We start from the raw sequence: 72089 nt of genomic DNA on the forward strand, positions 1-72089 counted from the left end.
TTTATTTGGGGTATAAACCCAGCAGTTATATAGCTGGATCAAAAACTGCCCTCATTTTTGGTATCAACTTGAAGCTTCCAGGTAAATGAATGAAAAAGGCCCAAAGACAAAGGGGCAGCTATTTGAACTTGGAGTCAGGAAGACCTGAGTTCAAATTTGACTTCAGACACTTAATAACTGGGTGACTCAGGGAAAAACACTTAACTCTATCTGCCTCAGTTTCCTCATTTGTAAAATGAGGTAGAAAAGGAAATGACAAACCACTCCAGTATCTTTGCCAAAGAAAACTCCAAATGGGGTCACAAAGAGTTGGACATGACTGAACAGCAACAGGAATACATATTTGGTAGTCCAACATCATTGTGTCGGGACCGGGATCTTGACTTTATTCCCTGATTCATAACTTAAGAAAGAACTATCTTGCTTTTAGGCCTGAGTACCTTTAGTATCAGCAGCCAGATATCCCTGACCCCAAATCCTGTCACCCTGCTTAAACTTACTGTTATTATCTATGTAAGCACCTTTCCTGATTATATTTTGTGTTCTCTCCTGTCTGGTTGCTAAATTAACCTTGTTCTGACACTATGAAGGTCAATGTGATATAATAGAAAGAGGGTTGGAGTTGAATTCAGTCAGTTTATAAACATTTATTCCATACCTACCCTGTCAGATATTGTGTTAAGCATTAGAGGTACAAAGAAAGACAAAAGATAGCCTGTGCTCTTAAGGAGCTCACAATGGGTTAATGGGTGTAAAGAACTATGCACACATGATATGGGAGAGAGAGAGAAGAGGCTAAATCAGAAATGCTCAATAGACATAAGGCAGTAACATTAAAAGGATTAGGGAGTAGCTTCCCGAACAAGGTGGGACTTAAGCTGAGAATTGAAGGAAGGCAGGAGATGAGGATGAGAAGAGAAAGAGTTTCAGTTATGGAGATTAGCCAGTGAAAATGCCCAAAGTCTGGAGCTCAAGTCTTATTTAAGGAACAGTACCATCACCAGTGTCAATGGATCACAGATGATCAGTATCACTGGATTAAAATGAATAAAATGTAAGAAGACTAGAAAGGTAGGTAACAGAGAGGGGAAACAGTGGCATTGAATTAATTCCAGGTAACTATTGTTCAGGTCATAAATGATTTATGAAAAGGGAAACTTGAAAAGGGGAATGATGAATTTAAACAATTGCTAAACAAGATGAATTTTTCAAAGGTGATTCAGATCTCAGAAGAAAAGTTCAAGTCAGGAAGAAAAGCAAAACAGCATGAAGGAAATGAAAATGATCCAAGCCACTAGTGGTTGGGTGAGTGTTTTGATAGAGGAAATGAAGACAATAGACCTAAGAAAAACAATAAAGGAAGATATAGAGTGTCATTAATTGGTAATTCTCTAGATAAGAGTCACAAAATCTACTGTAATCTTAACTGCTTTAGTTCCTCATCTGTTAAATGAGTTGGAGAAGGAAATGGTAACCACTATAGGACCTTTGCCAAGGAAACTCCAAATGTGGTCATGAAGTCAGACGCAACTGAAAAACGACTGAAGAAAATAGAATTCAAAGGCAAGAGGTACCACCTAAAGATACGTGAGGGAAAAATCTTGAATCTATAAAAATCAAACTAATAATATTCTTGCTAAATTTTAATTATAGTTTTTCATTTTAAACACGTCCATTGAGGCAACAATATTTCGTTCTTTTGCAAATTCCTTCTTTAAGTGGTTGCTACTTGGCTCTTAATAATCACTTGCTTTGTGCAGTTTTCTCTTTCTTAGAAGAGAACTCATAACACCATTAATCCTTGCAACTCATGGCAAGAACTAAGACACTACTCTTGCTGTAACATAGAAGTGAGGATAAAATATGTGCTGGGTGGCTGACAAATTTGTGAGTGTTTTCCCTACATACTCATACAGTTTGTCCCCAAATAAATACAGTATGTTCTTTAACAGAAGAGGGATTTACCGTGTTACATCAACATGATACACACATACAAACATACACACACATGAATATTCCCTTCTTTCTTTACCCACTCCTGATGTTACCTAAATGGTTAAATTATCACTCATAAAGAGTAAAAAGTTTCAAGATGGAGAATTTCCAGTGTTTCAATGGCAAAATCCATATGGTAAAAATATTAAAGTATACAAAATATATACTTCTACACCAAAAGGGTTCCAGTCAAAGTAATATAGAATATGTGCATGAAAGTCTGATTCAAACTTACATTGCTCCGTGTGTCTGCGTAGGTAAAGACAAAACAAAATTTAGAATCTCAAAAGTTGGAAGGGACCTTTGAGGTAATCTTGTTTAATGAAAATTTGTTCTTGATGAAGTCATACAGGTTCCTCTTTTCTGGAGAGTCACTAACCATCTCTTTAATAATACTATTCAGTATTTCACCAGGATTTGATATCAAGCTTACTGATCAATAGCTTGCTGTCCATTCTCTTCTCTTATTTTGAAAATTGGGATAATGTTTGCCCCTTTCATATCCCATCATACATTTTCTATATTCTTTCAGATATCACTAGCTGTGACTCCTAATTATACTTACCAGTTCACATACCCCTTTGTCCTCAGGAGTTTCAGATATAGTTAATCTGGTGCATGTTATTTGAAATGTTATTATCCAAAGAAATTCTTACTGTTTAACTACTCTCTTAATCTATATTCATTTTGGATAGCAACTTCCTATTTGTAATTTTTATTTAATCTTTTCCAATCCAAACATCATTCTTCAGGGCAAAAACAAAAACAAAAACAGAAACCACTCTAATCAATTCCCCAAAAGCATTATCAGCCACAGATATACTAGATAGTGGAGTTACAAGAACAAAAGAAAAACAGTTCCTGCCCTCAGATAAGTAACTTGCATGTTGGGGCTTGGAGCAGAACTGTTCTAGCAGATAGGAGTGTGAATAAAATCAATGGTCAGATAATGCTGAGGACCTAGACACCATTTCTCTCCCCATTCCACATCCTAGTCCATTGTTGTATCACTAGACTGCTTGAATTCCCAAAAGAGATCCAGAACAAGACCCACATACCCTTATCTCCTAAATCACAATCAAGTCAGGACTCTAGTTGGAGACTAGTGATTAGTTCCCATTGCTATTGTACTGGATAGGACAATCTATTGTCATAAAATTTAAAAATATTTTCTTTCTGCTCTTCTGATTTAGAATCACAGTTGCTTCCTGATCATTAATTCCTACTCTGTTTCAGACCTGACCCTCCTATAATCCTGTCCCTCTTGACCTTCCTTATCCATAGAGCTCTTTTTAATTTTTTTCCAGATTAAATGTCAGTAAAATTTTGAATAATCATTTTTTGACATTTATGATCCATTTTCTCTACTTCTCTCCCACCTTTCCCCCTCCTCTATAAAGTAATTAACATGATATAGATTGTACATATTGTAAAAATGGGTCCAGTTAGCAATAGTGTCTCAGCAGTATTCAAACCCCGGGCTGCAAACCATTAGCAAGGGGAACGGAGTGAGTGGATGGAATTCTTTCTCTTCCCCCTCCTTAGACAGCTGCAGCTTCTGGTAACTATTATTAACAGAATCCTTTTCTGTCCAGAAATGGAGGCTATCTGTCAGCTATCACAGGGCTAAATTGGCTGGCAAAAAGGGAATAATCTCACAGAAATCGGCAACTTCCACTATTGAAGGGTTATTCCCTAAGCCCAAGATAGGTAAAGTGCTCAGGATGTCTTCAAGCAACTTTCCTGAACACTGGATCACAAGTACTCTCAGGTCTGCCAGGATGGAGATTTGGCTTAGGTAATGTATGAATAAGGCTTATGTAGCCTGAAAATACAACACCTTACACCCACACTCTTAACAAGGGAAGGGATTTATTAATTCAGGTAAACAGAGAAGGTACTAGGTACCTTCTTTAGTTTAGTACTAGAAAGTACTAGGATTGAGGGTGAGGTAAAACCTATCTAATATCTCAAGGTGCTGTCTAGCTATCCCTCCCAGAGGGGAAAGCCTCTGAATGATACTATTTCTCCCTAACTCCTTCACAATCTAAACTTTCTCTTAAAATCTAATATTAACAAGTCCAAGATGGTAAAGATGGTCTTGATTGTAGATCTGTAATTGTAGAGGGATTGGCTGGGACACTGCTTACAAAGTTTTGTCACAGTGCTCACAGCCTTTTGGTAAACAGTCTGGTTAGAGTCAGTAGTGAGTATTCAGCAAAGAATCACTCTGCTCTCTGGATTAGAGATAAGCTAAACTGCTGAGAAGGAAGTAATTTCTACCCCTTTCCAGCCACCCAGTTCCCTCTCTTCTCTAAAGAGTGAGTTTGCCAAGCTGGATGTCCTGCCCTAACTGCCCCCTCTCCTGGAGTTCTGGAGGGTACTGTGGAATTCTGTGAGGCAATTCACCCCACTTAAGATTATGCATGTTACAATGTTATCAAACAACACATATGTTTCATCATGTGAAATGACATAGGGCTCATGCAAGAGAAAAATTCGTGAAGGAAAAAAGTGAAGAATGGTATGCTTCAATTTGCATTTATATTCCCTCAGTTTCTCCAATGACAGTATCTTTTACATCCTGAGTCCCTTGGAGTTGTCTTGGATCCTTGCCTTATTGATAGTAACTGTCATTCACAGTTGACCATTGCTTACTATTATTGTTACTGTGTACAAAGTTCTCCTGGATCTGCTCATGTCACTTCTTATCACTTTATTTCAGTCTTTCCAGGTTTTTTTTTTTTTTTTTTTTTTTTTGGTGATCATCCTGTTCATTATTTCTTTTGGTACAGTAGTATTCCATTACAATCATGTACCACAACTTGTTCAGCCATTCCCCAATTGATGGACACCCTTTCAATCATCACTTCTTTGCTCCCACAAAAAGAGCTACTATGAATATTTTTGTACCAGTAGGTCCTTTCCCCTTATCTTTAAACTCTTTGGGATACAGCTCTTTAGTTGTATTGTTGAGTCAAAAGGCATGCCCAGATTTATGGTCCTTTAGACATGGTTCCAGATTGTTCCACAAATAGGTTGAATCAGTTAACAACTCCACCAACAGTATATTAGAATCCCAATTTTTCCATATCCCCTCCAAAGGTTATCATTTCTTCTTTTTTTTTTGTTATGTTAGCCAGTCTGATAAGTGGGAGGTGGTACCTCAAAGTTGTTTCAATTTGCATTTCTCTAATAGTAAGTTGGAGCATTTTTTCATATGAATAAATATAATAGTAGTTTCTTCATCTTAGAATTGCCCATTCATATCGTTTGACCATTTGTGAATTGGGTAATGCTTTGAATTCTTATAAATGTGATTCTGTTTTCTGTATATTTGATAAATGAGACCTTTGTCAGAGACACTTGCAATATTTTCCCACCATTTGTTGTTTGCCTTTTAATCTTGGTTGCATTAATTTTGTTTGTGCAAATCCTTTTTAATTGAATGTAGTTAACTATTTTACATCTCATAATATTTTCTGTCTTGTTTGGACATAAATCCATAGCTCTGACAAATAAACTATTGTGAGCTCCCCTAATTTGTTTATAGTATCACCTTTTATTTCTAAACTATGTTTCCATATTAACTTTATCTTGGCATATGGCATCAGGTGTTCGTCTATGCCTGGTTTCTACCATACATGCCATGCAAGTTTTCCCAGCAATTTTTATTAAATAATGAGTTCTTCTTCCAAAAGGATGAAACTTTGGGTTTGTTAAATAGTAGGTTACTATGGTCATTTGCCATTGCATATTGAGTGCTTAATTTACTGAATTGGCCTACTCTTCTATTTCTTAGCCAGTAGCACATAACCATACCAATTTATAATATAGTTTGAGATTTTGTATAACTAAGTCACTTTCCTCCATATTTTTTCATTTATTCTCTTTTTATACTTGCCTTTTTGTTCTCCCAGGTGAATTTTGTTATTGGGGGGACTCTGAAATAATTTTTGCTTCCACTGAGCTATCTTATACCCACTTCTATTGCTCCTCTATCACTCCTTCCATGTTCCTGAAATTGTTGAAACCTGTTTACCCTATTGTCAGCAGATAATGTCTCTCTTGACTACCCTCTCTAATACTTGATACAACTTTCCTCATATCTCTTCCTCTCCCTCCCCCCCCCAAAAAAAAGGAAAGAAAGAAAACTACTCACCTTGGCCCAGAAGAGGATAATATATATCCTTTACTCTTGATCAATCACCTCTTCAAGTACCTTCCCCTTCAACATGTAAGAATGGAATCTGTGCAAGGGGGATGGGACAAAAGGAGCCAGAGAAGGAGTTGCTGACAGTTGGTGATAGTTCAGACTAGAGAGAATTCTGTGTATTTCTCCAGAAGAGGAGAGGAGGAGGAGATTTGGGGCAGAGGACTAGGAGGAGAGAAGTCCTGAGGGCTTCTTGAGAATCTTTCTTTCTTTGGAGATTGAAACCCTGATCAAAGCCAATCCATCACATCTCTTCATCAAGACTTCAACCATAGAGTTAGCTAAGTTTTTGGACTCCATTTTGGAAGCGATCTCTTAGTCACCTTCTCCCATTACCCAACCTTGCTGAGAGACCCCCTTTCAGCCAAAAATCACAAATTATTGAAAAGTATAGAAACAGAAAAGGCTAGAAATAGAAACAGAAGGAGAAGGGGTGGGGAAGATGCTTAAGAGTGGGAACACCAAGGGTTCCCACCCTAGTGATGGACCGCATAGCAATAGAGAAGAGGGTGCCCCAAAATCCTTCTGCCCTTCACCCCTTTCCCCAATCCCTGAATTGCAAATAATAAAAGCCATTCATCAGTCAGATAGCATTCCACAGTGCCTAAGAGACAACAAGTGAGAGGGGAACCACAGCTTGGTCTGGCTGCCTCCATCTTGAAGCCAGATCCCCCACTGTGAAATTAACTGATCAGAGGGAGGTTGGTGTGAACCCCATCCTTATTCAGAATCCGTTTGGGGTACCACATGCCTAGTCTTATAGGGAAGTCTCGCCCTCAACTCCCGTGGGACAGCACGACCATCCAGATCACCCAAGAGACTCACCTCATAGACTTTCTCTATCTCCCCTCTATCATAACATTGGTTACTGGCTCTCTTTATTGTTACAAACATCACGTCCTAACCTCTCTTCCTTTGAAGTTCATTCTATTCACTTATAGGTTACAATTTTCTATGGCTTTCAGGTTATTCTTCCATCTTTCTCAAAGAATGCAGTGCAACTTCATTCCAACTGCTTGGGGACTACATTGTATCAGTTGATATCCTTTCAAACCTTCACTTCAGGTGAGTCATATCAGAGAAATCTCATATCCTTGATCTCATTATCTCCCACTCATGATCTCATTATGCCCTCTCTACAATCCATCACTGTAAAATTCTTGAAATAACAGAGGAGAGGAGAAAAAGGCAAGGCTTAAGATGACTCCCTATCTCCTACACATTGGTAGGAGAAAAAGCAGAAATGAAAACTGAGCAAAGAGCACTGAGAAAGAACAATAAGATGACTTAGAAAGAGAATATAGATCAATGTTATAAAAAAGAAGGTAAGGGTTCCTAAAAAAGGAAGTTGGTAACAAAGTCAAATATTACAGAAATAAAGAAGGATGAGGACTGAGAAAAAGTCTTTGAATTTCACTATTAAGAGCTTATTGATCATTTGAAGAGAACAGCTTTGTTTGAATCCTATATAATATAACACCTACAGATACTCAGGAGCAATAGGTGATCCTTTTTTTTAGCTCTGCCAGAAAACTTAATAAACTTTTAAAAGTATTACAGTTTGAAGTTCTGTTCTCTGCCATGATAAGTAATCAACAGTGCACATCAGTGCCTTCTTTTCAATTTAAAATCTTAAAGAGTTATTTGAGGCTCTCTGAGGTCAAATGTCTTGGCCAGGGTCACAGAGGTAGTATTTGTAAGAATTAAGATTTGAATTCTTGTCTTCCTGACTTCAAGATTGGCTTTATATGCCTTGTTACCTCTGTGAAATATAGCTAGCTAGCTACTAACTGTGTGAACATTGTAAATCATTTAAATTTTTCAGTGCACTAGACAACTCTATGTAGACAAAAGATTACAACTATTGTAATGCTTATTTGCATTGAATAACTAAGTAATGAACATATTATTGAAGGAACTGAACCATATTAACCTTGATATTTTTCTTAAAAATAAAACCTAGAATATGGATGTTGTAGCCAAACTGAAAAACGTATTGCCAGTTTTCTTGGAGAGGCAAAGAAAGGAATTGGCAGAGGGGGTGTCATTGCATGCCAGAGGTAGCAAGAAATATTTCATATAATATTTGGACATTATATGTTATAATAATAATGATAAGAATTTGCAACCATAAAAGGACACTATGAAAAAAATTGAAGCTTATGTACCTACATCAGTTTCTGATGATGAAATGATAGCGGAATTTAATAATATCTTAGTAAGATCCACCACATCAAAGCAACACATATCACCCCAATGCTTGATTAATTCATTGCAAAGGAGGGAAAAGGTGAAGATTGGGGAATATATATTAGGATGCATGGTTAAAAAAAGGAATAAAGAAGTCCAAAGTGTAGTAGATTACACAGAGCCCTTACATCCTTATAACATGAACACTTAAAAATTCTTTAATAGTTACTATATATAGTGAACACCAAATACAACAGAATAAAATTAGTTGCATTTTGATAGGAAAAAGTCTTGTTATTTCTGTAGGTTTATCCTTGAGTCAGCTGTCTGTGTACAGTCAGACTATTAACTTTTTGAAGCTAAGAATTAGTTTTTAAACGAAAGAATAATAATGAGAAAAAAATTTAAAGTAAAATTGAAATGACCTGTCCCTCAATTATTTAAGCAAGTGATTGAAAATAAAATACAGGAAATGGATAAATGACATCACTGCCAACTATGATACTTTCATCAAGAAGCTTAACCAATGTAAATGAATTGCCACAATAAGGAAACCATAAGGGCCAGAATGTGCCTTAGCCAGCAAACATCTAACAAACTCAACAAATGGAGAGAGCTGGCTGCCAAAAGCAACATGAGATTAGAATATAAAAAACCCATTTGTAAAATGTTTCAAAGAATTATGGAAAATAAAGACCCACAATTTTAATGCTACAGTTTTTTAAAAACCCTTACCTTCTGTGTACTATGAATCTAAGACAGAAAAGCAGAATGGCTAGGCAATTATAGTAATTATAGGTGAGGAAGAGAAAAGGAGATTATGTCCATTAATGGCATTAAGGCAAAGGAATGACAGGTAGCTAACCAGAATGGTCCACTGGTACTCTTAGTAACAGGAAAACTAGAGAAAAGTCTCTATTTCCTTAGTGAATCCCTTGTGGCAACTTTTTAAATGGATATACAGCCTGGAAACACATAAAATGGCTAGTCAAGGATGGATTTTGATGTTTATTTTAAGAGGGAACTCCTGAAAAATCAATGAGATCACAGATTCATTTGAATACTGAGTTTCTATATACAGTACATAAGCTCTTTTACAAAACAATATTTACCTGAGAAGATATAGTCACTAATATACAAATTTCCTCCCCCTAACATGTGGGAGGCATAAATCCCTTCCCTATTTGCATCAGTCTTCTCTTTGAAGGGTAAGTAGATTAGGTTCATAGTTATCTCACTGCCCAAAGAGTGCAATCCCAGTTCCAATTAAAATCCCTGCTCAGTCTTGAGTCCCAAGCATCCTAGCTTTTCAGGACTTTCATTGGCTGTACTGCCTTTCCTTCCTAATTCCAAGGTCCCCACCTCCTGTCAGATGCCTGAAACTGAGAACAACTGATCAGAAACAAACACTCCCAGGACCAACTCTCAGAGCTAGGGTGAAAAAGACCTAAGTATAGGGAGACAAGTTCCTTCCTTCTTATTTGTTCAGTTCATGGCATCCTTTGTTGGCATAACAGATAGTAAAAGAGTAACCAAAAATATGGCAGAGAAGAGCAAAGACAAAAAGATGGTAGAAAAGAACAAAGGTCTCAGTCATCCCACCACATTTAAATAAGAAGGCAGACAATTAAAGAGCTATCTCTACCCAAGTGTAAAGAGATACAGCAGACTCCTTGACAGATAAATTGAGCATATTCAGAGTCCCTTAATAGAAGCACCATATTAGAACAAGCTATGCCCCAAAGTCTGGGATATATATATCATGGAGCTAAGTCACAGGGATCCTAAGGAAATTCTTCTCATTAGAACTGGAAAACTTTGATCACATTAGTTTTTCACTATTTTCCTCAATATATTTGCCAGAGTTAAAAAGGAAAGGTCTTAGTCTTTCTAAAGAATATTGTCAAGAAAGCCAACAAATTAATCAATAAGTTGCTTACTCTGATAGTTTACAACAGAAAGTATTTATTGTGTACAAGGTGTTGGGCTGTATCAGATATATGACTCAGTTTTGTCCTAGAGAATCTCTAATCCAGATAGACAAGTGATTAATTGCCAGATTAGTGTCACAGTGGAGGTGGATCATACTTACATTTAATTTACACAAATTAAATTCAAGCGTAAGTGTTGGGGAGGAGAAATGATAAAAGAGTATGAAGAGAAACAGAGAGATAGAGACAGAGGTAGAAATAACATTTGAAATAGTGCAGGCAGTAGTTACTTCCATTCCATTCAATAAGCATATATACCAGAGTGAGCTTGAGTTGAGATGTATGAATCTGCCATTTCCTCATTGTGTCTCATTTCTCTGTCTGAATGTTCTCTGTGAGCATTTTTATGTATTGAGAGTGATTCGAGAATAACCTCTTCATCATACACATAGAGAAAATATTCCTTATACTTAGGTTCATGCAGCTAATGAGCAGCATAGTTTTCATGGGCTTTCCTTTAGTCAGTATTCCTAGACTGGTAGAAAATCCCCTTTGACTTTTTCCTGTTCTTCCTTCCTGCAAGGTGAATCAATAGAAGAAAGAGTTCTATGCTGTCATAACAGCATAACCGCCCTCTAATAATATCTTTATATAAGTATCTTATACATAATGTATATCACCTTCTAATATAACATATCACTTATATATGACTGTTTCAAGATTCTTCCCTCCTAATCATTAGGTTTCTTACTGGCTAAATCTTTTTGATTTCTTTGTAAATGGAGGACTGTCCAATGAGGTCCTATTCCTTAGAGCATCTGCAATAATATTCCCTCTGTAGACTCAGTCCATGTAGAAATTTGGCAAGTCATTTTCCAGTCATTAGTGACTGAGAAGACATGAGGAACTATATGGTAATGACCAAAGAGCCTGGAAGGCTAATGACTCTTCTAAAGCTAAGCTGGAACAGAATACAACAGTTTTGATCATGAGCGCCATCTCTTCTTACCTGGTAACTTTGAGTAAAGAGGATATCCAGCTGCTCTGCTTGGTTTTTTTGTTTGTTTTTTTTTTTTTTTTCATTTTCATTTTGGTCATTTTCATTTTGACCCATCAAAGATAAACTCATCACTCATCACCGGAACTCATTCTCATGGAGATTGTTTCCATTTTGCCACTCATCACTGTCCTCAGCTGCTTCTGCCTCTCTGATTGAAGGTCTGGAGAGCAGATAAAAAAATCACCTCTTATAGCCTCCATTTTTACAGAGTATTAAAAATGTCAGTTATTTCTTTCTTTTCTTTTCTTTTCTTTCTTTCTTTTTGCTATCAGCCTTTTTCCTTGGTTTCATTTCCACCATCATCTTCATCATGCCTCTGCACAAGACACACTATGGCACTATGGCCACTTTTTTTTTTGCTCCCTTTTGTGTATTAAGTTCTTCCTTAGATTGCAAACTCCTTGAGGGCAAGGAATGTCTTCTTTCCCTTACTTGTATTCTGTAGCTTAGCACAGTGCCTTGCACACAATACAAACTTAATTGTGTTTATCATATCACATCAGACCGTAAAATGATATATAAATTACTAGATCTTATTTATCATATGCTGCACCTGGAGTCAGGTAGATTCATTTTTATGAGTTCAACTCTGGTCTCAGACACTTAGTAATCATGCGTCCCTGAGCAAGTCACTAAATCCTGTTTGCCCCAGTTTCCTCATCTGTAAAATGAGCTGGAGAAGGAAATGGCAAACCATTCCAATATCTTTATCAAGAAAACTCCAAATGGGGTCATGAAGAGTCAGATATAACCAAACAACAAATTAAATTACATATTATTTCCCTATTGGACTGTAATTTTCAAGGCAAGTACTATATTTTGTTTTGTTTTGGCTTGTGTGAGTGAGTGTGTGTGTGTGTGTGTGTGTGTGTGTGTGCATACATGTGCGTCTCCTTATTAGATCAATTCATATGTGGATTTTTATGATTTCTGTTTTTTTTCCCCAGCCTGGAAAGAATCTGAATTATAATGAGCTTTCGAAACTCCCTATGTACGAATTGTGGGAGCCTAGGACATTTTTGAAAGCATCTCTCGGTACTGAGAAAGGGGAAGGACATAGGTGACTCTAAGAACAAGTAAAGCCCAAGGCCAAAGGTATGAATAACAGGGCCTTTCCTTTTAACTAATCTACTTATGGGAAGAACACTGAACTACCTTGTTTACCTTGAAGTTTATTGAGCATGGTGGTGATTTGGTCAGAGCTGTGTGTTAAGAAAAATACATGGTAGTTGAGTGAAGGGTAGATGAGTAAAGAGAGACTAGAGAAAGAGAGAACAACCAGGGGACTATCATAAAAAGCCAGGAATGAGGTAATAAGGGACTCATCATAGAGAAAAGGAAACATATATGGGAGGTATTATAAAGAGAGAATGGATAAGACTTGACAACAAATTAAACATGTAAAGTGAGTGTGGATGAGGAGTCAGAGTCAAGTATGACATATAAATCAGGAACCAAAGTGACTATAGGTAAGATACTGGTGTCCTTGACAGTAGTAAAAAAAGGTAGAAAGAAGAGAAGGTTTAAGAGGAAAGATAAATAAGTTCTGTTTTGGACATGTAGAATTTAAGATGCTCTTAAGACACTTCTTGATCTCTTTTACAGTATTTGCATTTACTTGTGTTGTCTCCCATTTCTGCCAAGTTCTGAGCTGAGTATGTGCTAATAACACCAGATATAGTGATTTGAAATAGTAGACACTAAATAAATGTTTGTACAATTAAATATTATGTAACACAAAGGAACTAAACTAAATGATCTAACATGCTCCAGTTCTAAAAAGTGTATCATAGGGAGCAGATAGGTGGACCAGTGGATTAAGTACCATACCTAGAGATGAGATGTCCTGGGTTCAGATGTGGCCTCAGATATTTCCTACTTGTGTACCCTGGGCAAAATCATTTAACCACCATTGCCTAGCCCTTAGTATTCTTCTGCCCTGGAACCAATACTTAATATAGATTACAAGATGGATAAGGTTTTTTTTAGATGTATCAGATATTGGAAGCTGATTTTATAAATGTATTCATTTGTTATTATTGAGTTGTTTCAGTTGTTTCCAACTCTTTGTGACCCCATTTAGAGTTTTATTGGTGGTGGTTTGTCATTTCCTTCTCCAGCTCATTTTACAGATGAAGAACTGAGGCCAACAGGGCTGAGGTACTTGTCCAGGACCTCACAGCTAATAAATGTCTGAGGCCAAATAACTCAGAAAGATGAGTCTTGATTCCAAGCACAGTGCTCTAGCCACTGTGCCGCATAGCTGCCCCAAATGTATTCATATCACTACATTAATAGTTTGCAATTAGTATTTACCCCATCAAAGGTGTTTGCCATACCACAATGCAAAGGAACTGTCAAGGGAGGGAGTGTGGAGTCTACTCACATATAATTAAAAAGCATGAGGGGAAAAGATCTAGGTCAACTTATCTATACTTGAATAATTTTATGGAGTTATGATTATGCTCTCCATTGAGAGAGATTGAAACTTATACATCGCTCCTCATCCTATGCAACTTTGCATTTATCCTCATAAATTCTTCAAAGGGTAGGTTAGGAGCATGCTTCTCTTTTCCAATTACAAAATAGCAGAACTTTAAGGCTGAAAAGAACCTCAAAATATACTGTGTTGTTTGGAATTCGGGGGGGTCACATTTAAAAGTATTTTACAAACTTCCTGTGGACATGTGGGGGTCTTTGAAACTACATTTTCCATGATCCAATGGGTTTCTGGTTTCTGAAGTGATATCGTCAAACAATGGGAACCAACATATAGTGCAGCTTAAATTTGGAGGTTGGCCTTGAGAAAGTCTCTTTGGCTACTTAGGGAAGATGGGTGGAGATACAGACGGGCGGCATTTTTTGAAGTAGTCAGGCATGGTTGTATATATTTTTGCAACATGGCTTTAATTAAAATATTATTTTTCCTCATAATATCAGCCTTTATCATTTTTAATCCTTACAGTACCTTAAAAGGAATTGCTACCACAACATGGGACAAATAGTTGATGTAGTAGATGGAATGCTGGGCCTGTAGTCAGGGAGATTTATCTTCTTAAGTTGAAATCTGGTCTCAGATACTTTTTTAACTTTGTGACCCTGGGCAAGTCATTTAAACCCGTTTGCCTCAATTGTCTCATATGTAAAATGGACTGGAGGAGGAAATGGCCAATCACTACAATATATTTGTCAAGAAAACCTCAAATGGGAGTCACAAAACACAGGACAAAATTGAAACAACAGAACAATCCAGTTTTTAATTGAGAATTCCAAAGAGGTGGATCTTTCAAAAGCTGTCCATTCCATGTCCAAATCTACCTTTTTGCCACTTCTACTCATTGTTCCTAATCATGTCCCCTGATGCCAAAAAGAACATTTCTTCCACATGACAGTCCTTCATTACAGTTATCTCATTATCCTCAATATTCTATTCTTCAGTTCTGGTTCCTTCTATTCATTTTTTACATGGAATGAACTCATGGCTATTCAAAATCTCTGGACAATCATGCATTTATTGATGTATTTTCTAAACTGTAGTCCCCAGAACTGAAGAGTAGTCAATCCTCAATTTTCATAGGGATAATATTATTAGAAAATGATTCAAAAGTAAAAAATGCAAATACTAATATTTCAAACCTATGGAAAATGGAAGAGTATGTTCCTGTGACCACCAAAAACTAATATCTTTCACTAGAAATTGATGAAAATTCACTTTTTTGAATAGTTCTTTATAAAAAAAATTAATTCTGATAATATGCACTTTTCCTAACAGTAGCAGTGAGGGAATGCATAAACTGCAGTATGCAATATAAAATTGGCAATATGAAAAATATTTTTCTTGCTAGCAATCCCCCACAACTCTTTTGTGTTAACATCTCAATTTTAAAAATTACTTCAGACAATATTCATTTTTCATAACACATGAAATTTAAAGTACCATAAATGCTGTAGAGTAAATGAAATCCTTAAAACTAAAACATAAAATATGTCAGGTGTGGTGTGAGAGTGTCATACTGTATATTATACTGTTTTAACCATTCTTCTTTGGCCATCCTCTGAAAAACAAAGGGAGATAGGGAGATAGGGAGATATTGCAGGAACTTTAGTCCCAGTTGGTAGAAGACACTGAGACTGATGCGGTCTCAATATCCCCTCCAACACTTTGTCCTTGATGGCTAGTGGATGGCATTGGATATCATGAAGAATGCACTAGCTTGAAATAATCATGTGTTTGAGATCCATAAGGGTCTCGGAGTGTGAAAGCATGACAGAGTTGAGTTGATGTTTAACCTTGAGGCTGTGATTGATGATGAGATCAACAGACTCAATGTCTGGCCAACTGGTTGATTAGGTCTATGGCGGCTAAAGACATTCTGACATGAAGTTTATCTTTATTTTCTCACTATGTCACATCACTGACTTTGCATGCTTGGACTTTGAGCCCAAAAGACTTGCATTTTATGTTATTGTTGCCAACGCAACAGTTAAAACAAGGTTATTAATAAAATTCCCGGAATGAAGTTGTGAAAGCTAAACATACAAATGTTGAGGATTGACTACACTTAAAATATGGTGCACCCAAGGAAGAGTGCAATAAAACTCCTCACCCCTTTTGAGGATGACAGAGATATTAATGAATCCAATCCTTTTAATTTAAGAAGGAATAAAGTGAGACCCAGACACTTGTCTGGCATCTCATGGATTGTAGCAGGTCCCTCAACTCCCAATTCAGTCTCTTTTCTACTTTTAAAAGAGTATATAAATATAAGTTAATCTATGAGAAACCAGTAGGTGTTTTGGGCAACTGACTGCCACTCACAGATTAAACTCACAAAGAAGGATAGGGTATCAGAGCCTGAGTAAATCTGATAACCTTTCACTAAAAGAATGGCAGTTGGGATTACTGGTCTCTATCACAAACCAAGGATTAACTACTCACACACCCTATGGGTTCTTTGAGGTAAGAGGAAGCAAAGGGGAAGGGAAACAAATGGTTTAATGTATAAAAAAGTTAAGGAGAGGTGGAGAGGTATTTCTATAACTAGGATTAGCTAACTGACAAGAAATGGAGTACTAAGAGAGAGTTGCTCTGTCAACCCAACTTCAGTCAGGCTGACAGCCTTGACTAAGGACTAGAAGGAGAGAGCTGGGTTTGGGGATTTCTCACAAATGGTCCAGGTTGCTTCCTTGATGACTTCAGGATAACAGGAACCAATTCCTTGCACAGTCAATAATCCAAGAGATACCAAGAAGGGGAAAATGCCTGCAAACTGTCCACTAGAAAATAGACACAATCCACTACCAAGGATTGTCTTGAGCAGGGGTCGGCAATGTATGGCTCTCGAGCCATATCTGGCTCTTTTGAGGGCCAGATATAGCTCTTCATGCAGGAGCCATAAAGTCAATTTTTTTCAGACACTGTTATAGGAGCATGCACTGTTACAGGAGCACTGTATGGCTCTCACGAAATTACATTTTAAAAAAATGTGGCGTTTATGGCTCTCATGGCCAAAGAGGTTGCTGACTCTTGGTCTTGAGGGTTGTTGTTTTCAAGTTTCTCCAGTCCCAAAGATCCCAAGCTCATGGAGTCACTGCTGGCTGGACTTTTCCTCCAAACCCTTCTCTCACCAGCAATGACAGTTTCACTCCTCCCCCAGTTGCATTCCAAAACAGAATACTCAAAGCTGACAGCCAAACTCCTATAAATTTCTATTCTATTCCCTAAATAACTTCATTACACTACTATGGATTCATGCTGAAGCAAATGTGATATGATTGTAAAGAAAATCACAAGCTCCTTAGGTCCCTTATTTTCCCTAAAAATGTAAGTCATGCTTATCTCCTATAGATTTTATGAAAGTGAGCCATTCCAGCCACTAGTAGAACTAGGATATGAACAAAGCAAGGTGTCAAATCAAACCAACATTTGTTTTTTAATCTGAAATTTCAATAACTCAAAGTATTTTCAAGTCTCACACTAGCTAGTTCTGCCTAAAGCAGGGAATCTTCTGAGCTCCACCCATCAGTATTCACAATGAGACTCAGAAATCTTACATCTGCACATTCTGGGCTGTTTATCCTTTAGGAACTGCTGACTCTAGGACTCCTGCTAGAGAATTCCATTTTGACAGAATCAGTTATGGTTGGCCTATTGTTCAATACCATGCCATGGGCCAGCTGCACATAATGCAATCCATTCCAGGACGCTAACTCTTGCCAGCCTTTGTCATTGCACTGAATGGTTGACTTTGAGTAAGAATCGGCTCAGTGCCATAAAGTGCTATTTGAACTGCTGTCTTCATGAAAGCTGCTGCCCTTGACCCTGTAAAAGAGCAGATTTTGCCAATGTAGCAGAAATCTGAAGAACCATTGCTATACTTCCTTTTTGACTGATAGGACCTGAGTAGTGACACACATCATTGAAATCTTACTGGTCAACAATGCAAAGCCAGTCATGCTTTCTCACAACCTATGTTGGGTATTCACCATTTCTAAAATACAATAATTGCTGTTCTGAACATTTTTATTGTGCTTTCCTTTGATAAACCTCTTATGGAATGTTGGCTTTGCAAGATTCTTCTTTAAATGAAATCCTTGGGAAATCAATGGGACAGTTAAGAGCTGGGGAACTAGCTATATCACGTATTTCCTTATAATTTCTTGATTATTTTTGTTTTAAAGTGTTATAAGATTATAAGTTTACAGATTTAGAAATACAAGACTTTACATAGTGCACACAGTTTATTCCCTTATTTTACAGATGAGAAAAGCAAAACCCAGAAAATGAGTTACCAATGTTTCATGTAAATGTATAAGCACATATGTCTCATATGTATGACACCCAAAAGAATCTTAAGATAATGTAAAATATTTATGTATACAGTGTTGCTTAGCAAGATTCAAATGTGTTCATGTGTATTGATTAAAAACGTGAAGAATTTTCAGTCATTCCCATTGGATGCTAGAGAAGCCTAAAATCCTGGCTTTTGCCTAGATTATGGAACTTCAGAGTGAAATAACAGAAGAAAAATGCCACTTCTTGGATTTTGGTAACTTTCTTTCTGAGGGGCAAAGTCTTCAAAGTAACCTCACATTCAAGATCCTACTGAGATGCCACAGGTTCAGGTTCAACACAAGATTCCTAGATTCATTCTGGGAAGAGTAGACACTCATGGAATTGGCTCATAAGAAGGATCAGGTCCCTATTTTCTACTGTCCTAGTTTATTCCTAATGAATATTCCTACAAAGAGGGCATATTTAGGCCTTGGCTTCCCAGAATTCTATAGCACTCTTCACCAAAGAACTTCTTTCTGAACATAAGTCATCAGTTCTACATTACAAAAATGGAAAAACTAGTCTCCATTGAATCCTTGTTTTTCTTTGAGGACATTTTCTTTGTCAGCTTAACCTATTTAGCTTTTTTGCGTTGCCTTTTATTCAGTTATGAAAGTCTAATTTTATTACCCTTTCCTCATTTCCTATACCATAAAAATTCTGCACACTTCATTCCTCCTACAAATTTCAGCAATGTCCTTCCCACATAGAGACTCAGTTTCAAAAGCAACCTCCTAATTGCCTTCTGGAATGAGGAAATAGTCTCCATTAATGTAGCTTCTTTTCTCCTTCACAAACCATCAAAATCTGCTTAGATTTTTTTAAACACTACCAAAACATTAGCCAGATGGTTGTTAGTGAAGGTGACCATCTTAACTAGACCCTTTAACAATATTGAATGTGAGATAGTCAGGAAGAAATGCCTACGCATAAAATTGCCAAGTTATCTCATAACCTTTTATTTGGGCTTTATTTAAAATTGACACACATCAAATCCATTCTGGTTGAAAAAATTTAAGAGCATCAAAACAATTGGTGGAAATAATGTACTCTGTTATGATTAAAAATGATGAGGGCCGAGATCAAAAGGAAGAATAGTATTTTAATAAAAGCCATGCTGATAGAGATAAACTGACCACGCGCCTGTAAGAAACCTATTCCAACCTCACCTCCATTTACCTTCCTCTCTCCTCGAGCTCAGGTAACTAAAGAGGAAGCTCCAAGTCACTTCCCCCTAATTTCAAACAGTCCCTCACCTTGAATACGTCATCCAAAACCGGAAACCCATTGGGGATCACGGGAAATGTAGTTCCAAGTATCCCAAGTGATTTTAAATGACACATAACCCCCCTGATATCCGTTAAAAAAGACTGGTCTTTTTCAGTGGATCTTAAACCAAAAGAAAAGAGGACAAAACTAGCCGCGTTGACAAAAGCCAATTTTGGGGCACTACCCCACTGGCATAAGAGTGTCCATTCAAAATAAATGCATTCAATTCGTTCAACCCCCATAGTTCAGATCAACTGCGCCCCAAAGTTCAAATTTGGGTCTTCATGATCCAGCGAAGGCTCATCCTACTTTTTACCTACCAGATTGTAAATAAACTCCTCAACCCGATGATGACTTGGGTCTGATTTAATTACGGAATCAACCTGAATTGTTGATTCCTGGTGGCCATACATTCTAATATATATCTATAAATACTTAAATTTTCCTTCTTACAACTCAAAATTTACCAGTTTCCTCAGCAAATTTATATGGCTTGATTCCAAAAAAACAAACAAACAAACAAACAAACAATAACAAAGTTTCACTCTAAACAAACAAACAAACAACAACAAAAAGTGGTCCAGCTTCTGGTTGAAGAATGAATTATCGAGTATATATCAAATTAACGGGAAAGTGACAATACGTGAGGGATACAACAAAGGCTATTGGAAAAGACCACACAAAAGTCATGTAGTTCATATGAAATAAAAGTTATTCACATAACTTTTGCTTATAATCAATTGGCTGTGTATTCTACTACTTATAATCTTTTACTTAATTTTGCCAGAATCCTTTGGCAAAAGGGTCTTTTGCCCCTTTCTTTCATCTGAGCTCACAGCATGTTTTTTATCATGGATAAATATGTCTTTGTTATACAAGCATGCAAAATAGTATCATCTTTAACCTTAGGAAACAGAAATGCAGAGAAACATAGTTCCTACCTGTAAGAGGGAGATTTTAGGTATTTTATAGATATATATTTAAAGTGTGGCCTCCAGGAATCAACAATTCAGGTTGATTCCGTAATTAAATTAGACCCAAGTCAGGACTGGGTATAAGGTAGTTTATTTACAGTTAGGAGGGTAAAAGGTAGGGAAATAGAGAGAGGGAGAGGCTAGTCCAGGCCTGCAGAGGCCTGGATGGAGAGAGAAGGTTAGAAGGCTAAATAAATGAGGCTACAAGTCACAAGGCCTAGCAATCAGATAGGCTAGAGCCTACTTAAAGGTAGAGTTTGGAAAAGCTAGGTCCAAGGAAGTCAGCCTAACTTACCCACGTGACAATTCAGAGTGGAAGCAGCCTGTGGTCTCACCCTACTACCTGCAGCACCAAGTTTAAAGCGGAAACTCCCCTTATAGGAAGTAACCAACATACTTAAAGAGATAGTGTCTTTCGTCACTTCCTGTGGGTCCAACTCTAATTCAAGTGCACAAATGGCAGCCTCTGCACTGATTTGGACTGTTTGGGCAGTCCCTTGTTTTTTGATTTGTTACTTATTGTCACATGTGGCTAACTCATCTCGCCTCCCCACTAAAGGAGGTGGGGATGATATCATCTCTATGCCTAGGGTAAGTAGAGTTTGACTATGAATGGGCTAGAGCTAATTCTTTTACACATACCTGGAATGCAGAATTTCTGACAGATGAAAAGGGTTTAGAACCCTGACTAGTGGCAGTTGATCCTGGAGACTCGAGGAGAGTAGGAGAGTCAACTGAGCTCTATTCTTTGGACTGAAAACCTGGCCTTTAGTCTGCAGCTTTTCTCTTAAGATTTGTTAGCTTAGCTATTTCCTTTGGATTTCTCTGACCTTCCCTATTCCCAATCATTACTTTCCCTTCCTGAATTTCTGTGGGTTTTTGAAAAAGAGGGTGGATCTGAGTGGTAGCTTTCAAACTTTGTAGATTTAGTTTCCTGTAGTCAAGTAGGGCTTCCCTTGATACAAATTATCTCTTGAATCATTGTATCCAACTTTCCTACCCCTTTTAGGCAACAAAACCTCTCCGGGCTGAGTTAGGCAGGTCCTTTCTCAGTCTCACATTCCTGTCTCCCTACCCCACCTGAAGCTTTCCCTAGGCAGCTGTTAGAGTTACCTTGTATCCCTCTGTCATTTACAATAAACCCTGAAACTCAATAAACCCTGTTTGTCACTTAATCAAACCTTTGGCTAATTCATTAGTTGACTGATAAGAGACGGAGAAGGGGAGAAAGTAATAAAATTCTCTGGGTCCTGAGGGAGTTGGAGGTGTCCATTTAAGAGGAAGTGGTAATCCCTATTACTTCCTCTGGACTCTTCCTTTGTGAAAGTCCTCTAGTCAGTTTCAAGCCATTTCTTGGCTGGCCCTAACCTTTGTCTGTAGAAGTGCCCTTCCTACCTGAAGGGCTCAGTCTGTTTCCCTTAGGTATCTCTGTCTCAAACCTGTGTACCCAGTCTGTGTCTCCCAGGCTGCAGCTCCCTGCTTCAAAATACCTCATCCTCTCCCTTTGTTCCACTATTGTACCCTCCTTATCCACTTTACTGCCTTAGGGATCCACAAACCCTATCCACAGTGCCTTATCCCCATTATAAATTTACCTGACTATTCCCTTATTACCGATAGCCTATTCCCCCTTATCTGCCTTAATTCCCTATTATTATCCTACTGCCTCAATTCCCTTATTACAATGATCATGTTGGAACTTTAACAGTATAATTGATTTGTTTCAGCTTTGTGCAGTTTGTCTCATTCTACTCCTTTAATTCCACAAACCCACAAACACAGTTCAAATATTTGTAAAGCAGCTGGAGAGATGAATGAAATAAGAAACACTAGCATTTTGACAGCACAAATTTGTCCCTTGGGTTATAACTTCAGGAAAGGACAATAAAAATATCCTAACATTATTCAAAGGAATACCCACTTAACTAATTTGAAAATGTTTAATGAATGATTCAATGCATTAAAACAGTATCTATTGGGTGTTATATTAAAACTAGAATTTTGTATTTTAACATTAAGCCAATTTAAAAATCACTACCATATGCAAGTGCTGTGTAATGGAAAGAACACTGGATATGGAAACAGGAGCCCTGGGTTTGAATACATTGTCTGTCAGTTACTGGCTTTGTAACTGTCAAACCATTTACTTTATTTCTTTCTCAGATTTGTCATCTCTACAGCAAAGGATGATTACATAAACTCTAAGGTTAACGTCCCAATGCCATTCCTAGCTACAATGGACTTTGTATCTCTAAACTGGTATGAACTAAATAGATTATATATTAAAACACTGCATAATTAAAACATCTTTATGAGAATAAATTCATATGTGGCTATACTGAAAAAACAATTATTTATCTTTTACCAATATTTTATTCATTCATTTTTGCTTATTCATTATTTATTTTTATGGACCAGAAATTGTTTTATTGGTAGAGAGAAGTTCTGAAGAAAATCTACCAATATTAATGTATGGCAGCTCTAAAATTTAAGAGTTTTAAAGAGTTGTCAGGAGCAAGTGGTAAATGATTTCCCCAGAATTATACAGCCTATATATATTAAGGGGAAGACTTAAATTCAGGTATTTCTGAATTAGAGGAGAGCTAGAAGAGAACTTAAAAATCATAACATATAAACCCCTCACTTGACAGATGAATAAATTGAGAATGAAGCACATTCTGTGACATTCAGAGTTGTACAGCGAGTTACTATCTAAAGCAGAATTTGAACTCGGGTCTTCCTAACTTCATGTTCTATCTGCAAGTGCCACTGTGCTGTATCCCTCTTCAGACAACATTAGGTCATTAAAATACATTTGAAGTATTTATTTAAATTTAAATTTTAAATAATCTTTTAAAAATATTCTCTCATTTCTGAATCACTTCTCTTTAAATCACTTCAAATCCTTTATGAAAAATGTTCAAAGTTCTTGATGCTGCATAGTCTTTGGGTTAAGAAGACAAAACACGCAGGAAAAAAAAAAGCCCACCCCTGTCCTAAAAACTTCTTTTGAAGGAGGAGGGAATTTATCATATATTCAAAAAAAATTCCAACTAAGTAATTTCCAAAGGGAGTAAATACCTATTATTAGGAATTTCAAGGAAGTCTTTTTTTAAACATTTATTAATATCCATTTTTAACCTGTTTACATACTTCATACCCCTACTTTTCCCTTCATCCCCCCTCTATCCCCCCACCCATGGCCAACGCACATTTCCACTGGTTGTAACTTGTGTCCTTGTTCAGGGCCTATTTCCATATTGTTGTTAGTTGCATTGGTGGGGTAGTTTCGAGTCTACATCCCCAATCATATCCGCCTCAACCCATGCATTCAAGCAATTGATTATCTTCTATGTTTCCTTTCCTGCAGTCCTTCCTCTGAATGTGGGTAGAGTTCTTGTTTCACTCCTGATCTTATTGGGAAGGCTCCTAATTTATCCCCATTACATATAATGCTTGTTGATGGTTTTAGGTATATACTGTTTATTATTTTTAGGAAGGGTCCTTCTATTCCTATACTTTTCAATGTTTTCAATAGGAATGGATGCTGTATTTTGTCAAAGGCTTTTTCAGCATCTATTGAGATAAACATGTGGTTTTTGTTTGTTAGACTGTTGATATGGTCAATTATGTGGATGGTTTTCCTAATGTGGAATCTTGCATTGCTGGTATAAATCCCACCTGATCATGGTGGATGATCTTCTTAATTACTTGCTGGTGTCTCTTTGCTAATATTCTATTTAAGATTTTTGCATCTATGTTCATTAGGGAGATTGGTCTATAGTTTTCTTTCTCTGTTTTTGGTCTACCTGGTTTTGGGATGAGTACCATATTTGTGTCATAAAAGGAATTTGGTAGGACTCCTTCTTTGCTTATCATATCAAATAATTTGTATAGTATTGGGATTAGTTGCTCTTTGAATGTCTGATAGAATTCACTTGTGAATCCATCAGGTCCTGGTGATTTTTTCTTAGGGAGTTCTTTGATGGCTCATTCAATTTCTATTTCTGATATGGGATTATTTAGGTATTCTATTTCTTCTGCTGTTAATCTAGGCAATTTTGTAATATTCATCAATATCTCCTAAATTGTTATATTTGTTGCCATATAATTGGGCAAAATAGTTCTTAATGATTGCCTTAATTTCCTCTTCATTAGAGGTGAGGTCTCCCTTTTCATCTTTAATACTGTCAATTTGGTTTTCTTCTTTCCTTTTTCTTACTAGATTGACCAGTACTTTGTCTATTTTATCTGTTTTTTCAAAATACCAGCTTCTAATCTTCTTTATTAATTCAATAGTCCTTTTACTTTCGATTTTATTAATTTCTCCCTTAATTTTTAGTATTTCTAACTTAGTTTTCATGTGGGGGTTTTTAATTTGCTCGCTTTCTAATTTTTTGAGTTGCATACCCAATTCATTAATCTCTGCCCTCCTTAATTTGTTCATATATGCATACAAGGATATAAATTTCCCCCTGAGTACTGCCTTGGCTCCATCCCACAGAGTTTGGTAGGATGTCTCATCATTGTCACTCTCTTCAATGAAATTGTTGATTGTTTCTATGATTTCTTCTTTGACAAATTGGTTTTGGAGAATCATATTGTTTAATTTCCAATTAGTTTTTGATTTGCCTGTCCAGGTACCCTTACTAATTATTATTTTTATTGCATTATGATCTGAGAAGGTTACATTTATTATATCTGTTCTTTTGCATTTGTTTGCAATGATTCTATGCCCTATTACATGGTCAATTTTTGTAAATGTACCATGTGCAGCTGAAAAGAAGGTGTATTCCTTTTTGTCCCTATTTATTTTTCTCCACATATCAATTAGATCTAATTTTTCTAGGACTTTATTCACCTCTCTTACCTCTTTCTTATTTATTTTTTGGTTTGATTTATCAAGATCTGAAAGAGGAATATTTAGATCTCCCACTATTATGGTTTTACTCTCTATTTCCTCCTTGAGCTCTGCCAGTTTCTCCTTTATGAATTTGGGTGCTATGCCACTTGGTGCATACATATTGAGCAGTGTTATTTCCTCATTGTTTATACTGCCTTTAATCAAGATGTAATGACCTTCCCTGTCTTTTTTAATCATATCTATTTTTACTTTGGCTTTGTCAGAGATTATAATAGCCACTCCTGCCTTCTTTTTCTCATTTCTCCCCCAAAATATTTTGCTCAAGCCCTTAACCTTAAACTTGTGTGTGTCTACCCGCCTCTTATGTGTTTCTTGTAGACAACATATGGTAGGATTTTGGTTTCTGATCCACTCTGCTATTTGCTTCCGTTTTATGAGTGAGTTCACCCCATTCACATTCAGAGGTACAATTGTTAGTTGTGCATTCACTGACATTTTTGTATCCTCCCCAAACCCACCCCTTCTTCTTACACTATTTTCTTTTAAACCAGTGGTTTGCTTTGAGCTGGTATCCCTTATCCCCTCCCTTGATTGACTTCCCTTTCTGCCCCCTCCCTTGTTATTCCCCTTTTTTTGTTTTTTAAAGACCTAATGAGTTCCCTCCCCCTTCTTCTCCCCTCCCTTTTTTGACCTCCCCACTCCCCTGCTCCCTTTGGTTTATCCATTCTGACTTTCTCAGTAGGGTTAGATAGAGTTTTTTATCCGAATGGATAATAAAGCTTCTTCCCTCTCCTGGTTGATTACACTGAGAGTAAGGTTTGATTATTACCTCTTAATGCTCTCTTCCTCTCCTTCTTATGATAGTATTTATCTCTTCCCCTTCCCATGCCCTCTTTGTTTGTAATAGAATATCCTATTTTTCTTATTTACTCAGATTTTTCTTGATGTCCCCTATTATTCCCCCCCTCTTTCCCACCCCCCATGTCATCTTAGACCATTTAGTATCCTGTCCTCTCCCTATGAATTATTCTTCTTGTTGCTATAATAGTGAATATTATAATAGTGAATAGAGTTCACTACAGAGAATTATACATAGCATTTCTCCACCTAGTAATATATATAAATAGATCTCATTTAAGCCCTTAAAGAGTCAAGTTTAAAGGATTATGAGTTTTCTTTCTTTTCCCTATGTTTCTTATTTACCTTTTCAGGTTTCTCTTGATTTTTGTGGTTGGGTATCAAACTTTCCATTTAGTCCTGATCTCTTTTGTGGAAAAACTTGGAAATCTTCAATTTTGTTGAATGCCCATACTTTCCCCTGGAAGTATATAGTCAGTTTCGATGGGTAATTGATTCGTGTCTGAAGGCCCAGCTCTCTTGCCTTTCTGAATATTGTATTCCAAGCCTTGCAGTCTTTTAGCGTGGAGGCTGCCAAATCCTGTGTGATCCTTATTGGTGCTCCTTGAAATTTGAATTGTCTCTTTCTGGCTTCTCGTAAGATTTTTTTCTTTTACTTGAAAGCTCTTGAATTTTGCTATTATATTCCTTGGTGTTGACTTTTCTGTGTCCATTGAAGAGGGTGATTTATGGATCCTTTCAATGTCTATATTGCCCTCTTGTTGTAGAACTTCAGGGCAATTTTGCTGAATAATTTCTTTAAGTATGGAGTCCAAGTTTCTATTAATTTCTGCCTTTTCTGGAAGACCAATGATTCTCAAATTGTCTCTTCTAGACCAGTTTTCTTGGTCTGTCACTTTCTCATTGAGATATTTCATGTTTCCTTCTATTTTATCAGTCTTTTGACTTTGTTTTATTTGTTCTTGTTGTCGAGAGATCATTGGCTTCTAATTGTTCGATTCTAGCCTTTAAGGACTGGTTTTCAGCTATAATCTTTTGGTTTTCAGCTATAATGTTTTGGTTTTCGGCTATCATCTTTTGATTTTCCTTTTTAATCTGGTCATTTCTGGTCTTCAGTTGACTTGCCTCACTTTCCAATTGCGAAATTCTGCCTTTTAAACTGTTATTTTCTTGCCATATTTCTTCCATCTTCCTCAACATATCATTTTTGAACTCTTCAATAGCTTGTGACCAGCTTTCATTTTTTTGGTAAGGTTTGGATATGATTACTTGTTGGTCCTCCTCTGTTATCTAGATTTTCTCTGTGTAAAAGTTGTCGAGTGTTCCAGTGTTTCTCTTGGTAATCTTTTTCTTCTGGGCTTCCCTATGGCTTGCCATTATTAGCCCCGCCCCTTTTCAGCTTTGTCTTCACACTCAGAGTCTGCCTGTGCTTTCTAAGCTTCTGATGGCTCAGGTCTTCTTGTCCTCTGGGTCAGGCCTCCTGGTTGTCCCCGGGCTGCCCCTCTGCCTGAGGTTCCTTCAGCTGTCTCGGGGGCTGCTTCCACAGCCGTGCTCCAGTCTGCACTGGGTCCTCACTGGATGTCCTAGCCTGAGCTGGAAATCTTTATTCACACCTAGGGCACTGCCTTCACCTGTGCTTAGGTGGGGAAAGTCCCTGCTTTATAGATCTTTATTCGCCCCTGGGGCAAAGCCTTCACCTGCTCAAGACGCTGTGGAAAGTCCCTGTGTTTGATTTCTTTATTCTACCCGGGGCAGAGCCTTCACCCAGTGTGAAGTGACCCCACTTGGGGTCCCACGTCTGGCAGCTCACAGGTTCAAGCCCTGGGGCTGCTAGTGATTTACTTGTTGCCCCAATCCTGTTTTCACTCTTGTGCGTTGGCCTTGGCGCTGTTCGTGGTGTGGGGGTGGTGGGGGAAGGGCTTCTTCCTCTCGAATTTTAGTGAGAGCTGTTTCACCCCTTTATAACATGGAAGTGCCCCAATTCCGCATACCTTCAATGCTGCACCCTGTTGTGGGGTTCCTTCGTTAGTCTGGATTCGTTTTTATGTCCCCTTGAGGAGTCCTGTATGCTTCAGTTAGGAGAGATTGAGCAGCTGCTCCTTACTCTGCCACCATCTTAACCAGAAGTCTCTAGGAAGTCTTATATAATGGATGTGGTTATCTGAAAAGGTTTTTGAGGGAAGCTAAAGATGTGAAGAGATAGATGAAGAAGGAATATGTCCAACACAAGAGAATCAGGATATACAAAGACACAAAGACAGATGATGTTGTGTTGGGAATAGCTAGTAGATCAGTATGAAACTAAGATGACAGGAAATGGAATAATGTGCATCAGTTAATTAATCAATCAACTAACATGTAAAAGCCAGGCACTATAAGGCACTGGGAACACAAAGACAAAAATGAAATAATCACTGCCCTAAAGAAAAGCTATATTCTCTTCTGAGAAAAGGACAACTTAAAAGTGTAAGTAAAAAAAATGAATAAAATACATCGCAAAATTGGGGAATGGGGCTCAAAAAACCTTCATTGAAGCTATAATTTAAGCAGAATTTTGAGGGAAAGATTCAAGAGGTGGAGCTAAGTTAGGAACATGTTCCACGGATGGGAAATTGCTAGCTAGTGCAAAAGTGCATTGAGATTGAGTATCTAAGGGGGTAGCAAGATGGCTGTTGAGAAAAATAAGAATAATATTTTATTTTAAATTTAAAAAAAATGAAAGGAGGTCCATTGGCCTAAACTGAAGACTGTGGTAAGGGAAATAATGTAGTATACATTAAGGGGATAAGAAAGGCAGATGTAGCTGGCTTGTGAGGGGTTCTAATATCTAAACCAAGGGGAAGGGGAAGGGGAAGAAAATAAGCCTCTATATGGTATATACTATGTGCAGCTAGGTTGTCAAGCTGATAGAGTGCCAGGCCTGGAGTCAGGGATACTCATCATCCTGAGTTCAAATTCAACTTCAATTGCTAGCTGTGTTATACTGGACAAATCATTTAACCCTATTTGCCTCCATTTCTTCCTCTATAAAATGAGCTGTAGAAGAAAATGGCAAACCTTTCCAGGAACTCTGCTAAGAAAATTCCAAAATGGGTTCACAAAGAGTTGGAAATTACTGAAACAACTGAATAACAAACATTACATGCTAGATACTAGACTAAACACTTTACACATATTTCCTACATGGGGTAAAATGTTATGAAAGAGAATGTCATGCTCAGGCTCAGACTTCTAGAAGTCTTCTTGATAACTGTGAATGACTGACTAGAAATAGAGGCAGGGAGAGCAGCTAGGGGGTAATTGCAGTAGTCCTATGGGAATCGATCAATTGAGAATCCAGGGAATCTTAGGAGATTTGAACATGTCTATTGAAGTCTCCAAAAATAAGGGCAGCGGTTAGGATAGAATTTACCTCAGTTAAACACAGGGATGGTCCTCTCTATAACATTACTAATAAATGCTCCACCTTTATGATTAAGAAATCTGAAATTCCTCCTATACTTCTATCATCCCCTCTGCCTCATTATTTGTAAACTTCTATTTTGTCCTCACTAGGTACACTATTTAGTCCAACTCTTCCTCCTTTCCCAGTCCATCATGCCTCATTTGGCCTCACTTCCCTAATTTCAGTATCTTGATTCTATAATTAATTAAACACTAGCACAGTGCTGGCACAAAATAAGTGTTTAATAAATGTTAAATGACTGAATATATACCCTTCTCTATTTTTCAGTGCATTTATCCTTATCTTGTCAACACATAACCTGCTAAACTCTTATCTTAGATTTTACCCCACCATTTGTTCTTTTCTGTGTATGATATTGAATACCACTGATGGAAGTTGCACAACCATGTCTGTTGGTATATTAGGGGTTTTAAGTTTGATTTCAACTTGATCCTTGATGCTGCATAACACTTCCTTTAATCAACTAGTATACTCCTGAAAACAACTCATCTCAATCTTTGGTTCTCTCTTCAAGCCTCCTAGACTCCACCTTATCTAATCTCTGTCAACAGAAGACACCAACTCATCCTTTAACAAGAAAATTGAATGCTAAGAAATCTCTAAAATTACTTTACATCAGAAACTAAAGAATAATGTTTCTATCTGACACCATATTAGAGTCACAATCTGTTACTCCTAGAATCAGACACAGATTTAATTTCAGGTTAACAATTTTAGTTCTTGCCAATTTGGTTTCTTTAGGCTCTGAGCAAATCTTAAGAGAAAGAGAAAGAAACTTTAGGATAGGTTCAACAACATCAATAGCAAACAAGAAGACTTTCTATTATTTTTTGTAGGTCAGATTTCAAGTTCAGATTTTTTATATTCAGAAAAAATGAAGTGAGCTGGAAACTAATCAGAGTCAATGAAGACTTCAGTATTTCTTAAATTATCAGTTAATTCTCTAATTGCCTCATGCTAAATCTTGTTTCTAAAATTAGGTTGTAAATTTGGGACCCAGATCAACTCTTATAACTCCCCTTAGCACCTAGCTAAAGAGCAAAGTATATATTCAATAACACAACTTAATTAATTGATTATTAATTGCCTGTCTAGTTACTCAAATCTCATCTAAATTTGGGACATGTGGTTTTTACCTAAGGCTATATATCTAATTGACACACACACACACACACACACACACACACACACACACATATATATATATGAAAGCTGATTCTGAATTTTGTTTTAAAAGTGTCAACATTTTTCTTTGCTTAGCTTTTGATCTATACTTTGTCTCTCAAACATCCAGTTAGACTCTTCTTAATCATTGAATTGAATGAATGCTTAATTTAGTTGAGCAAGTTCAGCATGTCTGAGTGAACAAAGAAGTGGATTTGGAATGACAGACTTAGACCCAAATTTAACTGTCTTTGACACTGAACTACCATCATGGTACCACCATTCCATCTCATTATACTCCAGTTTCCTCATTTACCTACCTCTCAGAGTTGTTCTGAAGCTCAGGAAGAGAAATGCTTTACACATTTTAAATATTATCTAAATGTCAGTTACTTTGACTTATATAGCAAGGCAATTGGCTAAGTAATTCCTGAAGGTAAAAAAATTTTTAATTTCTGTTCAAAAATACTTATAATCCAATAGAAGAAATATATAAGGCTAACTATTATGTAGAACACAATTAAATTCATAGAAGAAATAAAAAAGAACATAACATTAAGAGATTGCATTTACATAGCACTTTATGATTTTCATAGTACTTAACAAATATCATTTCATTTGATCCTCAAAATAACATTGGGAGGTAAGGTCCATTGTTGGCCTCATTTCATAGATGAGGAAAATGAGGCAAAAGTTAATCAATTTGCCTGAGGTCACACAAGTAATAAGTGTATGAGGTCAGATTTGAAGTGATATCTTCAGGAGATTGTTTTTCAACAAGAGGCTTAGGTCAATAGTGGAAATGGAATTCAGAAGTTTTCTGCAATAAGCACTTTTTAACTCTCTTTTGCATACCAGAGACTAGAATAGATGCTGGGAATTTGTAGATTAGAAAAGACCCAACTCTGCCCTTGGAAAGTTTAATAATAATTAGTAATAATATAATAATAAGAAATATGATGAAATAATTATAATGCAAATGCCCCTATTAAATTTTGATCAAAGAATTAATTATTATAGAAGATCCAAATTCCACCTGTGACACTTACTAGCATGGTATTGGTGAGAAGACTCTCTTAATTAGTATAGATCACAACATGCCTCTTCATGCCATTCATTTCTCATCCTTGCCCTTCCATGCATTCTCCAAACTCCAAAGGTGATCCAATATACTAGAGCATTTCTTCAGATTCTGTAAACATTTTGGAGATGCTAATGTGGCAGACACTCAGACTGTCAATCTCTTCTTAACTTTTACTAAATGCCTGCTCTTCTAGTTTTCAAATCATTCATGTCCGCAATGATATCTTGATTGCCAGTTCTCAAATACATCAAAATTAATAACATGCTAAGGAATAATTATATATTGTCCTTTGGATTATTTTTCACTTTTTTCTTCTGACATCTGTATTTGCAGTCTTTGTAATCAGGAAACTTGATATGGCCTTGGGCAATTAAATTAACCTCTTTAAGTTTCATTTTCCTCATATTTAGGTGGTGTGAAACTAAATGATGATCTCTAAGGCCCTCTCTACCTCTAAACCCTGCAGTCCAATAAAAATTCACATAAAAGAAATAAGTTATATGATATATGCCTTATATATTAAATGAGGTCATTGGACTGGATCTATGACATTATTATCTTATTTTAAAACTTAAAACAGGGGACAGCTGTGTGGATCAGTGGATTGAAAGCCAGGCCTAGAGATGAGAGATCCTATGTTCAAATCTAGCCTCAGACACTTCCTTGTTGTGTGACCCTAAGCAAGTCACTTAACCACCATTAACTAGTCATTGCCACTCTTCTGCCTTAGACCCAATACACAGTATTGATTCTAAGGTGGAAGGTAAAGGTTTAAAAAAATAAAAAAAAAAAACTTAAAGCACTGCCTAAATGTAAGGTAGAAACATTACAATCATGAATGACAAGTTTGCAGGCTTGGTTCCAGTGTCAAAAAGCATTCTGAGCTTCTCTATTCTTTGAAGTTAGGGATGAAATGTCAAAAAGTATTATAATGTGCTAGATACTGGGCAGATAAGATAAAAGTGAAGTAGCATCAGCCCTTAACAAACTTATATCCATGTAAATCATCTGGAAAGATGAAACAAAGGTAAAAAAACCAACAGAAATGCCAAAGATTAGAGCTATGCCTAATTCCCCTGATGTGATTTTAAAAAGCTTTAGATGGAGTAATGATTAATATAACCAAAGGGAAACACCAATTAATTCCTTCATCCAGTTTAGGACTAATCAAGAAAGTGGTCAGAAAGAAGCTCATGCATTGGAGAAATCTGAAGTGGAATAAATCCAATGAGATTTCAGTCATGGCTTGTCAGACTTGCAGCAGGGGACAAAGTCAGCTGCTTAAAGGTCAACTTCTAGGCAGGGGAGCAGAGATGATATGCATTTGAGAAGCCTTTCCTTAAGACACACACACACACACACACACACACACACATACACATACACACACATCCCTGATAGAAAGTGAGGGAGTTATTTTTCCACAGGAAATTATAAAAGGTAATTTTCCCCAAACTCTTAGAATCAAAAAGCAAAGAAAAAAATAAAGAAAATTCCTTGGTCATCTCCTAAAATAAACCTTAAACTTAAAACATCTAGAAGTATCAGCAAAAATCTAGAACTTCTATGACAATCAAGAAACTGCAAGCAGTAAAGAATGATTTCAAGTACAGTACCACAGTCAAGGTTATATAATATTGTGCTATGGTTGCCATAAAGAAAAGGAAATCTTGGAAAACAAAATAGCAAAAGATTTACAGCCAATGATAACTTATTCTGTAAAACTGTACAGGGTAAAAAAAATGTAATGTTAACAGAAGACAAAGTATGAAATAATCACTTCTCTACCACCATCCTTCAAAGTATCATGTTAGAAATAGAAGTAGCTTTAAGAATCATCTAGTCCAGTCAGATCTATGGGAAAGGAAAGAATTTAAGAGCAAGCAAGACACAGAGAACATTGCAAAATGTAAAATGAATAATTTGAATACATTAAATTAAAAAGATGTTGGACAAACAAAACCAATGCAATCAAAATTAAAAGTGAAGCAACAAATTGGGGGGGGGGGAATTTTATAACAAAAACCTCTGACAAAAGTCTAATTTTTCAAAATCAAAAGGAGCTTAGTCAATTGTACAAAAATATCAAGCCATTCCCCAATTGATAAATGGGCAAGGGAAATGAATAGACAGTTTTCAGATAAAGAAATCAAAACTATAAATAAGCATATGCAAAAGTGTTCTAAATCTCTCATAATTAGAGAAATGCAAATTAAAACAATGCTGAGGTACCATGTTATACCTAGCAGAATGGCCAATATGACAAGAAAGGAAAATAATAAATGTTGGAGGGGATGCGGCAAAATTGGGACACTAAAACACTGCTGGTGGAGTTGTGAATAGATCTGACCATTCTGGAAGGCAATTTGGAACTATGCCTAAAGGGTTTTAAAAGAATGCATAACCTTTGATCCAGCAATACCACTACTAGGTTTGTACATTAAAAAGATAAAAATGAAAAATGTTTATACAAAAATATTCACAGCTATGGTCTTTATGTTGGCAAAAAAAATGGAAAATGAGGGGGTGCCCCTCAATTGGGGAATGACTGAACAAATTCTGGTATATGATGGTGATGGAATAGTATTGTGTTATGAGGAATGATGAATTGGAGGAATTCCATGTGAACTGGAATGACCTCCAGGAACTGATGCAGAGTGAAATGAGCAGAACCAAGAGAACATTATACAAAGAAAGTGAAACATTATGGAACAATACCATGTAATGGACTTTGCTACTACAAGACAATCCCAAGGGACTTATGAGAAAGAATGCTACACATTGAGAGAAAGAAATGTAAGAAGAGAAACACAGAAGAAAAACAAATGACTTATCATTTGTTTATATGTACATATGATTTGGGGTCTTGGTTTTAAAAGATTGCTCTATTGCAAAAATGAATAACATGGAAATAGGCATAAATGATAACATTTATATAACCCAATGGAAGTCCTTATTGGATCTGGAAGGGGAGAAGGGAGAGGGAACAGAAAGAAAATAAAATATGTAAACATGGAAAAATATTTTTAAAAGACAATTTTAAAAGAAAATAAAAGGAAAGGAAAAATAATAAAAAGAAAAAAATAATAATTTTGTCCAATGCCTTGATTTTACTGAGGATGAAAATCATATACAGAATGTAGATCCTATTAACCTCTATGTATGCCTAAAGAACTTCTGGAAAAACAATCAAGAAGTTCTCCTAGGTTCCTTCCAATCTCTAAACTTCCCAAACTCTGTTAGACTATAGGCCCTAACCTTTGCTCTACAACAAGAGGATTGTGTTTTCTATATAATCCCAGGTTAAATAGTGCCTAGTGCTTTAGACTTCCAAACAGACGTGCATCCAGATTCTAGATGTCAGAATAATTTATTTACTGCGAAGTTTCCTAAACAATTCCATTGTTTTTATTTTGAAAACTATTAATAAAGGCCAATAACAAGAGATAGAGAAATCCCACTTAAAATAGCCATGGACAATATAAAATACCTGGGAATCTACCTGCTAAAACAAACCAATGAACCATATGATCACAACTACAAAACACTTTTCATACAAATAAAGTCAGATGTAAATACATTAGTTGCTCATGGGTAGACTGAGCCAATATAATAAAAGTGACAATTCTTTTTTTTCCTTTTTTATTTAGAATATTTTCCCATGGTTATGTGATTCATGATCCCCCTCCCTGCCCTTTCCTTCCCCCTCCTGAAGCCAACAAGCAGTTCCATTGGGTTATGCATGTATCGTTGTTCAAAATCTATTTCCATGTTATTCATTTTTGCAGTAGAGTGATCTTTTAACATCAAAACCTTAATCATATTCAAAAATGACAATTCCACCTCCTTATTCAGTACCATATCAGTCAAACTATCCAAAAATTATTTCATAGAGCTCAAAAAAATAAGAAGATTCACCTGGAAGAACAAAAGGCCAAGAATAACAAGAGAATCTATGAAAAAATATGAAATAACAACTGTATGATCTCAAACTATAGTATAAAGTAAAAATCATAAGAACAATCTGGTCCTGGCTAAGAAACAGTGGTAGGTCAAGGATAAAGAATACGCACAGAGATAAATAGCAATGGTAACCTAGTGTTTGACAAACCCAAATATCCAAGCTTTTGTGGAAAGATCTCACTATTGGATTAATATTCCTGTAAAATTGGAAAATAATATTATAGAAACTAGGCATATACCAACCCCTCAGGCCATATAACAAGATAAATGTTAAGTGTATATATGATTTAGAAATAAAGTATAATACCAAAGCAAATTCAGGAATCAAAAGTATTGAGATTTTTGGATCCAAAATTTTGTCTTTTTATTTGCTTGATGAGATTTTCCTTCTCTATTATTAAAAGGAAAATGCTATTTATTGTATGATTATTTCAAAAATCTTTAGATCACTGAACTTGTTAGAGTATATTATGTTTTATGGCATAAAGTGTGAGTCCAAATTCATTTTCTTTTGACATAGAATATAGTCCTCCTTAAATGGTATTCTTTTTCATAGTTCTTTATGTTCCTGTCAATTTTTATTTCCATGGGAATTCTCTATGGCTTTAACTCCCTGAAATAACTTAATGGCATTTTGATTGAGGTTTATTAAAAAAAGATATTTGTTTTAGGAGTAGCATGGGTTTTACAACTTATTAGAACTAACCATGAAGAAGACATTTCACTCCATTTGTCCAGATCTTCCTTGTTTTTTGCCACAACCATTTTAGGTTATCTTTGTATAAGTCTCATATTTTTGATAAGTTAATGCCCAAATAACTATTCTATTTTGACATGACTGTAAAGTTTAGTATTTTTTTCCTAACATTTTCTTTATGCCCATCTAGAAAAAATGATTGTTCCATGTTTGCCTTGAATATTGCTATTTCCATAGTCACATATTTCTTTTTTGTCATCTTTATTATTTTTAGGTGGACACCTCTATGTATCTATAGGGCAAATAATGAATCCAATGATATGGTTGTAGTTGAATTTTCAATGCATCTTTTCATTGATCTGGAACCAATTACTATATTTTACATAATTATAACACTGAAGAGTTCTATTTAAAATACTTGACCACTTTTCAGGATTCATGTTTACTACTAATCAGAGCCAAGCTGCATGCACCTAGAAAACCAGAGAAAGGTGACAAAAAAAACAATATGTGACCCTAATCATGTTACTATATGACAATTTCATGGTATTCATTATTTGCACTAATGGAGACCTAGTTGTCAACCAATAAGTATTTATCAAGTGATTACTATTTTCCAGATACTATTCTAAGTAAGAGAATACAAACTAAACAGTAATATTATTCTTGTCCTTAAGGAATTTACATTTCATTGAGGGATAAACCTTGTGTATAAATAAGTATGCATACATACATACATTTTATATATATATATATATATATATATATACACACACACACACACACACACACACACACACACACACACATACATAGACAGCTAGGTGGCTCTGGCTTACTGGAAAGAGGAGCACTGGGCCTGTAGTCAGAAAGACCAGAGTTGAAATCTGGCTTTACTAGACACTTACTGCCTGTGTGACCCTGGAGAAGTTATCTAAATTGGCTTGCCTAATTTTTCACATCTGTAAAATGACCTGGAAAAAAAAATGGCAAACCTACTACAGTATCCTTGTCAAGAAAACTCCAAATGGGGTCACAAAGTCAGGCATACTGAAACAACTGAACAACAAAATCAATTGTGTGTGTGTGTGTGTGTGTGTGTGTGTGTCTGTGTGTGTCTGTGTGTGTCTGTGTGTGTCTGTGTCAAAAGTAAACATAATTTTTGTAGGAAAGTAGTTAGAAGCTGGAGGGCTTCCAGGAAAGGATTCATATAGAAGTTGTGCTTGAACTGAATCTTGAAGGAAAAAAGGAACTCTAAGGAACAGAAATAATGAGGAAGTGTATTCTAGGCAAAGAAGACAGCCAATGCAAAGGTTCAGATAATCATGTTGTCCATGTATGTTTCTTTCATGTATTTTTCATGCCTTATCAGTAAAATTTCTAAAACCAATCACTTAAAAGTTCATTCCTGTTTGACAATGCCATTTTAAAAATATAATCATTATTCCACATGAATATCACAGTTATTGGCAATATGAAAATCATAGGCATTCATAGCAAGTGGCAGGATACTGTCCAGGTTGGTTTGTATTTAAGAACAGACTGAAAAGATATTAAAAAGAACAAGCATAGGAAAAGGAAATGGGACAAGCATGTTGCTATGATGGAGATTCAGTGGCTCATTGGGAGATAGATGCCATTATTATGCCCTTTTCAAAATGAAGAAACAAAACAGATAGGGTTTAAGTGACTTGCCCAACAAGCTAATATGTTTCTAAGGCAAGATTTGAACTTAGGTCTTCCTGATTCTAGGTCCAGTGCTCAATCTCTTCTGCCACCCTGCTGCCTCAAAATGTGGCATATCTTCATAAATTCACCATGTGATCCCACCAGCAGATTCCTTATGTTGCATAGAATGACAGTGTCAGGCACTTTTTTAATACTAGGTTCCTTCCCCGCCCCCCCCCCCCTTGGTTTTCTGTCAGGGAGGTTGGTTTTCTGATTATTTAGACCATGTTGGGTCTAAGAACCACTGGCTGGAACTGCCATTACTTTGGGCACCTCTAGCAGCTCATAAATCACAGAATGGCACAAAGTCTGAATTCTCTCTATGACCATGAAGTGGAAAAGTCATTCATCAAGGAAATCTGTAGGAAATTTGAATGTATTGTGCATTAATAGGATATAGTTTGTATTGTGCTGAAAGGCAAAAGATGTGATATGTAAATCAAAGTCTTCCTCCTTTACAAATGTTTTAACTTAATAATGAATCAACATTATGCAGACATAAAAAAGCTACCCTTGAATAACTAGAAAGGTTAGAGAATGGAGTCAGAGGTAAAAAGAAAGGAGGGTGGAAATCCAGTGGTTTCCAATCTACCTATAATAACTGATGCTTATGCATCATATATAGCTGTCATATGCCTTCCATCAACCTCAAAAAAACTTAATTTCTTACATCTAATATGATTTTGGAAGACTATGCAGATAATAAATTATTATTTATGATATATATTTGGAAGAATAAAAATATATAGAGCAATAAATAACATTTTAATGTTGACTATAATGCATATAATATTAGCAATGATGCAAGTAAAAAAAGGAAATGTGTATTCAATTTTTGTATATTAATTTCCCACCCCCATGGAAAACTGAGCATTATTGTCTGCATTGGTTTTTTTCTCTAATATTTCAGATGTGTTTTCACTCTTCCCTACTTCCTCTTACTCCTTTTAATTCCTGGATGTTATGATCTGGGAATTTTTATTGTGTCTGTCACATGTTTCCATGTTCTCTATGTGTGTGTACATGCTTTGTTGTCAGTCAATAAGTATTTATTAAATAATTACCATAGGCCAGGTACTGTATTCAGTGCTTGAGATACAAGGAAAGACAAAACCAATGTCACAAATTCCGGGGATTCAAGAAACTGCATGCAAAAAAACTGTACATATGTATGTTGCAAATACTTTTTGTGTTTCTTTGGATCCTCAGAGCTTAGTAGAGTATTTGTATACAGTAGATACAATTAATAAATGCATTGGTTGACTTCTCTGAATTATTCACTGTATTTCCTCTCTGGGCTTTCTATTACTACATTGTGATAACTTTGAGAGAAAAATATGATTTCAAGTGTACAGGGAACTTGATTGAAAGTAGCTTTCCATCAATCTGATGGGATTACAGAATTGTGAGATTTTGTTTGGAATTGTGATTTTGATGACCACAAAGTTCCTATGGAACCTTGATAAGAAGAAAAAGTGTAATTACTGTGCAGTGAATAATTGAATTTATGCAAAGATGAATTGGTGAATTTGGAGTTTTCCATTTATTTTTTTTCATTTTTTAAAAACCCTTAACTTCTGTGTATTGGCTCCTATGTGGAAGAGTGGTAAGGGTGCAAATGGGGGTCAAGTGACTTGCCCAGGGTCACACAGCTGGGAAGTGTCTGAGGCCAGATTTGAACCTAGGACCTCCCGTCTCTAGGCTTGACTCTCAATTCACTGAGCTACTCAGCTGCCCCACCATTTATTTTTCTTTTTGGTAGGTTTCAATAACCAGAGCTGGCTCCAAGATGATTTGGTTGACTTTGACTAGTAGGAGGAAAATCTCTAGTCAGAATTTAGAACAAAAGGCAGAGACATTTTCAATATAAATATTGTCCCAAAAAGATTGAATTGAAATGAAAGAATTTAAAAGCAGAAGAAAAAGTACCAGAAGAACAAAAATAATTTCAAGAACACATACTTGATTGCCTATGACAACTTCTAAATGAGAATATTAAAGAACATTCCTATTTAACAGCATCTTAAAGTACCTTCATCAAGATTGATCATATGCTAAAAACTCATAAAAATGTAAAAAAGACAGAAAATAAATGGATCCTTTTTCAACAACAGAACAATGAAAACAGGATTAGATAAAACAAATATAAGCAAAAAGTACAGAACAGAAAGCAAACTAAGTAATGACATCCAAGATAATGAAAGTTGTAAGAAAAATAAAAGTATATCAAAGTATACCAAAACCTATCAAACACAGTTAAACAGGAAAAATATAGATTTCTGAGATCTAATATGACATAACAGAAAAAGATAAGATTAAAGATAAAAATTACATATTACAAAAAAATTAGAGTAAACAAAAAATAAAAAGTATATAGAACTGATCTACGCAACAAAGATCTCTTTTTGTAATGACTAATCTAGGTAGGTTCTGGCACATGCACAGATCCATCAGCTTAGTTTGCTGATGTAGCTTCCACTCATGGAGACATGTGTAAAGCTGTTTCCTGGAGATTCATGATGATGTGTAAGAGAAATGCACAGTCGATTCTGTGAAGCATCCACAGACATTATGTAACTCGTTCCAGTCTGTTGACCAAATGTTGGAAGGAGTCTTTTTTTTTTAATTAACTGTGTTCACCAAACTGGAGGCACCTTCAAAGAGGCCTAAGCCAACTTTAGTAACATTTCTTTGCTTCATTTGATCACTCCACTCATGATATCCAGTGAGAGACCATGCTGTATTGTATATCAAATTTTGAGCCTTCTCATCCCCAAAATTGAGGTAATGTGGAGAGAGAATGCTCCTGAAGTATCAAGGATCTTATTTATTCTTTTGTTCTTGCATCTGAAGTAAATATCATTTTGTAAAAATTGCTTAAGGTTAAATGATCAAATAGAACTTAGATCAAGAGTCACTGGCCTCTATCAATGGAGAGAATGTGGATGGTAAGGGCTTGAATTTATGGCTATAGAGAAGAAATAACTCAATCCCTACAGATAAATCCCCTGGATTTATGATGGACATCCCTGGATAATGAAAGTAATAAGAAAAATAAAGTATAACAAAGTATACCAAAACCTACCAAATACTTGGAACCCTGAGAGGCAAATGTAGCCTACCTACCACTGTGAGAAAGGGTCAGGGCATACTCACTACACTAACAAAATCAATAAACCATTAGCCAACCCAAGAAAAAGGGAGGAGAAAAGAAATCAAACACCCAAGTTAAAAATGATCAACATAAATTCACAATGTAGAGGAAATAAAATGAATTATGATAAACTATTGTAAACAGCTATATGGCAGGAAAACTAAGAATTCAAAGTATGTTAATAGACACTAGCAAAAATAGAGAATATATGAATAAATAAAACAAGAAATAGATATCTTAAGCAACAAGGAATGGAGGGGGAAGGAGGGAAGAAGAAAAGAAGAAACAAAGGAATGTATGAATGAAGGAAGGAACTCATGAACAAATGAAGAAACAAAAGAACAAAGGAAGGAATATGGGGGAGCCATAAATGAACTACTAGAGTGGAAAGAAAACTTGGACCAGAAAGATTTAAAAATAAAGTATATAAAACAATGAAATAACAGTTAGTGACCACACTTCAAAATTGGAGAGAAAAGACAACATTCTAATCCCTTTTATATTATCAATCAGTCAACCAGCATTGATTGATTGGCAACTATGCATCAGGTACTATGCTAACCCTGGTGGTAAAAGAAAAAGCAAAACCAGTCCCCAACTTCAAGGAACTTACATTCTAATAGGGAGGACATATAGATATATTGTTATATGATATACATATATCTACATGTAAATATATGTATGTATACCAAGTAAATACAAGGTAATCTTAGGGGTCTGGGGGAACCAGGAAAGGCTTTCTGCAAAAGCAGTTTAGGGGAAATTCAGGGGATCTAAAAGGTTAAAATGAGGAAGGAGCATACTTCAGGGATAGGGCACAGCCAGGGAGCATCACGTGCAAGGAATGTGAGGATAGAACCATAAAATGCCTAGAGAAAAGCAATACGTAAGAAGATTGGGAAAATAGGAAAGGGCAAATTTGTGAAGATTTGAAAAACCAAAGGAGATTATATCTGTCCCTAGATATAACAAGGAACCACAGGAGTTTATTGATTAGGGGACTGAAATTGTTCAACCTGTACTTTAGGAAAATAAATTTGACAATTGTGTCAATGATAGAGTAGAGAGAGAAGAGGCAGGAAGTTAAAATAGGAGACTATTATAACAGTTCAAACAACAGGTAATGAGGACCTGGATTAAGGTGGTGATTATGTGAGTGGAAAGAAAAGGATAGATTTGATTGAGGAAAATTTTGTCTTGGGTTGAGGAGTCAAATTAGTAGGGTGTTGAAATATTACAGGAAACATAATGAGGTCATGAACTTGTGTGGTAGCTACATGAATAGAAGGAAATAGATTTCTACAATAAATATTATAGAAGTAGAAGTTACAAGATTTGGAAACTGACTGGATATGTGGGACAAAAGTGGGGAATAGGTTGGAAATAGAGTGTTTAGAATATATGTTGTGTCTTTAATAGTAGTAGGGATGTTCAGAGATGGGAAAGGTTTTGAAGGAAAGATGACAAATTCTGTTTTGGACATGGTGAGTTTGAGATGACTATGGGATCTCTTCTTCAAAAATATCCAAAGGATTATGTACATTAAAAGATTGGTTTTTTTAAAAAGAACATTCACATGCAAATATATATATTAATAATAGTTAAAATTAGAAACTAAGATGGTGCCCACATGTCGAGGCATGGCTAAATATATTATGGTCTAGGAATACTTATTGTACTATAAGAAATGGTGAAATAGGTAGATTCAGAGGAAACTGGGAAGACTGCTATGAATAGATACAAAGTAAAATGAATAGATAAGTGAAAGTGGTCCCAAGAAGCTATTCCTAGGCTCCCTTTGAAGGGTCTCCCAGGTTGGTGGGTTTCCTACCCAAATGGGTTAATAAGTCAGTCTTATAGACCATCAGTGGGGAAAAAAGAGATTTTACTACTCTGCAAAAAAAAAAAATCCCTCCCTTGAATATTGCTCAGGGGTTAGAACACTGGGTCTGGAGTCAGTAAAACATGAATTCAAAGCTGATCTCAGACATTTACTAATTGGGCAAGTCCCTTAACTTCTGTTTGCCTTAATCCAATGGAGAAGTAAATGGCAAACCACTCTAGTCTTTGCAAAAAACAAAAACAAACAAACAAACAAAAACCAAGCCATGGACAGAATGGTCCACAGGGTCACACAACAGGTCAGACACAGCTGGACAATAAATAATGAAGTGAGCAAAATTAGAATTTATAAAATGACAGCATTATAGAGAAAAATAGCCTCAAAAATCATTAGAACTCTGATCAATACACTGTTAAATCATGAAAATAGGGAACTGAAGATGAAACATGCCACTCACTTCCTATCAGAGATGTGATGAACATACAATATAGAATGAGGTATACATTTTTCAACATGATCAGTGGGGAAATTAGTTGCTTTAGACTGTGTATATTTGTTATGAGTATTTTATTTTTCATTTTTATTATTCAATTGATGAGACAGTTGAAGAAATAAGTCAACATATTATATAAATGTTGTATATTTGTTTACTTTTACATTTATAACATTTTAATGATAAAGGGGCTACAAATCAAGACAAAGACTAGACACATACATATTGTAGGAATGAAATAAGAAATATATCGATTAAGTATTGATTAAGATATGAAATTTTAAGAAGGTGTCTCTGGTACTGCAGGCAAGACAGAGTTCTGTGCCTGAGATGACAACTTGGAAGGAGGGAAGCAGGCAAAGTTCTGACAGTTGGTCACAGTCTTCTGGGAGTTACTCTCTGGCTTCTGGTGAAGACAGACTCAACTCTGACTTTGCTCTCTGGTGGTGACAGGGAACTCTCTTAAGAGAGTCTTCTATTTTCTTGACTATGAGAATTCTTGAGGAAGAAGCTGTCAGATTTGCTGTGTTGGAGAACTGTTCTTGAGGGAAGAAAGACCAAAGGCCTGTTTGCCTGAACTCTGAGAGCCATCTTGGAGTTACACTCTGGTCAGTTAGCCTCTGCCATATTGGGCTAACTGACTCTATTTACTTGGAGACGCTGCTAACAAAATTAAGTTATTTTAATAAGGATTATAGATTAGGTTTAGTCAGATAGCATGTTTTATGGGTTTTAGATTGTGATAAGAAGTTCAGAGTAGCTTCAAGAAACGGAAGACTTTGCCTTGAGACAAACATAGAAGAGTGGGTGCAGAAATTAGTTCCTTTAGATTTAGGACATCTTATTTACTCATCCTTACCTTATTCATTGTTATAAATAATAATAAATAGATTTTTATATAAATATTTAGTCTCCAAGCAGTTATATACTGGTCTAGTAAAGGGAAGTCACTCCTGGTTTTCCTTCAAAGAGGAGAGCTGAGAGATATTTTGTGATCATCAAGCAAAGTATTCTAACACAGCACCCTCCTCAATAACATCATTCATAATCCTAATACTTCAATACACAAATTGGAGCAATTTTCACAGAGATAATAATTGAATTCATAAAAACAGATGAGATCACAGAGTAAGAGTGTAGAGAGAAAGGAAAAGAGGGCCAGGACAGACTTTGTGGTACATTCATTGAGTAGTCAAGACGTGGATGAAGAATCAGCAAAGGTAAATGAGACAGGAAGAAGGAGAACCAAGAGTGCTTTTATCAAAAAGGAAAGAGTGGTCCTGTCAAAAGATAAGAATTTTTAAAAGACCATTAGATTACTTAACTAAGAGATCACTGTTAATTTTGAAGGGAAGCTGTTTCAAGAGAATGATGAGTTAGGAAGTCAGATTGCAGAGGTTTGAGTAGGACAAAATAGGACAGGAAGACTTTCCCCAGGCATTTCATTGAAAATGGGAGAAGGGATATTGTATAATAGCTAGTGAGGATCATAGGATCTAGTGATTTTTTAAAGAGACTGGTGTTTTTGTCTATAGCAAAGAATGAAGCAGTAGATAGAAAAGATTGAATATTAAAGAGAAGGGATGATAGTGTGGACAATCTGCTGGTGACTAGGAGAGAATAAGAACAAGACTACATGTAGCTGGATTAGCCTTCCTAAGCAGAAGTGTCTTCTTGCTATCAGAGGCTGGTGTGAAGAAAGAGATAGTAGGCGGTTTTGTCAAATAGTTGAGGAAGGTATGAGAGAAGCAGAGAAGAAAGAGTAAACTTGTGGGGAATGAACTTTTGATTCTGTGAAGTATGAGACATGGTCCTCAGTTGACAGGATGAAATAAAAATGGTGTTAGAAGCATTAGTAGAAAAGAGAAAGCTTAGAAATAGCTTTTGTACTTAGTGGACTAGAGTAAATTTATGCAAAATTAAGGGAATTATGGGGCACAATGCCACATTGTTTTCCAGAATAATCAGACCACTTTACAGCTTTAGCAACGGTCTTTTAGGTTAATTTTCCTTCTACAGCCCCTCCAATAACTGTCTTTTTCCAACTTTGCCAGTATTAAGGATAAGTTAAGTGATAACTTCGGAGTTGCTTCAATTTGACTGGCTCTTTTATCAGTGATTTTTAAAAAATAAAATCATTACCTCTGTATTAAATTCAATACTAAATATTGGTCCTAAGGTAAAAGAGTGATTAAAAGCTAGGAATCTGGGGTCAAATGACTTGCCCAGAAACACACAGCTAGGAAGTATATGGGATGAAACTTGAACCCAGGACCTCCCATCTGGAAGTGTGGCTCTCAATTTATTAAGGTACCTACCTGCCCCTGGATTATTATTTTTTTTAAACCCTTGTACTTCGGTATATTGTCTCATAGGTGGAAGATTGGTAAGGGTGGGCAATGGGGGTCAAGTGACTTGCCAAGGGTCACACAGCTGGGAAGTGGCTGAGGCTGGGTTTGAACCTAGGACCTCCTGTCTGTAGGCCTGACTCTCACTCCACTGAGCTACCCAGCTGCCCCCGATTATTTTTTTAATAGTAGTTCTTTGCTAGCATTTCTTTTTTTAAGGATGACCTGTTCATATCCTTTTGGCATTTATCAATGAGAGAATGTCTTTTCTTCTTATATGTGTGTATCAATTCTCTATCTTGCATTTCAGACTTCTATTAGAGAAATTTGCTGTCCACGTTGTCTTTACCCCCCAGTACACATGCCCAAGTAATTATTTCCCTTAAATTCTAACTTTTTCATTGACCTAGTTTGTCTCTTTTAATTTCATGTAAACAAAACACTCAATTTAATTTCTTATGTTTATCCCATGTTTGATCAATGACACTTCCACCATTTATAATTGTGGAAAAGGTTTCTGTTCCTAATTCAATTTGTAAATTTGTAATTTACAATTTGTAAATGAAATAATCTCTTATGTATAGGTTACATATCTCTTTAGAGCTTATACCCTGTGAGATAGTCTACTTCTCACTTTTCCTAGCAATTTTTGTCTGATATTGAGTTTTACTAAAGAATTTGGTGGCTATGGGCTTATTAAACACTGTGCTATTATTTTTCATTGACACTTAGCTTTATGTAACCAATCTATTCTATTAATAAACTTTTCTGTTTTATATCTAGTAATGCTTTTAAAATCATTATTACTTTTTATTGATCTTTGTAGAATACTTTGTGACTCAAAGATGCCTAGAGTCCTTACTTTCCGCATCTTTAAAAATTGTTTCACTTATTATTTTTTCAACTTTTGTTTCTCTAGATAAATATTTTTCTTGTCATATAATATTTGGTAACTGATCAATATGTCAATACATCTGTTAAGTTACTTTTATCATATGGACATGACCAATCATGACAGTTAATTCAAATTAATTCTAAATAATGTGCAATCATTTGTCTTTATTTCTCCCATTTTAATAGCTATTTTATATAATTTTGACTTGTATCTCAGAAGACTAGCTACAAGATATTGTAGATGTTCTTTAGCTATTTGAATAGAATGTCTCTTTTTTCTGTTGCTTTTTTTTGGTAATATATAAAAAAAGTAAAATATTTTTCTTCTCCTTCCCCAAATTTGTTAATTTTTCTATTCTTAGTTGTTAAGCTATTCAATATATATCAAACACTGATATTATTTCTCTTTTATGGAACCTTGAAGACTAAAGCAGTTTTCCTGCATATGTGAGTCCTAAAGTTTTTCTCTTTTAACAATGTCAATTTTTAGTGTTGCTTTTTCGGAAGATCAACCAAATTTTAAAAATAAATAATTTGATTCCCAACTAAATCTTCTTCAACTTCTCCTTTTTTCCTTATAAATACTTATGTTTTGAGCATAATTCTAATATATAACACATTTGAGATTCTGGTTTCTAATCTTTTCTGCAACTCCTCTCCAGTTTGTTGGGGGTTAATGCCATTCACATTTATAATTATGATGGATAATTATTGTTGTTTTTTCACTCCAGAATATTCTCTTATACTTTTCTTCTGGCCTGTTCTGTTGTTTATAATCAAATAGACTGTAAGAGAAAAGTAAGGTGGTCAACATTCGTTATACGAAATTGAAATGTTCCAATTCCACACCGCTGCTTCTCTTTTCTTTACTTAGTCCAGGCTCTATTTTCTCTCCTTATATTTTATCACTTTTTTATCTCCTCTTTAAGATCTACCCTCTGAAGTTTTTCATGATTATTTCTTTTCATACTCTAACCTTCTTAAAATCCACCTCTCTATTAACAGTTTGGAATTTTTTTAAAGAGCTTTTCCTGTGGATTAAGAGAACTTCGGTTCAAATCTTGCTCTTGACTTTTACTATATGTGTGACTTTATTTAACGCCCCTTTCTTTCTCTGAAGGAGTTAGATTAGACTGATTGTGTAGTTCCCTCCAGCTTTATACATAATTGGGAAGCAGCATGGCCCAGTGGAATCAATGCTGGCATTGGAGTTAAAGGACCCAGTTACCAACCTAGTGATTTGACCTCAGTTTCTTCATTACTAAGTAAGAGAGTTGAACTAGATGACATCAGCAGTCTCTTCCAGTGCCAGACTTGAAAGTTCGTTCTTCCTTCTTCAAAATATCTACTTTGCTTCTCTAATGAATTTTTTTAAATTTTAAACATTTATTAATATTCATTTTTAACATGCTTACATGATTCATGCTCCCACTTTCCCCTTACCCCCTCTCCGCATTTCCACCACCCACGGCCGATACACATTTCCACTGGTTTTATCATGTGTCCTTGATCAAGATCTATTTCCAAATATTTGGTAGTTGCATTGGTGTGGTAGTTTCGAGTCCACATCCTCAGTCATGTCCACCTCAGCACCTGCATTCAAGCAATTATTTTTCTTATATGTTTCCTCTCCTTAAGTCCTTCCTCTGGATGTGGGTAGCGTTCTTTACCATAAATCCCTCAGAATTATCCTGGGTCATTGTATTGCTGCTGGAACAGAAGTCAATTACATTCGATTTTACCATAGTATATCAGTCTCTGTGTACAATGTTCTTTTGGCTCTGCTCCTCTCACTCTGCATCAGTTCTTGGAGGTCTTTCCAGTTCACCTGGAACATCTCTAGTTTGTTATTCCTTTTAGCACAATAGTACTCCATCACAAGCATATACCATAACTTGTTCAGCCATTCCCCAATTGAAGGGCATACCCTCCTTTTCCAGTTTTTTGCCACCACAAAAAGCACAGCTATAAATATTTTCATACAAGTCTGTTTATCTATGATCTCTTTGGGGTACAAACCCAACAATGGTATAGCTGGATCAAAGGGCAGGCAGTCTTTTAGAGCCCTTTGAGCATAGTTCGAAATTGCCAGCTAGAATGGTTGGATCATTTCACAACTTCACCAGCAATGCATCAATATCCCAATTTTGCCACATCCCCTCCAACATTCATTACTCTCCCCTTCTTTCATTTTAGCCAATCTGCTAGGTGTTAGGTGATACCTCAGAGTTGTTTTAATTTGCATTTCTCTAATTATTAGAGATTTAGAGCACTTTCTCATGTGCTTATTGATAGCTTTGATTTCTTTACCTGAAAATTGCCTATTCATATCTCTTGCCCATTTACCAAATGGGGAATGGCTTGATTTTTTATACAATTGATTTAACTCCTTGTATATTTGAGTAATTAGACCCCTGTCAGAGTTTTTCATTATAAAGATTTTTCCCAATTTGTTGTTTCCCTTCTGATTTTGAATACATTTTGTTTGTACAAAAGCTTTTTAGTTTAGTATAATCAAAACCATTTAATTTACATTTTGTAATTTTCTCTAACTCTTGCTTGGTTTTAAATTCTTTCCTTTCCCTAAGATCTGATAAGTATACTATTCTGTGTTCACTTAACTTATTTATAGTTTCCCTCTTTATATTCAAGTCATTTACCCATTCTGAATTTATCTTGGTGTAGGGTGTGAGATGTTGATCTAAACCTAATCTCTCCCATATTGTTTTCCAAATTTCCCAGCAATTTTTGTCAAATAGTGGATTCATGTCCCAAAAGTTGGGTTCTTTGGGTTTATCATACACTGTCTTGCTGATGTCATTTACCCCAAGTCTATTCCACTGATCCTCCCCTCTGTCTCTTAGTCAGTACCATATTGTTTTGATGACTGCTGCTTTATAGTATAGTTTAATATCTGGTACTGCTAGGCCCCCTTCCTTCACATTTTTTTTCATTATTTCCCTTGATATTCTTGATCTTTTGTTATTCCAAATGAAATTTGTTATAGCTTTTTCTAATTCAGTAAAGAAGTTTTTTGGTAGTTTGATAAGTATGGAGCTAAATAGGTAAATTAATTTGGGTAGAATGGTCATTTTTATTATGTTAGCTCGTCTTACCCATGAGCAACCAATGGCTTTCCAGTTGTTTAGATCCAGTTTTATCTGTTTGGAAAGTGTTTTGTAGTTGTTTTCGTATAATGGCTGTGTTTGTTTTGGTAGCTAGATTCCCAAGTATTTTATATTGTCTAGGGTGATTTTAAATGGTGTTTCTCTTTCTACCTCTTGCTGCTCTAATGTGTAGGAAATGTATAGAAATGCTGATGATTTATGTGCATTTATTTTGTATCCTGCAACTTTGCTTAAGATGTTGATTATTTCTACAAGCTTCTTAATTGATTCTCTAGGATTTTTTAAGTATACCATCATATCGTCTGCAAAGAGTGATAGCTTAGTCTCCTCATTGCCTATTTTGATACCTTCAATTTATTTTTCTTCTCTAATTGCTACTGCTAGTGTTTCTAGTACTATGTTGAATAATAGAGGTGATAATGGACATCCTTGTTTCACACCTGATCTTATTGGGAAGGCTTCTAATTTATCCCCATTGCATATAATGCTTGTTGATGGTTTTAGGTATATACTGTTTATTATTTTTAGGAAAGGTCCTTCTATTCCTATACTTTTCAATGTTTTCAATAGGAATGGATGTTGTATTTTGTCAAAGGCTTTTTCAGCATCTATTGAGATAATCATGTGATTTTTGTTTGATAGATTACTTTTATGGTCAATTATGTGAATCGTTTTCCTAATGTTGAACCATCCTTGCATTGCTGGCATAAATCCCACCTGATCATGGTGGATGATCTACTTAATTACATGCTGGAGTCTCTTTGCTAGTATTCTATTTAAGATTTTGCATCTATGTTCATTAGGGAGATTGGTCTATAGTTTTCTTTCTCTGTTTTTGATCTCCCTGGCTTTGGAATCAGTACCATATTTGTGTTATAAAAGGAATTTGGTAGGACTCTTTCTTTGCTTATCATATCAAATAATTTGTATAGTATTGGGATTAGTTGCTCTTTGAATGTCTGATAGAATTCACTTATGAATCCATCAGGTCCTGGCGATTTTTTCTTGGGGAGTCCTTTGATGGCTTATTCAATTTCTTTTTCTGATATAGGATTATTTAGGTATTCTATTTCTTCTGCTGTTAATCTAGACAGTTTACATTTTTGTAAATATTCATCCATATCTCCTAAATTGTTATATTTATTGCCATATAATTGGGCAAAATAGTTTTTAATGATTGCCTTAATTTCCCCTTCATTAGAGGTGAGGTCTCCCTTTTCATCTTTGATACTGTCAATTTGGTTTTCTTCTTTCCTTTTTTTATTAGATTGACCAGTACTTTGTCTATTTTATCTGTTTTTTCAAAATACCAGCTTCTAGTCTTATTTATTAATTCAATACTTCTTTTACTTTCGATTTCATTGATTTCTCCCTTGATTTTTAGTATTTCTAATTTAATTTTCATCTGGGGTTTTTTAATTTGCTCGCTTTCTAATTTTTTGAGTTGAATGCCCAATTCATTGATCTCTGCCCTTCTTAATTTGTTAATATATGCACTCAAGGATATAAATTTCCCCCTGAGTACTGCCTTGGCTGCATCCCACAGACTTTGGTAGGATATCTCATCATTGTCATTCTCTTCAATGAAATTGTTGATTGCTTCTATGATTTCTTCTTTGACAAATTGGTTTTGGAGAATCATATTGTTTAATTTCCAATTAGTTTTTGATTTGCCTATCCATGTGCCCTTACTAATTATTATTTTTATTGCATGATGATCTGAGAAGGTTACATTTATTATATCTGTTCTTTTGTATTTGTTTGCAATGATTCTATGCCCTATAACATGGTCAATCTTTGTGAATGTACCATATGCAGCTGAAAAGAAGGTGTATTCCTTTTTGTCCCTATTTATTTTTCTCCACATGTCAATTAAATCCAATTTTTCTAGGACTTCCTTCACCTCTCTTACCTCTTTCTTATTTATTTTTCGGTTTGATTTATCTAGATCTGAAAGAGGAATATTTAGATCTCCCACTAGTATGGTTTATGGTTTTACTATCTATTTCCTTCTTGAGCACTGCCAGTTTCTCCTTTATGAATTTGGATGCTATGCCAGTTGGTGCATACATATTGAGCAGTGTTATCTCCTCATTGTTTATACTGCCTTTAATCAGGATGTAATGACCTTCCCTGTCTTTTTAAATCATATCTATTTATACTTTGGCTTTGTCAGAAATCACAATAGCTACTCCTGCCTTCTTTTTCTCATTCGACGCCCAAAAGATTTTGTTCAAGCCCTGAACCTTAAACTTGTGTATGTCTACCCGCTTCATATGTGTTTCTTGTAGACAACATATGGTGGGATTTTGGTTTCTAATCCACTCTGCTATTTGCTTCCATTTTATGTGAGAGTTCATCCCATTCGCATTCAGAGTTATAATTATCAGCTGTGCTTTTGCTGACATTTTTGTATTCTCCCCTATTCCTACCCCTTCTTCTTACACTATTTTCTTTTAAACCAGTGATTTCCTTTGAGCCAGTATCCCTTATCCCCTCCCTTGATTGACTTCCCTTTCTACTCCCTCCCTTGTTATTCCCCTATTTTTGTTTTGAAGGCCTAATAAATTCCCTCCCCCTTTTTCTCCCCTCCCTTTTTTGACCTCCCCTCTCCCCTGCTCCCCTTGGTTTATCCCTTCTGACTTTCTCAGTAGGGTTAGATAGAGTTTTATATCCCAATGGATAGTATAGCTACTCTTCCCTCTCTGGGTTGATTATGCTGAGAGTAAGGTTTAAAAATTACCTCTTGATACTCTCTTCCTCTCCTTCTTATAATAGTGTTTGTCCCCTCCCCATCCCATGCCCTCTTTTTGTGTCATAGATTATCCTATTTTTCTTATTCTCTCAAGTTTCTCCTGGTGTCCCCCTCCGTTCACCCTCCTCTTTCCCACCCCCATATCATCTTAGACCATTCAGCACTCTACCCTCTCCCCATAAATCATTCTTCTGACCACTATAATAGTGAATACTTAATAGTGAATGGAGTTCACTACAGAGAATTATACATAGCGTTTCTCCACATAGGAATACAGATAAGTAGATCTTTCTGAGGCACTTAAAAAGGCAAATTTAAAAAAAATTATGAGTTTTCTTTCTTTGCCCTCTGTTTCTTATTTACCTTTTCATTTTTCTCTCGATTTTTATGGTTGGATATCAAACTTTCCATTTAGCCCTGGTCTTTTCTGTGCAAATACCTGGAAATCTTCAATTTTGTTGAATGCCCATACTTTCCCCTGGAAGAATATAGTCAATTTTGATGGGTAGTTGATCTGTGGTTGCAGGCCCAGCTCTCTTACCTTTCTGAATATCATATTTCAAGCTTTGCGGTCTTTTAGCATGGAGGCTGCCAGATACTGTGTGATCCTGATTGGTGCTCCTTGATATTTGAATTGTCTCTTTCTGACTTCTTGTAAGATTTTTTCTTTTACTTGAAAGCTCTTGAATTTTACTATTATATTCCTTGGTGTTGACTTTTCTGTGTCCAGTGTAGAGGGTGATCTATGGATCCTTTCAATGTTTATATTACCCTCTTGTAGAACTTCAGGGCAATTTTGCTGAATAATTTCTTTAAGTATGGAGTCCAAGTTTCTATTAATTTCTGCCTTGTCTGGATTCTCAAATTGTCTCTTCTAGACCGGTTTTCTTGGTCTGTCACTTTCTCATTGATATATTTCATGTTTCCTTCTATTTTTTCAGTCTTTTGGCTTTGTTTTATTTGTTCTTGTTGTCTTGAGAGATCATTAGCTTCTAATTGTTCAATTCTAGCTTTTAAGGACTGGTTTTCCTTTTCAATCTGGTCATTTCTGGTCTTCAGTTGACTTTCCTCACTTTCCAATTGCGAAATTCTGCCTTTTAAACTGTTATTTTCTTGCCTGATTTCCTTTTGAGCTACTTCTCATTTCTCTGACCAAATCTTTTCCAACTTTCTCATCATCTCAGTTTTGAACATTTCAAGAGCTTGTGACCAGTTTTTATTATCTTGGGATGGTTCGGATGTGATTGCTTGTTTTTTCTCCTCTTCTGATTGCTCAGTAGTCTGGATTTTCTCTGTGTAAAAGTTGTCTAGTGTTAAAGATTTCTTCTTCTTGTTGTTAATCTTTCTCTCTTTCTTCTGGACTTCCTGGATCTGGATAGCCATCATTAGCCCAGCAGCTTCTTAGCTTTATCCTTGCGCTCAGGGTTTCTCTGTGGTCTTTTGGCTCCTGAGGTCTGAGATCTGGTTTTTTCCAAGGTCAAGCCCCCTGGTGGACCCTCTTGCTTTATCCTTTGCAGGAGGCTCCTTTACAAGTCTTAGGGCGCTGCTTCCACAGTCGTATACCCGTCTGCACTGGTTCCCCACTCAGGGTTTCAGAGCCTTCGCTCCCGCCTGTGTCTGCCTCCACCCACGTCTCCACCCACGCCTGCGCTCCGCATCCACACTCAGAGTCCGTGTGCGTTCCTCAGCTTTTTGGGGTCCTAAATCTTGCTGCTCTCAGTAACAGGCCCTGGAGCTGCCAATGACTTGATGGATGCCCCAAACTTGCTCTATTTCTTTTGACCTGACTTCGGTGCTGCAGGTGGTGTGTGTGTGTGTGTGGGGGGGGGGGGGTTGCTCAGCCTGCAATTTAGTGAGAGCTGTTTCACCCCTTTATAGCATGGAAATGGCCCAATTCCACGTACCTTCCACGCTGCACCCTGTTGTGAGGTCCCTCTGTTCGACTGGGTTTGTTTTTGTGCCCCCTTGAGAAGTCCTGTATGTTTCGGTCAGGAGAGGTTAAGTGCTGCTTTTTACTCTGCTACCATCTTAACCCGGAACCTCTTCTCTAATGAATTTAAAGAATTTCTGTATCAAACTATTTGTGTTTTTATGTTCAATGAGGCTTTGCACAGATCAGATGAAAAATGAGTTTGATAAGATGTTCTCTTCTCAATCACTTTTCTTTTTCTAAACACTTCTTGCAAACCTTAATTAGGAAAAATAAGTTCCTTCTCCCTTTTTCTGACATTTGGGCAAAAGATATACCTTCCTTTGCATTTTCTTTTCTCTCTGGGAAATACAAAACCAAGCCATTCTTAGGCTTTTTAAATTTTTAAACAATAAAAAATGACAATAAAAATGAGTGAAATTCTGCAAGGATATTCTCTTTTTTTCTTTATTAGAATTTAATCATTTCATCATTTAGTCTACACAATGGTCAAATATATTTAATTTTCTAGATTATCTTATCTCTTACTTGAATTTCAAAGATTTTAAAAATCAGGAATGACTCAGTCCCTATTTCTCTTAAAGGTCCATTTTAAACTTGTAATATATGAAGGATAAGTTATTCTCGGTTTTAAGTCTTTACCTTTTGTAATATCATAATGCAAAATACTATCACCTTTATTGCATTTGCAGCAAACTCATGAACCTGACTAGATCCTTGGTGTTTGAACTTTTTCTATTTGAGAACTTGCAGTAATTACTTCACTAACGTAGAAGCTCTGGCTATTATCTAAGGTATTCATGAGTATTTTCAGTTTGGGTTATCTTTCAGGATTTAATTAGGGGATTCTTCCCATTTTTACTTTACAATCTTATTCTAGAAGAAGAGAGGAATTTTCAAGACAGGGTTTTTATATAATTTTCACAGACTTCAATACTTTTCAAATTCTCTCACCTTGATCTATTTTTCAGCTCAGTTATTTTTGGAGGTAGATATGTTAAATTTTTATATTGGAATCTATTGACTACTCTAATTTTTCTTGTTGCCTTAAGATATTGATCTGTATATTGATTGAAAATATGGCACCATTCTTTCTTTCCAATTGCAACCCTAGTTAGGTAAGTTTTTCAATCTTTTTGTTTTAAGCTCTTTATTCTCCTTCCACTTTTTTCTTCCATAGATATTATTTCTATTCTAAATTTGTTTTCCATATCTTGTTTCACCTCTTCTGGCCATTCTTATAGTCCTAAGTAGCCAAGTCTTTCTTTTCTCTAAGATGCCACCATTTGATGTGAAATTACTCTCTTCTTCTTGATTTACCTATTGGGCTTCTCTCAACATACGAGATTTCTTGTCGTTAATATTTTCTTTGATTTACTTATATACCCATCCTTAGTCTGAAGATTGTGAAATTTTTCCTGGATCCAGACATTATTCCCTACTGCCTTCTGCCATAAGCTGGTCAGATCCTGCTTGGTCCCCTTTGTAGTATATGATGCTGCCTCTCCCCTTCTGGGTAAAGGAGCTTAGGACCATCCTGGTTCTGCTAGGTGCTGTCTTAGTGCTGTGGCTTCTACTTCTGGTTTGTCCACAGACTTCTGGCATTTCTCCATGGCAGTCTGACCTACATTACAGAGCTTTTGTCTCTATGTCTCTTATTTTCCTTATTAGTATTCCTTTTAATACCTTTTTTGAATTTTGCTTATACTTAAGGTGGGGAAACTATGTCCTTTTACATAATCTTAAAACCAGAATTTCACTAATCAATCTTTTATCATACTACCCACAATGACTCTAAATAATGTTAGTAAATGATCTTCCAATGATACACTAGTTTTCTTCTTCAGTGTATGCATAACTATGACAAAAATCAAATCCATCTGTCATGAGATCCCCCATCTCCTCTCTTCTACATCACAAATATTTTACATATTTGCATAAAATGATTCTTTTCCTTTAATAAGTTAAGTTGCCTACTTATATTCTTAATCAGATCCTGCCTGGTCCACTTTGTAGTTTATGATCCACTCATGCTTCCTTGGAAATTGTGATCAGTATTTCTTTCATCTTCCATGCCTCTCTACCTACTAGTTCCTTTTCTCTCTTTTTTATTTTTTTAAAACCTTAATATCTTTTATATATATCCTTCTATATTGATTTTATTTGTTACAGGGCTAGGCAATGGGGATTAAGTGACTTGCCCAGGGTCACACAGCTAGGAAGTGTCCAAGGCCAGATTCGAACCTAGGACCTCCTGTCTCTAGGCCTGGCTCTCAATCCACTAAGCCATCCAACTGTCCCCCCTACTAGTTCCTTTTCTGCTACTTACAAACATGATCTAGTTTACTCTATTCTAAAAAAAATAATCTTCCCTTTACCATTCTGGGCAGCAAGGTGGTACAGTGGATAAAGTACTAGGCCTGGAGTCAGGGAGACTAATTCTCCTAAGTTCAAATCTAGCCTCTGATACTTCTTAGCTGTGTGACCGTGGGCAAGTCATTTAAGTGTATTTGCCTCAAATATGAGCTAGAGAATGAAATGGTAAACTTTGTCAAGAAAACCCTAAATAGGGTCATGAAGAATCAGCCATGATTAATGAATAAGCAACAAACATCACTGGATAGTCTCTGTTCTTTTCATGACACTGCTCTTTCATGTTTCTCCTCCTACCTTTCTGACCACTTTCCATTTTTCTCTACTGTTTCACCATCAATCTCCAACTTCCTTAGCATGTTTGCTCCTGCTATTCTCTCTCCATATAACCTCTCTTTGTGACCCCATCTGCTCCCATGAATTCAATCATTTCCTCTATGCAGATGACACACAAATCTATATTTCTAATCTCTTATGAACCCTAGTTATGAATTATTAACTACCTTCTGGACATCTCTATCTGAATTTTCCACTAGTATTACAAACCTAGGAGATCTAAAACTGGCCACCCTCTGAACCGCCAGACTTTACTATTTTTTAGATGGCATCACTACCTCACAGTTATCATTTTAAAAAGAAAAAGAAGAATCTTTAACTCGTCCTTATCCCTCTGCTCCCCTATCCAATCAGATGACAAGTCATATTGACTCCACCCCTAAAGCATGTTTTATATCTACACTGATCACTCCTGTCTAAATCATTATTTTCTCTTGCCTAAAATATTGGAATATACTCTTAATTGGACTCTCTGTTTCTAATAGTTTTCATCCCTAATCTATGTAAAGTAACTGAAATCATTTCCTAAATCACAAACCTGATCACAGTTACTCCTGTGCCCCCACCCTTTGCTTGTATCTAAGGGTAAAATGCAAACTTTTCAGACTGACTTGACTTTGATCTAGCTCTAGTTCACCTTTTGAGCCTTATTAGACTCTTCCCTCCCTTTATTTACTTTGTGTTCTGGACAAATTGGACTATTATATCTCTCCAGAGGGAGCTAACAGCTTCTGTAGAGAAAAAATGAGGAAACAGAAGAGTATAGTAGACGCAAACTCCACCAGGACTATGAACTGGATCAACTGACTGCTAAATGTTGGTCATAATTAATTTATTGTTAAGTCACAGAAAATTCCCAAAAGCCCTTTCTAAGGAAAGAGTACTTCACTGTAAAAGAATGCATTATTCTCAGGCTAGATAGTTTTATAATGTGTATACATAATTCTTTATGCACTCTTTCCATTCTTGTTCACTTATATTATATAAGTATGAATATATACATATATAATTTTCTACTAAGAAAAGAAAAGAAAATTTTATTTTCATTCAATCTGTATTCTTTCATTTTTTGTAGGCTCACAAAGAAAATGTGATTCAAAGATAGATAGTTGAGATGTGATATGTATATTTACAAGCAAGTTTTCAATAAATATTGTATGAGATGAAAGAATCAATGCATGCATGAATGCTTGCATGAATGAATGATTTTCACATATCCACCATGAAGAAGGATCAGATTTTTTTGTCTAGGTACTACTCTATTTTCTATAGATGCATCATACAATCTTTCTCTACTCATTCACTCTACATTACAAATTTATATGTCTATATATAATGTTTTCTATTTATTAATATATTTCCCATATATTTAATAATTTATAATAGATGCAGCAAGGTGGTGCAGTGGATAGAGTACTGGGACGAAAGTCAGGAAGTTTCATCTTTCTTAATCTAAATCTGCCTTTAGGCATCTAATAGCTGTGTCACCCTGAGCAAGTAATTTGACCTTGTTTGCCTCAGCTCCTTATCTGCAGAAAGAAAAGCAAACTGTAAAGTATCTTTTTCAAGAAAATTCCAAATGGCATTCATGAAAAATGGGACATGACTGAAACTACTGAAGAAAAATAATTTGTAACATGTGTGTCTCTCTATGTGTGTGTGTGTACTGTTATTGAAAAATATTTAATAGTAATAATCTAAATTTTTGACATTTTTAACATTTCTATGATATTATATAGATAGATATACTACCTTGTGACAATTTGCCCTCCAGAAAGTTGGAACACTTTAAGGATTTCTTAATTTTTCTTTTGATCATGTAGAAAGGAAGGATTCTTTTAAAAGCCTGAAATCAGTGAGACTTTAGTTTGATTTTCAGGTACTGAGTTTTAGAAACACATCCCTACCAATTCAACATTAGTGATACCATTCCAAATTGCTGCTATTTCTATTTTTATCTATCTATTGCATTATTCAAAATTTCAAAGCTTGTTGAAGATTGGAAGGAATATGCATATGTTCCATCTTAAGTTCTACAGAATGAATGAATCATAAATAACTTAAAATAAAATCATCCTGTCCACCAAAGGCTATGCAACATCAGTGTCAAAATGAGAGCATTCTCTATAAACTTTTGCCCACTGTCTGACTTTGAAAGTATCACAGAAGGGCATCAGGTCTTTTCTAAAATAGTCAAATATTGAAGATAGAAGAATATCCTTTTTCTATATATATATATGCATGCATATATATAATATATATCTTTTTCTATTCTATATAGCCTTATACCTTAATCCTCATAAAATCTATTCTTTATCCTCACTATAACAATCTGAAGTCTCTGAACCTTGATCCATTCAAGGGTTATAATAAGCATAACTGTTTTCATGTCCCAATCTTAAACTTCCAGTACAGAAGTGTCAACACTGGATTTCCAGGAAGATGGTGGCTTAAATGGAGTGAATCTTAAAACCTCCGCACTCTAACACACTGAGATAGAAAACAATGAGCTTCAATAAGAAAGAGGACCAAATCTAATAACAGGACAGAGCAGAGGGAACCCTACTGCAGTACAACTAAAGAGGTACGCCAAGAAAAAAGGTTCAATTCTTGAACTGTCGAGTCTGAGGGCGTAGAAGGGGAATCCCAGGACACCTCCCCCACTTGCTGTGCAGAGTCTCCAGCGGCTTGGGAAATCTCAGGGTGGCCTGTCAAGAGAGAGAACCTTGCTGGCAGGGCTTTAAGAGGAAAGAAAACCAGATCAAACACAGTGAACAGCACAGGGGGACCCCCCTCCCCACTGCTGGACAGCTTAGTTAAGCAAAAACCCTCCTTCTTGTCCCCCCACTGTATTTTTGTTTTGTTTTGTTTCATTTTTCCCTCCTCTCCAGGTTTTAGCCTCAGGGCAGATTAAGCAGTAAGATTAATCCAATCAATACAGGATTAATCCCAACAACTGGAAAGACAAGAAGTCTTCAGAGGGCAGAGAAAGTAACTAAAAACCTCCATTGCCAGCTGGGGGAAGATCTTTTATCAAAGATCATTAAATGCATCTGCTCAAACTAACAGAACAAGGAAGGAAAAAATATGAGTAAGCATCAGGAAAAGAGAAAAGAAATGACAATTGACAACTTCTTTCAAGAAAGTGAAAGGAGAGCAAATGAAATAGAAATAGAAATAGAAGAAGAGGAAGTAGTTCCAGCGAACTGGACACAGGCTTTTCAAGATCTCAAAATTTAACTTCAGGAACTCAAAAAGCAATCAAGAGAGGCTGAAGATAATTTGAAAAAGGAAATACATGAACTAAAACAAGAAAATAAAGTCTTAAAATCCAGAATTGGCAAGCTTGAAAATGAAGCAAAGAAGGCAAAAGATGATCTACAAAGAAAATCAGGCCAGAAGGAGAAGGATGACCAAAAAGCCAGGTATAAAATTCAGTCTTTAAAAAACAGAACTCAACAACTAGAAGAAAATGACTTCACAAGGCATCAAGAATATATTAAACAAAAGGTAAAAATGAAAAATTTGAGGAGAATATGATTCTCATTGATTCAGCCAAAGATCTGGAGAAAAGAGCTAGAAGAGACAACTTAAGAATTATTGGTTTACCAGAACATCATGGTAAAAGAAAAAGTTCAGATAACATCTTACAAGAAATTATCAGAGAAAATTGCCCTGAAGTTCTTGAACAAGAGGGAAAAGTAGAAATGGAAAGAATCCACAAATCACCTCCTACATTTAATCCACAACTGACAACTTCCAGGAATATTATAGCCAAATTCAAAAACAACCAGACCAGGGAAAAAAATTACAAGCTGCTAAAATGAACTCATTCAGATATCAGGGAACCATAGTTAGAATAACACATGATCTGGGTGAATCTACATTGAAGGACCAGAAGGCATGGAACACAATATTTTGGAAAGCAAGAGAACTGGGTGTACAGCCAAGAATCAACTATCCAGCAAAACTAACTATATTATTGCAGGGGAAAGTATGGTCATTCAATAAAATAGAGGACTTTCAAACATTCATCAATAAAAAGCCAGACTTAAACAGAGAGTTTGCTGCCCAAATCCAGAACTCAAGAGAATCAACATGAGGTAATTAAGAGAATGGGGGTAGGAGAAAAAAAATTATTTTCTTTAAGGGACACAACAAGTTCAATCAATTTGTTTCCCAATAAAAAAGAATATATTGGCAAATATTAAATATTGTTATAACCAATAGGGTAACTAAAAGAAGTTTACATAGAGGGAACAGGGACAAACTGTATAGAATGAAATGTCAAGCAAGATATATATATATACACACACACACACACACACACAAAACTGGGGGGGGTGAAGAATGTAATAATAAGAAAAATAGGAAAACAAAAAAAGGAATAAATTTATATTACATAAAGAAGTGCTTGGGACCAACAGGGAAAAATAACAATACAGTGTAAGGGTAAGGAGGTTAGAGAGAGGAAATATTCAATACTTAAGTTCATTGAAATCAACTTAAAGAGAGAAGAAAAATGAGCTCCATTGGGGCTGAGAATTGATTCACGCCCTATAGACAAGTAGGAGGGTAACAAATGGACTGGTGGGGAGGGAAGCAATTCTAGGGAGGGAGAGGGCTTGTGGGGGGAGCGTGGTATAGCTTTAAAGAACAATAAGAGGGGAATAAGAAGGGAGAGGGGAGAAAGGGAAGTATAATAAGGGAGGGGATTATAGGAACTGATTAAAAGCAAGACACTGGTATAGAAGGAAAGAGTGAAAGAAGAAAGGACAGGACTAGGAGAGAGAATCAAAATGTCTGGGAATACACAGTTGATACTTATAACTCTGAATGTGAATGGGATGAACTCACCCATAAAATGGAAGCAAGTAGCAGAGTGGATCAGAAAACAAAATCCTACCATATGTTGTCTACAAGAAACACACATGAGACAAACAGATAGACATAGAGTGAAAATGAGAGGATGGAGCAAAATATATTGGGCTTCAAATGAGAAAAAGAAGGCAGAGTCAAAGTAAAAATTGATATGGTTAAAAGAGATAGGTAAGGTAACTACATCCTAATGAAAGACAGTATAAACAATGAAGAAATATCAGTACTCAATATGTATGCACCAAACGGTATAGCTTCCAAATTTTTAAAGGAGAAGCTAGTGAAGCTCAAGGAGGAAATAAATAGCAAAACTATATTAGTGGGGGACCTCAACCTTCCCCTATCAGACCTAGATAAATCAAACCAAAAAATAAATGAGAAAGAGATAAGAGAGGGGAATAAAACCCTAGAAAAATTAGAGTTAATAGATATATGGAGAAAAATAAATAGGGATAAAAAGGAATACACCTTCTTTTCAGCAGCACATGGAACATTCACAAAGATAGACCATGTAATAGGGCATAAAAACATGGCAAACAAATGCAAAAAAGCAGAAATAATAAATATAACCTTCTCAGATCATAATGCAATAAAAACAGTTATTAGTAAGAATACATGGAGAAGCAAACCAAAAACTAATTGGAAATTGAATAATATGATTCTCTAAAATAATTTAGTGAAAGAACAAATCATAGAAACAATTAATAATTTCATTGAGGACAATGACAATGATGAGACATCTTACCCAAACCTATGGAATGCAGCCAAAGCAGTTCTAAGGGGGAAATTTTTTATCCTTGAGTGCATATATTAACAAATCAGGGAGGGAAAAGATTAATGAATTGGGCATGCAACCTAAGAAACTAGAAAATGAACAAATTAAAAATCCTCAGATGAAAACTAAATTAGAAATACTAAAAATCAAAGGAGAAATTAATAAAATCAAAAGTAAAATAACTATTAAATTAATAAATAAGACTAGAAGCTGGTATTTTGAAAAAAAACAGACAAAATAGACAAAGTACTGGCCAATCTAATAAAAAAGGAAAGAAGAAAATCTACAGTATCAAAGATGAAAAGGGAGACCTCACCTCTAATGAAGAAGAAATTAAGGCAATCATTAAAAACTATTTTGCCCAATTATATGGCAATAAATATAGCAATTTAGGTGATATGGATGAATATTTACAAAAATATAAATTGTCTAGATTAACAGCAGAAGAAATAGAATACTTAAATAATCCCATATCAGAAAAAGAGATTGAACAAGCCATCAAAGAACTCCCTAAGAGAAAATCCCCAGTGCCTGATGGATTCACAAGTGAATTCTATCAAACATTCAAAGAACAATTAATCCCAATACTATACAAATTATTTGATATAATAAGCAAAGAAGGAGTCCTACCAAATTCCTTTTATGACACAAATATGGTACTGATTCCAAAGCCAGGTAGATCAAAAACAGAGAAAAGAAAATTTCAGGCCAATCTCCTTAATGAACATAGATGCAAAAATCTTAAATGTAATACTAGCAAAAAGACTCCAGCAAATGATCAAGGTTATCGATCATGATCATGTGGGATTTATACCAGGAATGAAAGGATGGTTCAACATTTTTTTGTTTTAGGGGAGTTTGAGGGGAATTTGAGGGGAGTTGAGGGGACTTGAGGGGGTGAAGGGGAAATTAAAAACATGAATCATGTTAACATGTAAAATTTTCTAAAAATAAAAAAAAATAACTTAAAAAATGTAAAAAAAAAATGTCACTACTCCTCGATGCAACCTGAACCAAGTTAAAACATAATTGAGAAATATTTAATAAAATAAATAATAATACAATAAGACAATGGTAATATGTAGTCAAGATAATATATGCACCCTCACATGTGGTTTAGTGATCACAATTCTATATGAATTTGACATAACTGCTCTTGTTAGCCAGTTTAATTTTATTCTATATTCTCCTCTCCAAAGCTTTGTTCTATCATTGTTCATACCCTACAAATCCAAACCCTTTCCTTGTATTACTCACTATCGGCTCCCTCTTCTTCTACTTAAATGCTGCTGAGTGAAGCTATAGGAAATCACTAAACTGTACTGACTGGGTTATCTACAAATTTCTGTTATCAAATATCAACTGGGCCATGATTGCACCAAAGAAATCCTTTTACACCTCCCTAATCCATTTTAATAGTTATTCTTTCCAGTGTCCATTGCAAACTCTTTCTTCCAGTTACTCTACAAATAAGCATCTCACATCAAAACCTTTTCCCAAGCTCTCAACAGGAGACTGGTACAGGAGACATTTGTTCATAAGGCTATAAATAACTTAGATTCATCCTTTGAGAACTGCTTATTCAGATTCTTCAAGCCTTTATCAACTTGAAAGTGGCTATTATACTTATAAATTTGAATCAGTTATTTGTATATATCTTTAAAATAAGACCTTTAAGAGGAAAATAATGCAAAGATTTTATGTAATCAGAAGTGTCCTTTTAAAAAAATCTTCTGTATACTCCTCTATCTTTTGGTTCATCATGAAATCTTCCCATATACATAGATCTGAGAGGAAACCTTTTCTTTTTCTTATTCCTTTAATTTATTTGTGACCTTTTGTATTTAGGTCATATATCACATTTGGTTCTTATCTTGGCATATAGTATGAAGTGTGTTCTATACGTAGTTCCTGCCAAACTAATGAGCAGTTTTCTCAGATTTGCCAGAGTCCTTCAATGAGCAGTTTTCTCAGATTTGCCAAAGTCCTTCACTGAGTAACAGGAGTGTTTGGGATATCAAATACTAGGCTACTAGATTAGTGTATTTCTAGATGCTACAGCACCTCATTTGTTTCTTTCATTGACCCATCTATTTTTCAACCAGTAGCAAATCATTCTGATTACTACTGCTTTTAATGTAATTTGAGATCAGGTACTGTGAGGTTCTCTTTATCCACATTTTATTTCATTATTTATTTCAGATTTTTTAACCTTTATTACACAAACTATATTCTATTATTATTTTTCTAGTTCAATAAAATAATTTTTGATCGATTAATTGCCATGTCATTGAATAACTAAATTAATTTAGATAACATTGATATTTTTGTTATTGGCTTAGTCTACCCATGAACAATTACATGAAGTGTGTTTTTGTAAAAAGTGTTTTGTAGTTGAATTCTTAGAGTTTCTAAGAGGATCTTTATAAGTAGGGTCCCAAGTATTTTATATGTGTAGTAATTCAGAATGAAAATTTTCTTTCTATGTCTTCTTACTGTATTCTATAGGCAATACATAGAAATACAAATAATATACATTTTTTTTTATCCTGGGACTCCATTCTAGGAGCGTAGGGCCACAACCAGTAGGCAATGGGACACACAGTCGCTCAGGGTCACTCAGCTGGGGAAGTGTCTAAGCCCGGACTTGAACCTAGGACCTTTCGTCTCTAGGCCTGGCTCTCAATCCACTGAGCTAGCCCAGCTGCCCCTACTTTAGGTTGCAGTTTCTTTAGCAGATGTAGTTTTTACAGGGTGGGGTTGCTAGCCCCACGCCCAACCCTCCTCCTTTTTTCATCCGGGCTAGGGACCGTCCTTGGCCCAGGAGTGGTAAGGGTGGGCAGTAGGGGTCAAGTGACTTGCCCAAGGTCACACAGCTGGAAGTGTCCGAGGCCGGACTTGAACCTAGGACCTCCAGTCTCTAGGCCTGGCTCTCAATCCACTGAGCCACTCAGCTGTCCCTAATATACATAGTATCCTGAAAACTGTGCAGCTTATGGAATATTTAAATTAACTTCATTGTCTTTACACGCCTTTAAATACTTGCTCATCTGCAAAAAGGAATAATTCAGTTTCTTCATTGGCCACACTTACTCACTCAATTTCATTTTTCTTGTTTTATTGCTATAGATGGCATTTTAACAGTATATCAAAAACAGGGATCACAATGGAAATCCTGGCTTTATCCATGATCTTACTGAAAAGTCCCCCAGTTAATTCCCATTATATATAGTGTCACTAGATGGGAACATAGTGAGAATCACATGTAAATAAATTCAAGGAATTCCTTAATCCATAATTCTCTGTTCCAAGTAGGCTTGCAAAAAAATAATAACCAAAAAAAAACTAATGTAGGAGAAAATTTTTAAGTAGTCACTGGGATCCTAGTTTTTCCCCCTGCTTATCATCTTTAACTGGTTAAGACATATAAAAACAGCCTACAAAAGGATTTATAATAATCAGAAGTGAAATCCTTAGCCCATACCTCCTTGTCCCATTTCTTCATACTAAATACTAGGCAAATATTGTGCTTTTATCCAGACTTCCTAGTTTCCCAAGCTCTATCACCAAGAATTGTAGTATATACAGGCAAGGGTTGGTGGATAGGAATTCTGTTATATAAGATTATAAGAACTCGAAAAATAGCCTCAAGGCAAAAACCTCTCTGGAGCTCAATAAGAAGATTGCTCACCTTCCTCACTTAGACTTCTGATTAGGAAGGAACAAGGCAATGGCCATCAACTCCCAAGAACTACAATCCACAACCACCAAAAAAAAAAAAAAACAAGAAGAAAACCTTAACCCTCAATACTTTTTATGCAGAAAAAATCCAGAATAAAGAGGAGACAGCAGAAGACAACAAACAAGTAAATGGAAATCAGTCACAAGCTCTCGAAGAGTTCAAATCTGAGATTATGAGAAAGATGGAAGAGATTTGGCAAGAAAAGTGGGAAATAGTTCAAAAAGAAAATAACATTTTAAAAGACATAATCTCCCACTTAGAAAATGAACCCCAGAAATCAAATGAAATAATAAGCAAATTGAAGGCTAGACATGACTGGCTGGAAGCCATGAAAAGCAGAACTGAAAAGGAAAATCAAAAGATCTTAGCTGAAAGCCAGTCATTAAAAGCTAGAATTGAGCAAGTAGAAGTCAATGATCTCACAAGACAGAAATAATTAATAAAGCAAAGTCAAAAGAATGAGGGATTAGAAGGAAACACAAAATATCTCATTGAGAGAGTGGTTGACTTGGAAAACAGATCTAAGAGAGATAATTTGAGAATCATAGGCCTACCTGAATAAACAGAATAAGAAACCCACGAGGAAAAAGGTAGAGATGGCAGTTGCTGAATAGGGTTTACCAATATAATTCATTAAAAGTAACTGCAGGTGTGATTTCTCTTGCTCAGCCTCTTTTTCCTTCATAGGGAAAAGGGAAAAGTTATTTCAAAAGATTATTCAGTTAAGGAGGTAGTAACCTTACCAACTCTAAAACAAGAAGGGAATTTCTTAGTCTGAACAATATTCTCTGCACATCCTGAAGACTGTAATGACAGTGGCTTAAATCATCACCATCAGAGTCTTTGTGAACATTAGTCATAAGAGAAAAAAATTTTTATTCTGACAAGTTTGCAAGGTAGCATGGTGGTGGACAACACTGAAAATGATCCCTCCTGTCTTGGCTTCCTCTCCCTTTCTTCCTCCTTGAATTCCTTGTGAACATACTTCCAGTTTCATGACATTGGGTTGGTAGAACCCTGGGAAAAGGTCTTTATCTCCATAGTTAATAGTTATTCTAATGCCTGATCAAATTCTGATACAAATTTATTGTTGCATAAAATTTTTTATCACTCTCAAAGGAACAAAGAGAAATTGTCACCTGGGAAAGGGATCTTTTATCTAATATTTCTGATAAGTATGTTATTCTTAAAATACAGAGATTTTACACAAATATAGAAGAATAATCAATGATCTTATAAAAAATTCTTCAAATCACCAATTTTAAATAAAGAGATAGGAATCAGAACATTACTGATCTTTCCTTCACACTGAACTGAGCAGTAAAGAAAAAAAATAGAATTAGTTTTGTGGCAGCTGTGAGGATAAAGGCATGAATTCACCTTTGGTTGAGCTGCGAATTGGCCTCATCTCTCTGGAAAATAATTTGGAATTATGAAATTAAAGTTATTTTGTTCATGGAATTTCATTGAATGATCTACATATGGGGCAAAGAGATCAGAAATACAAGGAAAAGAACTATGGCTACCCAGATCTTCATAGCAGCCCTTTCTTGTAGTAACAAATCTTAGAAAGAAATTAGGTCAGTGATTCCCAAAGTGGGCTCTACCGCCCCCTGGTGGGTGCTGCAGCAATCCAGGGAGGCTGTGATTGCCACAGGTGCATTTATCTTTCCTATTAATTGTTATTCAAATTTAAAAAAAATTAATTTCCAGGGGGCTAAGTAATATTTTTTTCTGGAAAGGGGGCAGTAGGCCAAAAAAGTTTGGGAACCACTGAATTAGGTGAACAAACAATTGAGAAGTGGCTGAACAAGTTGTAGGAGCAGCAGAAGCAGCTCGCATTCATGTAGAGTTTCAAAGTCTACAATACATATACATCATTTGAGTTCTACAAAACCATTAGGAAAGAGGTCATACAGTTATCCAGTTTTTATAAAAGAGCTCAATTACACAACTATCAAGTGAATGAAGTAGGATTTGAAAATGTAATTTTCAAAATTTCAAAACAATTTTCAAAAAAATTGAAAAATGTCTTCTCATTCTGAATTCATTGTTTTACTTAATCTATAGTTAAGCAAGCTGTTGTGCAGGTGATTCTCCTTCAGATAGTATTCTCTAAGAGGACATTGATGGAAAGCCCAACATGCTATATACCAGTGATAGTGAACTTTTAGAAGGGTGGGTGAGATCCTCAGGCATGTATGGAAAAGGGGAAGGGAGTAGACCCAGCCCATGTCCCTCTGGCTTTCTAGTATTGAACTCTGGCGAACTCTTTGAAAAAAGGAATAATCTTAGAATCCTTTTTAATATAATTTTAGTTTTTAGCTAAGTCCAGTGAAACCTAGGGACTCCCAGTGATGTTTTAAAATACATAAAACTAAAGGATAAATGATTACAAAATAAATTGATTATATTGAAATAGTCATTAAAATATTGATAAACCCCAAAAGTAAATGGAACCAAGTTTAAGAATCCATTTGGATAATGCCTCTTCAGATGGTATTCTCTTATTCTTTTAAAAGAGCTTAGAATGTCTTAAGGACATTACTATAGACTTTATAATGGTATCAGTGTTAGGTAGAGAATGCTCAATCTTGCTTTCATCATAAATTTGAGAGGGTGAAACTGAGATAATTGTAAATAAACTTTTTGGAACAGAGATTTAAAACTGTTCCCTTTGACTCTCAAGTGTTAATGCTACACATTTGGTCTCCTTTACAGAAATGTAAGGCTTTGCCACTAAGAAGAAAAATATAATGTATAGACTTGGCTCTGCAGAATTACACCTGTCAGAATTTGAACAGCCTTAAATATTTAAGGATGATATTTTCCTAGTCTTTAAAAGTTGTTGGTATGTTGTGGGTGTATTGGTATGTTTTTGTTGTTGTTGTTGTTGTTATTCCCACCCTGCAAAAAAATTAAACTCATTTTTATTTTTAAGGAAATCACATTTTTGTCTTATATTCATTTTGTTTTAAATTATTAAATTTATCTAATAGCCAAGAAATATTTAAAGCTTTTTAAAATGGGAGGCTTTTTCTATCTTTTTCTCATTTAAGAATTGGTCTGATTCTGTAGGAACTCTATGTATTTTAGTACACTTACATGCCAAGAGTTAACTAGAAAATTCTCTTGGCCAAGTAGAGCAAAACATGGCCTTAAAAGGCTTTATCCAAAGAGGTATTTATCATATATATGTCAAAATTTTACAGTGACTGGACGCCGAAAAAAAAATACCAGAGATAACTATGTTCAGTGACCCTCCAATCATTACTATCAAGCAAGGTATGAAAAAGAGAGTCTTGTTCTTGCCAAAAGTTTTCAACACTGTCATGGAGATGTAATACAGAGTTCACAGAAGGATTATCGATCATGAGGTCCTTCTATCTGTAGGTGACATCATGTGGGTGACATTCCCAGTGTATCAAGCTCTAGGAAGTTCCGAAATGTTCCTAAAATATCTATAATCATTTAAAAGAGTTTGATCTAACTCTCCACATGGGAAGAAAAAGTTGAGGAAGAATAATTATTTTCCAGACTGTGAAGTGGGATGAATATTGGGTTGACCCTCAGTGGCAACTTCTGGAGAACACCAGTAAGGAAAGTATAATATGAAATAGGAAAGCTGGGATATAAGCTGTATCATAGAAGGATATTTTCACAGAAATGAGATCAAGGTCATTTTGAGTACTGGAACAATTATAAATTCATTGCAGACTAATAAAAAATAATACCAGATATTTTAATTTGATGCTTAAAATTTTGGGGAATCATAAAATATTTTCCACATGGAGGATCATACTCTCCCAGAGGCCAATAATCACTCAAATTTTTCAGAGTTGATGAGGGAATAACAATACCTTGAATACTCTATATACTTATTATATGGATGCCCAAATTCTGATTTATGGAATTTGTCCAACTTTGTCCCTCACTGAGTTTTGTAAAAAGTGAAATTTGGGAAATGTATAAAACTACATTTCCCGTGATCCAACATGGTCCAACTGATTTCCGTCTCCGACGTCTTGACGCAGGGGAGAGCTTAAATCTCGTGGGTTAGGAGGGAGTGGTCTCTTTGGCGAGTAGGAGCTTGGCTAGGAGGCAGTAATGGAGGCGGCGGCAGTTTTGAATGCTTACAAGCGCGTGGTCTAATGATTTTATCTATCAGCATGGCTTTAATTAAAATACTAATTTATATATTTATACAAGCATCTATCATTTTTCATTTTTATAATTCTAAAGCTATTATTTATAATTTTTGTCAACTATTTCAATATAATTATTATTTCTTCCAGCTTAAATCTGTTATAGTAGGAGTGAGAGAAATAAAAAATTATAATTTGTTATTATCTGATGATTAGAAAGTAAATGAATGCTGCCTCTAAGCTGTTAATCACTCATCCCTCATTCAGCATAATCAAGGCTATGTAGTGTTGATGATGCCTTCATTTAAAATAATTTTTCACATATCCGAGCCTGTATCTCACTAAGGACTGACTGAATTCATAGGCATTTACATTCTAAGTTGTAATACAAAACTCTAAAAACAAAAGTTAAAAAAATTTGTTGTGGGATAACGTATGAGTAAGAAACAAATTTGTTTCTTTGCCATTTTGTTCTGAACTGGAAACTCAACCATCACTTTAAAATATCGCTTTATTTAATTTCTGAAGGCATATGATATGTGTATATATATATATATATATATATGTATATATATATATATATATATAATGTTTTAGTATTTAGAATTAGTAATACAAGGTCAATACTTTATAGCCTCTTTTATAAATAGCTTTAGGGAGTGTTCTGTAAATGTTTGTGATGTAAAAATAAAAAATCAATAAAAACTTTAAAAAATAACAACTTTACATGAAAGAGAATTAGGTGTGAGAAACCTTGTCACTAAGCTAGAGACTATAAAAAGTGCCTATAAAATAAAAAATGATACTAGCGGAGAAGCCTAATAGTTCACAAGTCAAAAAATCCAAAAATAAAGTTGGTAGGATAAACTATGACCTCAGATATCTATAGAAAAAGAAAATTGTCTTTAACTAGCTAGATTAACTATAGGTCCTACGGCTAATAAGCAAATTTTACATCCTAGATATCACTAAGACTTGATGGAATGAGGACATGGATCAATAGA

The sequence above is a fragment of the Gracilinanus agilis genome, chromosome 1 (assembly GCF_016433145.1).
Source record: "Gracilinanus agilis isolate LMUSP501 chromosome 1, AgileGrace, whole genome shotgun sequence".
NCBI lineage: Eukaryota > Metazoa > Chordata > Mammalia > Didelphimorphia > Didelphidae > Gracilinanus > Gracilinanus agilis.